The 72,089-nt window shown below is 37.8% G+C and overlaps 2 protein-coding genes and 1 long non-coding RNA gene across 3 annotated transcripts; 1 reads left to right on the top strand and 2 right to left on the bottom strand.

The window, feature by feature from the left end:
• Positions 1 to 32,092: 32,092 nt before the first annotated feature.
• Positions 32,093 to 36,409, top strand: LOC121996668 (flavanone 3-dioxygenase 2-like). Its single transcript, XM_042550709.1, has 4 exons — positions 32,093 to 33,073; positions 33,150 to 33,397; positions 34,793 to 35,117; positions 35,937 to 36,409. The coding sequence occupies exons 1-4, from the start codon at positions 32,885 to 32,887 to the stop codon at positions 36,177 to 36,179; spliced, it is 1,005 nt and encodes a 334-aa protein (XP_042406643.1). The 5' UTR covers positions 32,093 to 32,884; the 3' UTR covers positions 36,180 to 36,409.
• LOC121996669 lies at positions 34,790 to 59,380 on the bottom strand. The gene is made up of 2 exons (XR_006116133.1): positions 59,306 to 59,380; positions 34,790 to 35,156 (listed from the first exon to the last, which is right to left on the bottom strand). It is a non-coding gene; the product is annotated as an uncharacterized LOC121996669 (long non-coding RNA).
• A 256-nt stretch (positions 59,381 to 59,636) lies between these two features.
• On the bottom strand, positions 59,637 to 61,496 carry LOC121994098 (mitochondrial import inner membrane translocase subunit Tim13-like). The gene is made up of 2 exons (XM_042548260.1): positions 61,330 to 61,496; positions 59,637 to 60,033 (listed from the first exon to the last, which is right to left on the bottom strand). The coding sequence occupies exons 1-2, from the start codon at positions 61,453 to 61,455 to the stop codon at positions 59,884 to 59,886; spliced, it is 276 nt and encodes a 91-aa protein (XP_042404194.1). The 5' UTR covers positions 61,456 to 61,496; the 3' UTR covers positions 59,637 to 59,883.
• Between the last annotated feature and the right edge of the window lie 10,593 nt (positions 61,497 to 72,089).

The following is a 72,089-nucleotide window of genomic DNA, read 5'->3' as shown; positions in this document are numbered from 1 at the left end:
GCCGCAGTCACCTCCCCTACTCCCTTGTCACTCGCCGACAGCCTTCGAGTACCGCAGCAGCCTTCTAGCCACCATCGCGAGCCGCCTCGTAGTCCTCACTGCGGGTCGAGCCGCTATCGCACACGCCATCTCTTCTTTCCTTGGCACGTTGACGTCCACATCCGCTTCCAACGGCCGCCACCCTCCGGGCCATTGGAATCCAAATGCTACCTCCATCTCCATCTTTTCCAGCGTCAATAGTTGCCCACCAGCCGTCTCCTCCAAGATGTCATAGTACCAATTCTCTTACCGTCTCATCGTAGGCCACCTCCGGATCGTCCGCACTATCGCACGCCTCTAATGTTGATCGCACTACAAAAGAACACAAATTTAGGGACAAAATTTTGGAACAAAAATAATTCGTCCCCAAATTGGGATAAATTTAGCAACAAAAATAAATATCGACCCAAATTTCCAACGAAATTTGCAACAAAAATATTTCGTTTAAAGTTAGCAACAGAAAAATATTTCGTTGCTAAATTCGTCCCCAAATTTGGGACGAATAACAGATTCGTCCCAAATTTAGGGACAAATAACAGATTCGTCCCAAATTTAGGGACGAATCCAAGATTCGTCCCAAAATCTGGGACAAATCCAGGATTCGACCCAAAATCTGGGACGAATCCAGGATTCGTCCCAGAATTGAAAATATTTAAAAAAAGAAAAAAAATACGGAAGGCTTATATATTGACCTAGAGACATCAGAATTCCATGAAATAAATTTCTACGGATTTGTATTATTATCCTGATCATAAATATATCATCATCCATAATTTTTAATTAATATTTTGAGAGATTCAATTTTTTAAATCAAATTAGGTCAAATTAGGATAAAAAATTCAAACAATCAATATATTTGGTCAAAAATATTTATAAATATATATTTACGCTCGGAATAATGATACGAACGCATAGAAACTTGTTTCATAAAATTTTGATATCTCTAGGTAGATGTTTTTTAAAACATATATAGTTTATGACTAAATTAAAAGTTGTTATGCAAGGCTTGTTAGTAGATAAGTGATGGAAACATTAAATTTGGACCTAGAGATATCGGAATTGTATGAAATAAATTTCTATGGATTTGTATTCTTGTCCCGAACGTAAATATATCATCATCCATAATTTTTAATTAATATTTTGAGATATTCAATTTTTTAAATCAAATTAGGTCAATTATGATAAAAAATACAAACAATCAATATATTTGGTCAAAAATATTTATAAATATATATTTATGATCAGGACAATGATACGAACGCATAGAAACTTGTTTCATAAAATTTTGATGTCTTTAGGTCGAAATATAAGTCTTACGATTTGATATATATTTTTTTAAAGTTTGGGACGAATCCAGGATTCGTCCCAAAATCTGGGACGAATCCAGGATTCGTCCCAGAATTGAAAATATTAAAAAAAAAAGAAAAAAAAAATGGAGGGCTTATATATTGACCTTGAGACATTGGAAATTCATGAAATAAATTTCTATGGATTTGTATTATTGTCCTGAACGTAAATATATCGTCATCCATAATTTTTAATTAATATTTTGAGATATTCAATTTTTTAAATCAAATTAGGTCAAATTAGGATAAAAAATTCAAACAATCAATATATTTGGTCAAAAATATTTATAAATATATATTTATGATCAGGACAACGATACGAACGCATAGAAACTTGTTTCATAAAATTCTGATGTCTCTAGGTCGATATATAAGCCTTACGATTTGATATACATTTTTTTAAAGTTTGGGACGAATCCTGGATTCGTCCCAAAATTTGGGACGAATCCGGGATTCGTCCCCAAATCTGGGACGAATCCAGGATTCGTCCCAGAATTGAAAATATTAAAAAAAAAAAATGGAGGGCTTATATATTGACCTAGAGACATCGGAATTTCATGAAATAAATTTCTATGGATTTGTATTATTGTCCTGAACGTAAATATATCATCATCCATAATTTTTAATTAATATTTTGAGATATTCAATTTTTTAAATCAAATTAGGTCAAATTAGGATAAAAAATTCAAACAATCAATATATTTGGTCAAAAATATTTATAAATATATATTTATGATCAGGACAATGATACGAACGCATAGAAACTTGTTTCATAAAATTCTGATGTCTCTAGGTCGATATATAAGCCTTACGATTTGATATATATTTTTTTAAAGTTTGGGACGAATCCAGGATTCGTCCCCAAATCTGGGACGAATCCAGGATTCGTCCCAGAATTGAAAATATTTAAAAAAAAAAACGGAGTGCTTATATATTGACCTAGAGACATCGGAATTTCATGAAATAAATTTCTATGGATTCGTATTATTGTCCTGAATTTAAATATATCGTCATCCATAATTTTTAATTAATATTTTGAGATATTCAATTTTTTAAATCAAATTAGGTCAAATTAGGATAAAAAATTCAAACAATCAATATATTTGGTCAAAAATATTTATAAATATATATTTACGCTCGGAATAATGATACGAACGCATAGAAACTTGTTTCATAAAATTTTGATATCTCTAGGTAGATGTTTTTTAAAACATATATACTTTACGACTAAATTAAAAGTTGTTATGCAACGCTTGTTAGTAGATAAGTGATGGAAACATTAAATTTGGACATAGAGATATCGGAATTGTATGAAATAAATTTCTATGGATTTGTATTCTTGTCCTGAACGTAAATATATCATCATCCATAATTTTTAATTAATATTTTGAGATATTCAATTTTTTAAATCAAATTAGGTCAAATTAGGATAAAAAATTCAAACAATCAATATATTTGGTCAAAAATATTTATAAATATATATTTATGATCAGGACAATGATACGAACGCATAGAAACTTGTTTCATAAAATTCTGATGTCTCTAGGTCGATATATAAGCCTTACGATTTGATATATATTTTTTTAAAATCTGGGACGAATCCAGGATTCGTCCCAAAATCTGGGACGAATCCAGGATTCGTCCCCAAATCTGGGACGAATCCAGGATTCGTCCCAGAATCGAAAATATTAAAAAAAAAAAAAAAAAAAACGGAGGGCTTATATATTGACCTAGAGACATCGGAATTTCATGAAATAAATTTCTATGGATTCGTATTATTGTCCTGAATGTAAATATATCGTCATCCATAATTTTTAATTAATATTTTGAGATATTCAATTTTTTAAATCAAATTAGGTTAAATTAGGATAAAAAATTCAAACAATCAATATATTTGGTCAAAAATATTTATAAATATATATTTACGCTCGGAATAATGATACGAACGCATAGAAACTTGTTTCATAAAATTTTGATATCTCTAGGTAGATGTTTTTTAAAACATATATACTTTACGACTAAATTAAAAGTTGTTATGCAACGCTTGTTAGTAGATAAGTGATGGAAACATTAAATTTGGACCTAGAGATATCGGAATTGTATGAAATAAATTTCTATGGATTTGTATTATTGTTCTGAACGTAAATATATCATCATCCATAATTTTTAATTAATATTTTGAGATATTCAATTTTTTAAATCAAATTCGGTCAAATTAGGATAAAAAATTCAAACAATCAATATATTTGGTCAAAAATATTTATAAATATATATTTATGATCAGGACAATGATACGAACGCATAAAAACTTGTTTCATAAAATTCTGATATCTCTAGGTCGATATATAAGCCTTACGATTTGATATATATTTTTTTAAAGTTTGGGACGAATCCAGGAGTCGTCCCAAAATATGGGACGAATCCAGGATTCGTCCGAAAATATTGGACGAATCCAGGATTCGTCCCCAAATCAGGGACGAATCCAGGATTCGTCCCAAAATCGAAAATATTAAAAAAAAAAGAAAAGAAAAACGGAGGGCTTATATATTGGCCTAGAGACATCGGAATTTCATGAAATAAATTTCTATGGATTCGTATTATTGTCCTGAATGTAAATATATCGTCATCCATAATTTTTAATTAATATTTTGAGATATTCAATTTTTTAAATCAAATTAGGTTAAATTAGGATAAAAAATTCAAACAATCAATATATTTGGTCAAAAATATTTATAAATATATATTTACGCTCGGAATAATGATACGAACGCATAGAAACTTGTTTCATAAAATTTTGATATCTCTATGTAGATGTTTTTTAAAACATATATACTTTACGACTAAATTAAAAGTTGTTATGCAACGCTTGTTAGTAGATAAGTGATGGAAACATTAAATTTGGACCTAGAGATATCGGAATTGTATGAAATAAATTTCTATGGATTTGTATTCTTGTCCCGAACGTAAATATATCATCATCCATAATTTTTAATTAATATTTTGAGATATTCAATTTTTTAAATCAAATTAGGTCAATTATGATAAAAAATACAAACAATCAATATATTTGGTCAAAAATATTTATAAATATATATTTATGATCAGGACAATGATACGAACGCATAGAAACTTGTTTCATAAAATTTTGATGTCTTTAGGTCGAAATATAAGTCTTACGATTTGATATATATTTTTTTAAAGTTTGGGACGAATCCAGGATTCGTCCCCAAATCTGGGACGAATCCAGGATTCGTCCCAGAATTGAAAATACTAAAAAAAAAAAAAAAAACGGAGGGCTTATATATTGACCTTGAGACATTGGAATTTCATGAAATAAATTTCTATGGATTTGTATTATTGTCCTGAACGTAAATATATCGTCATCCATAATTTTTAATTAATATTTTGAGATATTCAATTTTTTAAATCAAATTAGGTCAAATTAGGATAAAAAATTCAAACAATCAATATATTTGGTCAAAAATATTTATAAATATATATTTATGATCAGGACAACGATACGAACGCATAGAAACTTGTTTCATAAAATTCTGATGTCTCTAGGTCGATATATAAGCCTTATGATTTGATATATATTTTTTTAAAGTTTGGGATGAATCCTGGATTCATCCCAAAATTTGGGACGAATCCGGGATTCGTCCCCAAATCTGGGACGAATCCAGGATTCGTCCCAGAATTGAAAATATTAAAAAAAAAAAATGGAGGGCTTATATATTGACCTAGAGACATCGGAATTTCATGAAATAAATTTCTATGGATTTGTATTATTGTCCTGAACGTAAATATATCATCATCCATAATTTTTAATTAATATTTTGAGATATTCAATTTTTTAAATCAAATTAGGTCAAATTAGGATAAAAAATTCAAACAATCAATATATTTGGTCAAAAATATTTATAAATATATATTTATGATCAGGACAATGATACGAACGCATAGAAACTTGTTTCATAAAATTCTGATGTCTCTAGGTCGATATATAACATATATATTTTTTTAAAGTTTGGGACGAATCCAGGATTCGTCCCCAAATCTGGGACGAATCCAGGATTCGTCCCAGAATCGAAAATATTAAAAAAAAAAGAAAAAAAAACGGAGGGCGTATATATTGACCTAGAGACATCGGAATTTCATGAAATAAATTTCTATGGATTCGTATTATTGTCCTGAATTTAAATATATCGTCATCCATAATTTTTAATTAATATTTTGAGATATTCAATTTTTTAAATCAAATTAGGTCAAATTAGGATAAAAAATTCAAACAATCAATATATTTGGTCAAAAATATTTATAAATATATATTTACGCTCGGAATAATGATACGAACGCATAGAAACTTGTTTCATAAAATTTTGATATCTCTAGGTAGATGTTTTTTAAAACATATATACTTTACGACTAAATTAAAAGTTGTTATGCAACGCTTGTATGTAGATAAGTGATGGAAACATTAAATTTGGACATAGAAATATCGGAATTGTATGAAATAAATTTCTATGGATTTGTATTCTTGTCCTGAACGTAAATATATCATCATCCATAATTTTTAATTAATATTTTGGGATATTCAATTTTTCAAATCAAATTAGGTCAAATTAGGATAAAAAATTCAAAAAATCAATATATTTGGTCAAAAATATTTATAAATATATATTTATGATCAGGACAATGATACGAACGCATAGAAACTTATTTCATAAAATTCTGATGTCTCTAGGTCGATATATAAGCCTTACGATTTGATATATATTTTTTTAAAGTTTGGGACGAATCCAGGATTCGTCCCAGAATCGAAAATATTAAAAAAAAAGAAAAAAAAATGGAGGGCTTATATATTGACCTAGAGACATCGGAATTTCATGAAATAAATTTGTATGGATTCGTATTATTGTCCTGAATGTAAATATATCATCATCCATAATTTTTAATTAATATTTTGAGATATTCAATTTTTTAAATCAAATTAGGTTAAATTAGGATAAAAAATTCAAACAATCAATATATTTGGTCAAAAATATTTATAAATATATATTTACGCTCGGAATAATGATACGAACGCATAGAAACTTGTTTCATAAAATTTTAATATCTCTAGGTAGATGTTTTTTAAAACATATATACTTTACGACTAAATTAAAAGTTGTTATGCAACGCTTGTTAGTAGATAAGTGATGGAAACATTAAATTTGGACCTAGAGATATCAGAATTGTATGAAATAAATTTCTATGGATTTGTATTCTTGTCCTGAACGTAAACATATCATCATCCATAATTTTTAATTAATATTTTGAGATATTCAATTTTTTAAATCAAATTAGGTCAAATTAGGATAAAAAATTCAAACAATCAATATATTTGGTCAAAAATATTTATAAATATATATTTATGATTAGGACAATGATACGAACGCATAGAAACTTGTTTCATAAAATTCTGATGTCTCTAGGTCGATATATAAGCCTTACGATTTGATATATATTTTTTTAAAGTTTGGGACGAATCCAGGATTCGTCCCAAAATATGGGACGAATCCAGGATTCGTCGGAAAATATTGGACGAATCCAGGATTCGTCCGCAAATCTGGGACGAATCCAGGATTCATCCCAGAATCGAAAATATTAAAAAAAAAAGAAAAAAAAAACGGAGGGCTTATATATTGGCCTAGAGACATCGGAATTTCATGAAATAAATTTCTATGGATTCGTATTATTGTCCTGAATGTAAATATATCGTCATCCATAATTTTTAATTAATATTTTGAGATATTCAATTTTTTAAATCAAATTAGGTTAAATTAGGATAAAAAATTCAAACAAACAATATATTTGGTCAAAAATATTTATAAATATATATTTACGCTCGGAATAATGATACGAACGCATAGAAACTTGTTTCATAAAATTTTGATATCTCTAGGTAGATGTTTTTTAAAACATATATACTTTACGACTAAATTAAAAGTTGTTATGCAACGCTTGTTAGTAGATAAGTGATGGAAACATTAAATTTGGACCTAGAGATATCGGAATTGTATGAAATAAATTTCTATGGATTTGTATTCTTGTCCTGAACGTAAATATATCATCATCCATAATTTTTAATTAATATTTTGAGATATTCAATTTTTTAAATCAAATTAGGTCAAATTAGGATAAAAAATTCAAACAATCAATATATTTGGTCAAAAATATTTATAAATATATATTTATGATCAGGATAATGATACGAATGCATAGAAACTTGTTTCATAAAATTCTGATGTCTCTAGGTCGATATATAAGCCTTACGATTTGATATATATTTTTTTAAATTTTGGGACGAATCCAAGATTCGTCCCAAAATCTGGGACGAATCCAGGATTCGTCCCCAAATCTGGGACGAATCCAGGATTCGTCCCAGACTTGAAAATATTAAAAAAAAAAAACGGAGGGCTTATATATTGACCTAGAGACATCGGAATTTCATGAAATAAATTTCTATGGATTCGTATTATTGTCCTGAATGTAAATATATCGTCATCCATAATTTTTAATTAATATTTTGAGATATTCAATTTTTTAAATCAAATTAGGTCAAATTAGGATAAAAAATTCAAACAATCAATATATTTGGTCAAAAATATTTATAAATATATATTTACGCTCGGAATAATGATACGAACGCATAGAAACTTGTTTCATAAAATTTTGATAACTCTAGGTAGATGTTTTTTAAAACATATATACTTTTCGACTAAATTAAAAGTTGTTATGCAACGCTTGTTAGTAGATAAGTGATGGAAACATTAAATTTGGACCTAGAGATATCGGAATTGTATGAAATAAATTTCTATGGATTTGTATTCTTGTCTTGAACGTAAATATATCATCATCCATAATTTTTAATTAATATTTTGAGATATTCAATTTTTTAAATCAAATTAGGTCAAATTAGGATAAAAAATTCAAACAATCAATATATTTGGTCAAAAATATTTATAAATATATATTTATGATCAGGACAATGATACGAACGCATAGAAACTTATTTCATAAAATTCTGATGTCTCTAGGTCGATATATAAGCCTTACGATTTGATATATATTTTTTTATAGTTTGGGACGAATCCAGGATTCGTCCCAGAATCGAAAATATTAAAAAAAAAAGAAAAAAAAACGGAGGGATTATATATTGACCTAGAGACATCGGAATTTCATGAAATAAATTTCTATGGATTCATATTCTTGTCCTGAATGTAAATATATCGTCATCCATAATTTTTAATTAATATTTTGAGATATTCAATTTTTTAAATCAAATTAGGTCAAATTAGGATAAAAAATTCAAACAATCAATATATTTGGTCAAAAATATTTATAAATATATATTTACGCTCGGAATAATGATACGAACGCATAGAAGCTTGTTTCATAAAATTTTGATATCTCTAGGTAGATGTTTTCTAAAACATATATACTTTACGACTAAATTAAAAGTTGTTATGCAACGCTTGTTAGTAGATAAGTGATGGAAACATTAAATTTGGACCTAGAGATATCGGAATTGTATGAAATAAATTTCTATGGATTTGTATTCTTGTCCTGAACGTAAATATATCATCATCCATAATTTTTAATTAATATTTTGAGATATTCAATTTTTTAAATCAAATTAGGTCAAATTAGGATAAAAAATTCAAACAATCAATATATTTGGTCAAAAATATTTATAAATATATATTTATGATCAGGACAATGATACGAACGCATAGAAACTTGTTTCATAAAATTCTGATGTCTCTAGGTCGATATATAAGCCTTACGATTTGATATATATTTTTTAAAATTTTGGGACGAATCCAGGATTCGTCCCAGAATCGAAAATATTAAAAAAAAAGAAAAAAAAAACGGAGGGCTTATATGTTGACCTAGAGACATCGGAATTTCATGAAATAAATTTCTATGGATTCGTATTATTATCCTGAATGTAAATATATCGTCATCCATAATTTTTAATTAATATTTTGAGATATTCAATTTTTTAAATCAAATTAGGTCAAATTAGGATAAAAAATTCAAACAATCAATATATTTGGTCAAAAATATTTATAAATATATATTTACGCTCGGAATAATGATACGAACGCATAGAAACTTGTTTCATAAAATTTTGATATCTCTAGGTAGATGTTTTTTAAAACATATATACTTTACGACTAGATTAAAAGTTGTTATGCAACGCTTGTTAGTAGATAAGTGATGGAAACATTAAATTTGGACCTAGAGATATCGGAATTGTATGAAATAAATTTCTATGGATTTGTATTCTTGTCCTGAACGTAAATATATCATCATCCATAATTTTTAATTAATATTTTGAGATATTCAATTTTTTAAATCAAATTAGGTCAAATTAGGATAAAAAATTCAAACAATCAATATATTTGGTCAAAAATATTTATAAATATATATTTATGATCAGGACAATGATACGAACGCATAGAAACTTGTTTCATAAAATTCTGATGTCTCTAGGTCGATATATAAGCCTTACGATTTGATATATATTTTTTTAAATTTTGGGACGAATCCAGGATTCGTCCCAGAATCGAAAATAATAAAAAAAAAAAGAAAAAAAAACGGAGGGCTTATATATTGACCTAGAGACATCGAAATTTCATGAAATAAATTTCTATGGATTCGTATTATTGTCCTGAATGTAAATATATCGTCATCCATAATTTTTAATTAATATTTTGAGATATTCAATTTTTTAAATCAAATTAGGTCAAATTAGGATAAAAAATTCAAACAATCAATATATTTGGTCAAAAATATTTATAAATATATATTTACGCTCGGAATAATGATACGAACGCATAGAAACTTGTTTCATAAAATTTTGATATATCTAGGTAGATGTTTTTTAAAACATATATACTTTACGACTAAATTAAAAGTTGTTATGCAACGCTTGTTAGTAGATAAGTGATGGAAACATTAAATTTGGACCTAGAGATATCGGAATTGTATAAAATAAATTTCTTTGGTTTTGTATTCTTGTCCCAAACGTAAATATATCATCATCCATAATTTTTAATTAATATTTTGAGATATTCAATTTTTTAAATCAAATTAGGTCAAATTAGGATAAAAATTTCAAACAATCAATATATTTGGTCAAAAATATTTATAAATATATATTTACGCTCGGAATAATGATACGAACGCATAAAAACTTGTTTCATAAAATTTTGATATCTCTGGGTAGATGTTTTTTAAAAAATATATAGTTTATGACTAAATTAAAAGTTGTTATGCAACGCTTGTTAGTAGATAAGTGATGGAAACATTAAATTTGGACCTAAATATATCGGAATTGTATGAAATAAATTTCTATGGATTTGTATTCTTGTCCCGAACATAAATATATCATCATCCATAATTTTTAATTAATATTTTGAGATATTCAATTTTTTAAATGAAATTAGGATAAAAAATTCAAACAATCAATATATTTGGTCAAAAATATTTATAAATATGTATTTATGATCAGGACAATAATACGAACGCATAGAAACTTGTTTCATAAAATTCTGATGTCTTTAGGTCGATATATAAGCCTTACAATTTGATATATATTTTTTTAAAGATTGGGACGAATCCTGGATTCGTCCCCAAATCTGGGACGAATCCAGGATTCGTCCCAAAATCGGGGACGAAATTGGCAACAAAACCTTTTTGATGCTAAAAACCCTAGATCTAATATGTTTGCCTCTAGTTTACTTTGTTTCTTATCGTCTCTGTCCCGTCCCCTTCGTGTCTCTGCCACTGTGACCTTCCCAGATCTGCGCTCATTTCGGCGACAGCTTTGTACTCCGGCGGCGGCGTTGATCTCCGACGGTGGAATCCTGTGTAGGTATGCATCTTCTATCTCAGCCTTTCCCATGCATCTCCCCTTTCCCCTCTATGGCCGCGCGGACGGTGTCACCCGCGGGTGGCTGCCGGCAAGCGCGAGTGGGCGCCAGCAGGCACGAGTGGACACAGGTGGCTGCGGAGAGGCCCGAGTTGTCGCGCCTGAGCGTGGCCTGGCCTAGTCGCCTCTCCTGGCCGAGTCGGCGCGCCTCACTGCGCCTCTCCGTGAGATGTCCGTGGATGCCGGCAGCCGCGAGTCGCCGCACCTGGCCGTTGACTGGCCGTGGCTGCTGGCAAGCGGGAGGCGACGAATCCTGGCGTGGGCTGCTGTGGGTGGGCGAGTCGCAGCATTTGGTCACAGGTGGCTGCTTGACCGGCCTTGGCAGTGACTGGCCAAATCTGGCCGTGAAGGGGCGTGGCCGCTGCTGCACATGTAGGGTGGCAGCGGCTGCCCATGCTGGCCGTGGATGCCCCCGGATGGCCGTGGCTGCCACCGCTAAGCGCGGCAGCATGGAAATTAATATTGTATACATTTTTATTTAAAATTTGAAAGTTGCTCTTATAATTCATTGTGTTAATTTTTGCAGGTCTCGATCAATTTGCCGTGATATCTGTGTACGATCAGGACAATCATTTTTGTTCACCTCTTTTCGGTATTCCTAAGTACATTAATATACATTTTCTTATCTGTATATTAAGTTAACTTTAAATAATTAGGTTATAGTTCGGTGTTTAATTGTGTTCCTTCAATTTGATCTGATGTTCTTTGTTACTTAGTCTTCAATGATAAGATTTAATTTGTAGTAACTTTTATTAATGATTGACTAAATAATTACATACAGGTAAAATGCAGAATCAAAGAAGTTGGATGTATAATAAGAATTTACCTAATCGTCAAGGGTTAACTAATGAGTTTATCACTGGTCTGAGACAATTTTTGCATTTTGCATCTAGTCAAGTTAAGTATATGGATGGCAAGAAGATAAGGTGTCCATGTAGAAAGTGTCACAATGGCAAATTTTTACCCACAGATAAAGTTGAAGAACATCTATGTAGATTTGGTTTTACCCCCAATTATTATAATTGGACATGTCATGGTGAACCGTTCATATCTAATGAGGATAATGAACGGAATTTCCAAGCCTCTGTTAGTGGGGATCAGAGTTATGATGAACAAGTAAATCCATATCAGAGGATGGTAATTGATGCAAGATGTCAGAATTTTATTCCCAATACGCTTGGTGCAAGTTCTAGTTTTCCCCCAACAGGTGAACAAATGTTTGTTTCTAATACATCACCGTTGGAGGAGCCCGATGTACCAGGTCTTGATGAAATATATCACAAATTTAATGAAGTGTTGAGTGCCGTAAATGAACCATTATGGGCTGATTGTGATACTCAAACTAAATTATCTCTCACCACCAGACTATTAAATATAAAGGCAGATCATAATCTCTCCGAAGATTGTTTTAATGATATTGTTCAAGCTTTTGATGATACATTGCCACGTGATCACATTTTGCCTCCTGATTTTTACAGTATGAAAAAAATGGTGAAAGATTTAGGTCTTCCGGTTGAAAGAATTGATGTTTGCAGAGATGGTTGTATGTTATATTGGGGAGATGATGCATATGCAGATGTTTGTAAATTCTGTAATCAAGATAGGTATAAGACAACCAGAAGGAGTCAACAACGACGTAAATCATACAGCCAGTTGTTTTATTTACCTTTAACTCCTAGATTACAAAGACTGTATGCATCAAAGGCAACAGCAGAACACATGACTTGGCATGCAACTCATAAAACAGAAGAGGGGCTCATGTGTCATCCATCAGATGCAGATGCGTGGAAAAATTTTGATAGAACATATCCAAATTTTGCAAAGGAGACTCGAAACATTAGATTATGTCTATGTGCTGATGGATTTGCTCCATTTGGTAAATCAGGAAGAAATTATTCTTGTTGGCCAGTTATCTTAACGCCATATAATCTTCCACCTGGGATGTGCATGAAAACACCTTATATGTTTTTAACATTGGTTGTACCTGGGCCGCAAAATCCAAAGAAGTTGATAGATATTTATATGCAACCCCTGATAGCTGAACTTAAACAACTATGGGATGAAGGTGTTCCTACATACGATGTTAATTCTAACCAGATGTTTATAATGAAGGCTGCTCTTCTTTGGACCATAAATGACTTTCCAGCCTACGGTATGCTATCGGGTTGGAGTACTGCTGGGATCTTGGGATGCCCCATATGTATGGAGAGATCAAAGTCAATCAGATTGAAACATGGGAAGAAACCGAGTTATTTTGATTGTCATAGGCAATTTTTACCAACAAATCATAATTTCAGAAGGAATAAAGATGAATTCACTAAAAATAGGATTGAACGAACACTTCCGCCTTTGAGATTGACAGGTCTAGATATTTGGTACAGAGTGCTTCACTTTCCATCTGTTATTGAAAACCCTCATGGTACAACATATGATTATGGGCATACACATAAATGGACTAAACGGAGTATATTTTGGGATTTGCCATATTGGTTTAGTCATTTGATACATCATAATCTCGATGTAATGCATATTGAGAAGAATGTTTTTGATAATCTGATAAATACAGTGATGGATATCAATGGAAAAACAAAAGACAATCTCAATGCAAGAAAAGATATGCGACTCATTTGTAAAAGACCCACTCTTGATGTTGATGAAAATAGTAGGGGACCAAAGCCAAAGGCAGTTTATACATTAAATAAGGATCAACGACGTGTCCTATGTGAATGGTTAAAGTCTTTAAAATTTCCAGATGGGTATGTCTCTAATCTTGGAAGATGTGTTGATATCAAAGAATGCAAATTATTTGGCTTGAAAAGTCATGATTGTCATATAATAATGCAAAGATTGATTCCTATTGCTTTTAAGGAATTCTTACCACAATTTGTATGGGGAGCAATTACGGAGTTAAGTATTTTCCTACATGATATTTGCTCAACAGTTTTGCGACGTTCACACATGGAGAAGTTAGAGAGAGACATTCCAATCATTTTGTGCAATTTGGAAAGGATATTTCCACCCTCTTTTTTTGATTCTATGGAACATCTTTTGGTTCACTTGCCATATGAGGCTAAAGTTGGAGGACCCGTCCATTTTCGGTGGATGTATCCATTTGAAAGGTAAAATTTCTTTTTTCCTATACTTTAACTTTTTGAATGGAAAAAAATTACTAATTATGCTGGATTATGTATTAATAGTTACCATAATTTATTAAATTTTCAACAGATTCTTATATCATTTGAAGAAAAAAGTGAAAAATAAAGCACGTGTTGAAGCCTCTATTGTTAATGCATACATTGTGGAGGAAGTAACAACTTTTGCATCATATTATTTTGAATCTCATGTCCCTAGCAAAAGGCGAAAAGCGGGCAGAAATGATGAGGGTCCTATTGATCCAAATGTCAACTCATTTTCAATCTTTAACTACCTTGGTCGACCAAGTGGACCATGTAAACAAAGATATTTAACTGGCAAAGAATGGCGGGCAGCCCAAACCTATATTTTACTAAATTGTCCAGAAGTATCGTCGTATTACGAGTAAGTATATATTTATATTTTAATTCTTTTTATGCCGTAAATTGGTTGTGTAATAATATGTTTTTTTTAAGTAGGATATTTCAAAACTTATATTCTGAATTGTCGCCACAAGAGTTCGATAGATTTTGCGAAGAAGAATTTGCTGCATGGTTCAAATCATATGTAAGTAAATAATATCTATTTGGTTGAATCATATGCATATGTTTAACATTTGGTGTTTTGACCTTAGGTTCAAGGTAATCAAGCTCACCTTGAGCAAGAATGGCTATTCCATCTGTCATGGGGTCCAAAATCATTCGTACGCACTTGGCCAGCATATTTCATAAATGGATATAATTTTCATACTCAAGAATATGGAATGGGAAAGAATACCATGAATAGTGGGGTGTGTGTATCGTCATCTAATGAAGGAGGTCCAAGCAATGATTTTTATGGTTTGTTGGATGAAATTATAGAAGTAGAATACCCAGGGCCACAAATGCAAGTAATATTATTTATGTGTCGCTGGTTTGACCCTGTTAGAGGGATGAAGGTGCATCCACATTATAATTTGGTTGAAATAAATCATAAGAGATTTTATAAGAGATATGAACCATTTGTATTGGCACAACAAGCAATCCAAGTATTTTATTCTGCATACCCGAGTTTAAAACGTGATAAGATTGATTGGTGGGCTGTTTGTAAAACCAAAGCACGAAAAAAAATTGAGGCACGTTGGGAAAACATTGCATATCAACAAGAGGAAGTTGCAAACACCTTTCAGACTGAGGAATTTATTATTCCAACTTTATGAGATCCCAGCGGTGTAGTGATAAACGTGGATAGAAGTGAAATTGATGATGTTGACGATGATGATGAGGAGGAGGAGGAGGAGGAGGAGGAGGAAGAGGAAGAGGAAGAGGAAGAAGAAGAGGAAGAGGAGTCGGAGGAGGAGGAGGAGGAGGGGGAGGATGATGATAACTATAATGATGACTTTGATTTTTGATGATGGGTAAGTTTTGTTAGATTATTTAAAGAAATTTACCATATTTTTTTTTATACTGTCTCATTTATAATTTTATTTAGTTTATTTGTTAATACATTGTATTTGTTCCTACAGGTCATTAGAGGTGACTATCTCATATTTTTTCCTCCTTATTCTATAAGCTTTACGTAAAAATGGTAAGGTTTTTAAATGTCCTTTTTTTATGTATCATATCTATAATTTATTTTATCCTATATTGTTGGAATTTTCAGCATATATTTCGACGTGGTGGGCGTAGACGGAGCTCACAGGACCAAACAAATTCATCACCTGCCAGTGTACCTATGCCACCCCGTGATCAGGCAGGACCATCACATGTGCCATCTCCACCGGTTTCAAATTCGCCGCCGCCATTACCATCCCCAGCGCATTTACCAGCCCCCACAAATCTTCCTGACTCTGCAAGAAGCTCATTTGCTGAGTTTAGAAATGATAGACAATTTTTAGTCCCCATCGGAGATTCGTAAGTATTATAAAATATTTTATTTTTTTTTATTTATCTTAATAATTTAACATAATTTATTTGTAATTTAATGCAGATTTGAAAATCCTGTACAAGTTGTTCGCGAGATTAATAGAATTGTGAATAACCATTGGGGAGGAGAGTCGATGACATATTCAAGCACCCCACCAGCCACAAAACAACTATGGTGGAGCGAGTTCCAGGTATATTTTCTTGAATTAAGATCAAATTTAAAATTAATATATAATTAAAAAAATTTCCATTTCAGCGGCTAAATAATTGGGACCCTAATGACGAAATGGAGATCCGCAGAATATTTAAAAAAAAAATGTGGCGATCACATCAGACATGTATTAAGTCACGCCAAGCAGCGGGGGAAAAAACCAAACTTCATCACCGAAGAAAATTGGGAGAGGATCACCCAGTTTTGGGCAACAGAGGAGAGTAAGCAAAGGAGTGACCTGAATAGAATGAATCAATCTCACAATTCTGGTTACTCATCTGCTATATATGCAGGAGGCTCCATTAATATAGATGAGCATAGACGGAGATTGGTAATTTTTTAACTCTTCCACAAATTAATTATTTATATCAAATTATTTCATTATTTGTAATTATATTTTTTTAGACCAAGGAGCTAGGGAAGGAGCCCACTTTCATTGATACTTTCACCCGCACTTTTAAAAAAAAAAATAACACTTGGAGTGGGGCGAGAGCAAAAGCAGTCAAGGTTTGAATAAATTTTTATTTACTTAATTGTACTCTAGGTAGATGTCTTAATATTATATGTGTTTCTATTATATCTAATCAATATCTTTATGTTTTTTAAAAAATAGGACAAATATGATGAACTTGAGCTAGCCCAATCATGCTCACAAGCTGGTGTCGATAGTCAGGGGTCTGAGGAGTCTGTTGGCAATAATTTGAGTTTATGGTTGGAGGATAGTGGAGGACCAAAAGGGGGAAGGATTTTGGGAATGGGTTCCTTGAGCAGAACCCAAAGAATAGTTGGATCATCTTCTCCTCAACAACACTTAGGACCCAAGTAAATACCTTGACTGATGAAGTTAGCAATCTGAAGGAAATAATATCACAAAGAGACCAAGAAAGGGTGCAAAGAGACCAAGAAAGGGCAAAAATGGAGCAAGATATGAGAGCATTGCGCCGACAGCAAGAATTTATCATGCGACACCTTCAGTTGAACTCCGCTCTAAGTCAGGTTCCTTCCAATGACGACGATGATGATGGCTATGATGATAACGATGATGGTGGTGATGGTTGTTTCTGATTTTAATTATGTACGCTGATTAAATGTCTCCTAATTAGTGTTTTCAACATTAATTAATAGTTTCTTAACTTCTCTAATTTTTATTTTAATTAATATGATTGATTTGTTTTTAACAGGGCTGGTGAGACGAAATGTATGCTGGAGAAAAAAGTAAGTATTATGTAATCTAATTTTATTGATTTATTTATATTTTTCAGTTGCATTTGAAAAGTTAAATAAGGGTATCATTCTTTTTAATAATTTATTAAAATTTGCTACTACTGCATTATTAGTTCACATAGGAGGGAATCAATTAAAATTAGGTCAGCACGAAGAAAGAATGAAATCATTTAAAATTTTATCAAATTAGATTGATATAGACAGATTTGCTACTACTGCATTATATATTGACGGATTTGTCAACCATATCTTCTGGAGGTCATTTGATTGATTATATTTGAAACAAACTAATTCAGTGATGTCTTTAACCAATGAGGAAGGTGTTTGGAACCAATTTGATATTAACTAGTTTGTGTTTTATTCATTTGAGATATTTTCATATGTTAGGATTTTTAAGAATACATCTCATGCTATTCATGCCAAATGGAAATAGGATATGTGTAGCTTTTATTTGCTATGGTGAAATATGATGTATTATATATTTAAGAAACTGTTAGCTAGCTTCAAGATACTTCTTATATTTTAATTTACCGTTGCTATGAAATTGATAGTTGATACCGTTGATAAATATGACCTTTTTTTGAATGTTCAAGGAATTTCTGATTGCTTGTATAAAGGTGCTACTCAATATAATTCGGATTAATACTTTCTCCCTCTACATCTTTTATGTGTGTTTGACATCTTCAAATACTAGGGTTACTGGTTGGATCTGTTTTATGCCAACAATACAAGTTATATAACATCCTCAAGCACCAAGCCTCAAACCAAGTTTGTGATGTCACACTCCCATGCAAGCAAACTAATTATGATACTGTTACATTTTAAGTAATTAATTAGTTTTTTGGTTACATATGATCTAGTTTATTTGTTTGTTTTTATGTAGAAAAGAAGACTTGATGGGGATGAAAGCTTTTGTGGAATAAGAAGATAACTTGATGTATCTTGTTGGATTGATGGACTTGTATGGAAACTTGACTTGTATGTTGAATTTGTGAAATATTTTTGACTAGCTTAAAGAACAAATTATGATATTGTATGCCTTGTTGAGTTTGAATGAATAGATGTATGTGAATTAATTAAGATGTGTTATTATTAATTAGGATGTGTTGATGTTAATTATGATGTGTTGAATGTGTTATTTGAATTTATTGTATATGTATGTATAGATTGAATTGTAGAAAACAGGTATATCTGGAATGCAGTTTTGATATTAGGAACGAAAATGGCAACAAATAATTTTTGTTGCCAATCTATCGTAATTTCCCAGAATCCCATATAAAAAGCAACGGATTTGGCAACGAAAATTTAATTCGTTGCCAAATTTTGTTGCCAAAATCGTTGCCAAATTTGAAACAAACATCTTATTCGTTGCAAAATTAGGGACTAACTTAGCAACAATAATTAATTCGTCACTGAATTTGTCCCCAAATTCGTTGCAAAGTTTGCAACAAAAAAAATTTTTCGTCCCAAAATTATATGAAATATTGTAACAAATCAGGGTTTTGTTGCAAATTTGGCGACGACTTTCGCAACGAAAATAAAATTCGTTGCTAAATTTTGTTGCCAAATTCGTTCCTGATTTTGCAACAAAATTACTATTCGTTGGAATCATACGCAAAATTTGGGACAAAATTTGCAACAAAAAAAAAAATTCGACAAAATTTTTTGACCCCAAATTCGTTGCTAAATTTGCAACAAAAAAATTTTTCGTCCCAAAATTATATGAATATTGCAACAAATAAGGGTGTTTGTTGCAAATTTGGCGACGGCTTTCGCAACGAAAATAAAATTCGTTGCTGAATTTTGTTGCCAAATTCGTTGCCGATTTTGCAACAAAATTACTATTCATTGGAAAATCATATACAAAATTTGCAACAAAAAAAATTTCAACAAATTTTTTTGACCCCAAATTCGTTGCTAAGTTTGCAACAAAATAATTTTTCGTCCCAAAATTCTATAAACTTTGCGACGAATTTGGGGACGAAAATTATTTTCGTCCCTATTTTCGTCCCCAATTTCGTTGCCAATTTTGCAACAAACATAAATTTGTTCCAAAAGTTGGCATCAACCTGTTTGGAACGAAAATTTTTTCGTCCCCAAATCTTTTGCAACGAATTTTTTTTATAAATTTGTCCCAAAATTCGTCCCAAAATACAGTATTTATTGTAGTGTCGGACCACAGAAGTCAGAACCCTCACTATCATTGTGCTCCGATCTGACTTGTTGTGTTCCGATTTTGCGCTAATGTGGTGTTCCGGCTTTCGCGCCGTTGTTACTATCTGGTTTGCTTGTCGCTATTATATCTCAGTCTGTATGTTGATGTCATATCCCGACCTGTGTGCCACTATCATATCCTATTCTACATGTCGCTATCATATCTCGGCTGCATGTTATTGTCATGCTTCGATCTGCGCACCGTCTTCCGGATCCAGGTCATGTTCCACTTCGGGCAATCAGATCTAGCTCCTCATCCTGCTCGCATTCATCTATTCTTCTGGCTCACGACGACTCGATTAGCGTCACAACTAACTTATCGATCCACCAGAGGGCGCGGCTCTAGCCAGGGTACGTTATCGTACTCAATATTCATTTATTTCATTATTCTACTATTTCATTATTCTACTATTTAGCATATTTCTTATATATTCGTAGGATCTGCCATGAGCTTCAAGATACTAGGGACTGGGAAAACTCAATCACTGTCTACAGGTAGCGTTAACCAATGATTTTCTGATGACTTGATCAACATAGAAGACAGCTCATCATACCCTCTTCCTTCGGGGCATGACGACTTGATCAACATTCCAGCCACATCATTCCTACTATTCCGTCTTCTCATCTTCTAGAGAGGATCAATCATCATTATTATTATTATCATTTTTACAAGTACTTATACAGTTAATTAAGGTGTCACATACTCTCTTAGTTGTTTATTTGTGTAAGTTTAAAACTTATCTTCTAAATTCTAGGGGCTATCATTTTTGGTTAGGTGTCATTAGTTTTTTGGAATATGATATATCAATAGTATTATTAGTTTTTAAGAAAATTAATTATCACTATATTTAGCTTTATATTTACAAAATTTCCTTCTTAGTTATTCACCTAAACTCTGTAAAAAACAAACTTCTCATAATACAATTGCCTTTCCAAGAAGACATTTACTGGGGGGAGACCTTGGCCCATTGAGTGTGAACGAACTGTAACAATGAGAAAGACATCTTGAGTCTGCACTCTCACAGGCTAGGCGAAGAAAGCTCCTGTATCTTTTTAATTTCCTTCTATTGTCTTTTGATTTAGTGTTAACTGCTATTTCCATTTGAATCAGGATTATTTGGATGAAAATTTATAGAATATGAAGAATTGCAATACTTTCATCAAATTGCATATGATAATCTAGTTCTGATATTAAATTAAACTCGAATGTGTGAATTGTCCTATGATTCTCTTGGCCACGTATTTCCTTATGAATTTGAAGGTTTTGGATTAGTGTTATTTGTTCCTGCATGAAACAAATAACCTAATAGGTTTTGGATTAGAAGGCAGGACTATGGTGAATTGTCATTTGACCATTATTTTCAGATATAAAATTAGAAGGCGGCATGAAACAACAGGTGACGGTTGTATTAGGTTGTTGGCCAATGTTGAATTCACACAAATGTTTAATGAAGGCATGAAAACGTATTCAAGCCTTTGATAGAACAAGAATTTGACTGGTATTGTTCTGCTTTTTAATTTTGAGCACAGACAATTCAAAAGATACAGCCGCATTTCAAATGTAATGGCATAAATAATGCAGCAAAATTCTCAAAGTAAGCCTTTCCTGCCATTTTATTCAAAGGGATTGAAAAATCCATATATTCTGGAAGAATGGACTAATCAAGCTTAGAAATAAACATTTCTCAGTTTGATACATAAAATAGAATGATTATTATTTTATTTGGTGCTATAAAAAAAATAATTTTTATTCAACTCCTCTAATCTGCAAAAATTGTTGACTTCTAGCAAAAACTAATGTTTGCTACATCTAACGTGTTGGAACTCATTTGGTTCAGTCTATACATTCTACATATTCAACTTTATTTATCTATTTGACAGTCAAACTAAACCCACAACTTACGGCAGCATTCTGAGATCCTTTTTCAATGGGTTGCTTAGCTAGCCTAAACGGATCTTCCTTGGCCCCTAACGGGCTCAAGCGGTGCATGTTAACTGGCCGACAACGGAGGATGAAATGACGACACACTCCAGAAATACTAGAAAACAAAGGATGACGACACACTCCAGAAACCAACTATAACTCGGGTGAGATGCATCCAAGATTACCGCAGCATGGATGAGCACAGCGATTATGTCAGGCTGGTGACACCACAAACAAATTAGTCAGAAAAATAAATAATTAGTATAACCATCTTAACCTAATGTTTTCCTACCATTTTTGGCGAATTTGCAGGTCTATATCCTAACCTTCTTGTACTAAAAAATTAAGGGGAGGCTGCCATGGCCCTCCACTCCTCCCCTGGCAAGCCCTATATATGTTTCAGTTCGCTATGCATTCACTGTGTCGCCAACCGGGGTTGAATAAGGAGAGGGGCTCCAGCTAAATTTCTATGACGGCTGAGCTACGTCCGGCCGGTGTCCCAAAGGCCGCGCCAAGAGGAAGCCATCGCCGACGCTGAGATCCCCACAATTGACCTCACCTCTCCCGACGTAGTTGCCCAGGTCGCCTCTTTCTATCTAAAAGAAACAATTATCAGCAGAGGCTTCTCTATTCGATGAATAGGTGGTGAATCATGGAGTAGAGGTGGAGCTGATATGGGAGATGATGGCGTGGCTTTGGAGTTCTTCCGGTTGCCGACGGAGGAGAAGATGAAGCATTACTCCGAGGACCCTATGAAGAATTAGATGTGGCTGTAGACGAGCTTCAACATAAAGAAGGAGACAGTGCGGAATTGGTTCTTCGCAGGGTCGTCGAAGTAATGCTTGGCCTTCTCCTCTGCCAGCAGCCGGAAGAACTCCAAAACCAACTCCATCATCTCCCGTATCAGCTCCACCTCTACTCCATGATTCACCACCTATTAATCAGCGAATAGAGAAGCCTCTGATGATAAGTGTTTCTTTTATATAGATAGATAGAGGAAGAGGGAGAACCTGGAAGAAGCCGTGGGAAGAGCAGGCGTGGGCAACTTGGGCTACAACGTCGAAGGAGGTGAGGTCAATTGTAGGGATGTTAGCATTGGTGATTACTTCTTCTAGGCACGGCCTTTGGGATTCCGGCCGGACGTAGCTGCTGGGGAGGGAGCCGTGGTCTGTGACGTTGGAGTAGACGTTGGAGGGTGACACTTGCTGATGTGTGTTGACATGCAGGCTGAGTCGTCCGGATGCGATGAAAAAGGAGCTCTACTCAATTTGAACCTGTGGGAGGGTGCGATCGAGCCATGTTAATCGACATTTTTGACATCATCTGTTTGAAGCTAGAGTAAAGACGAAGATGGTGGGCACAAGACAGACCCACATAATGAGAAGTCGGAAGAGCAGAGGAAGCCTCCTCTTTCAACGGTTCTAGAGGCAACAAGATGCCCATTCCATGGGACAACTCACACACCTCATCAGTCATCACCACTATGGTAGATGAGGCACTCGAGCGTAGTCGGGCCATGCTCGTCAAGGATAAGGCAGAGGCACAAGTAAAGGCGGCACTAGCTATTTAGCACTCAGTGCAGAGTTTGAAAGGAGCGGCTTCCGCTTCTCAAGTTAAGAGAGGGCCAACAAGCCCCTCCTAATACTGGAAGAAAGGATGTCGATCTACTTTCGGCTACCTCAGATCAACAAATACAATGATACTATAGATCATAAAGAGTACTTGTGTCATTTTGAAAATGTGACCCTTCTCCATGCGTACTCAGAGGAGTCAAGTGTGATGTCTTTCTCACTACTCTATTTTAGACACACTCAGCAATGGTTCAATACCTTGCAACCCAACTCCATTAAGTCGTTTAATGACTTCGCAATGGTATTTATGCACTACTTCTCTTGCTCAAAGAGGTACCCGGCCGTCTACTCCTTTGAGTTTTTTCAATCTAAAACAAGAAATCATAGGAACCTTTGTTCGAGTACATCCAACGGTTCACTTAGGCCGTGTTAGAAATTCCCTCAACCGTCCCAGAGATCAAGGGCGGAGCCAGGCTTTAGGCTACTTAGGCTATAGCCTAGGGGCCCAGCCAAAGTTGTGTCAATTTTAAACCTCGATTGCATTGATTTTTCTCATTCTCAAATAAAGCAAAGTGTCTTTAGCCTAGGGAACCTTTTGAGGACATTTGTAGTCCAAGTGGACTACAAATCTTGGCGGCTCCGCCAGTGCCAAAGATACTCATAGAAAATTTGCTCAGCTGGCCAACTACTGAAGGGCAAGAACATCAATAGCAAGGAGGTCCCCTAAACGCGAGAAGGAGGGGAGAGGTTAGGCTAGCAACAACCAACCTACTCAGGGGTTCATCAATATGATCTCAAGTGGGGCTACATTGCAACTCCAACCAAGCCAAAAAGAGATATAGCTACATGGAGTTTATCGCAGTCGAAGAAACATCAGTAATTGTGGGGCTAGTCCTTGATTTTGATCAACAAAATTGAGAGGGGGTGGCGATCCACCACAATGATGCTTGGGTCATCCATGCCACTATAATCAATTTGATGTAGCCTGAGTTTTCATTGATACTGGAAGTTCTGTTAATGTCCTGTTCTTGACAGCCTTGGAGCAGATGGAGATCAAGGTGAAGGACTCCCCGCCTGTGATGACCCTGCTCTTTGAGTTTTCAAACTTTGTTTAATTACATTAATGCTATTTTATCATGATCCATACTTAATCTTTATTCAACCAAAATTGATTCTATTTGATCCTGTCCAAAAGTCAATGAGACGGAAAGCTAGGGATGTGACGCTACCACTGACCGCATGTGGACTACGATCCGCCCTGCAAAACAGATGACGTCAATGCTGAGCCAGGGAAAGGGTCCCTAACGTTGGGCCTCCAACGTTCAAGTCAGTCACCGGCGATGATGCAGAAGACGGAGCAACAAGAATAAGCACTGTAGAGCAAACAGTGAATATTGCGTACCTCCGTCGATACTTGAACCCCCCTTTATATAGAGTTTCTGTAGCGGATGTGCATGCTTCCCAAGCGAATACGCTTCTCGAAGTTTTCCCTGAAAAGACTTGTCAGTAAAGTGTCCCTGACACAATACCTTAACAAGCCAAGCATATCTCTGATGCGACAGTGGAAGCTTCCTTCGTACGATCTTTCTATCAACCTTGCTAGGTGTCAACGACACTCACTCCCAAAAGGATATCGAGAGAACAGTGGGTCCGCTGCTAGGACGAGCGGGTTAGCCGCTCGGCCAAAACATTGTTGTTCCTGCGTCCCATCCGCTCGGCTGGAACTCCGCCGTGACTGTCGTGCATACGATCGGTCGACACTCTGTCGTGCCTGCTAAGTCTTGTTACCAGGCCGAGCAGGGTAACCGTTCGGCCAAGATTCCACCTATAATCTTCTCCTCCGTTCGGCGTCAATCAATAAACTCGAGCTATTTGACATACCTCCCCGAGTCAAAGGTGGGATCGGACTGGGGCCTTCTCCTCTCGATCGGGGGATGATCACCCAATCGACCAATGCGCATAACCTCTGTTTGGCCTTATGATACCTAAGTGTTGACCGTCTTGACTTTGACCTCCATCGTGGCAACTGACCCATGCAGGGTGGGCCCCTCCTTATTACCGCATCACATGCCTCCCCCTCAAGTCTAGTCGAAGGAGGCTGCAAGTTCGACTAACTGGACAAATTGTCAATGACGTTTTTCACCCGATCGACTTACGACACTCCTTGGCTTATGATCGAACTAACATGGACCAACGGTCAACTAGGTGATCGTTCTTTGCCGATCGACCTGTTGAATATTGTTGTTTGGTCATATATCTGCTCCCTTAAGTCGACCGACACAACAAACATTCATACTTGGAAATCTTTTCTTGGGCTTCTTTGGGTGAGCACGATCTGAGCTTATGTCACCCATATTTCTAGGAAATCATGCAAATCTCTGCGCATTACGGCTGAGCGCGCTCCCATGCTTTTTAATTGCCTTCATTAAATGTCAGCCCATGGCGAGGTGGCACATGTCCCCTCTACTGCCTCCGCACGTTGGACGTGATAGGGGAATATTCTCTAGCGATGTGATGTTGACGATTTGAATTCGACGACTAGATCTATGTCTAGGTCTTCGTGACCCTCGATCGGACGACCCCAATCGACCGGTCCTGGAGTTTATAAACCCATCACATCTGCTTTTTCCTCTTCACTTCTCCGCCTTTGAGCTTTTCGGCGCCATCCCGTCTTTGTGTTCCAACGATATTCTTCCTTTCCTGCTCCTCCGGTGACCTTCCAGTAAGCTTCCTTCCAGTCACATATCGCCTTCTTCCTTTGCACTCCGTCTTCGAGTTTTTCAGTGATATTCTTCCAACAGGCTTCCTTCCAATCACATATTTTCGCTACCTTTGTTTTTTGCAATGGCGAGTTCCTCACAGCCTCCCGTCAGTGTCCCTAGGCCTTGGTACACCTCTACTGAGTCCAGGTTTGACGTCGGCGATGCTAAGAGCTTGACTGCCGCCTATGAATTTCCTTCTGATTATCAAGTTTTTCTTCCTTCTCCTTCTGATCGTCCAAACGCTCTGTCGCCCAGCTGTCCTTGTTTCTTTAGGGATCAATTTACCGTCGGTCTGCAGTTTCCCATTCACCCCTTCTTTCCTACCATTTGTAAATATTTTCGCATCTTCCTTCATCAAGTAGTATCGAACTCCATTCGACTGTTGTGTAGGGTAGTAGTTCTGTTCCGCCTGCACAACATTCCTCTTACTCCCCAACTTTTTCATTACTTTTATTATTCTAAGTTATCCGAGTCGGAGACTTTTCTTTTCCAAGTCCGAGTGGGCTTAGTTTTATTCGATAAAATGTCGACCTCCAATAAACATTGGAGGGAGCACTTCTTTTTTGTACACCTTCCCGAGCGACCAGACTTCCCGACCGACTGGCAGCTCGAAGTGACAAGTCAACCTCCATTGAAAAAATACAAGACTCGATCGGACTACCTCAATGCAACTTCAATGTTGGCCGGTCAGAAATATGACATCTACAAGTTGCTGCTGGAGGGTGTCCTTTACATTTTCAGCTTGAGTCTGATTCGCACTCGGTTTCCGTCCAGCCTAGGTATACAACTTCTTCACTCCTTCCTTTGATTCTAACTGATTTCTCTCCCTCTTTTGCAACTGAAGTTATGTTACATGCGCGTCTAGCCGGAAAGGCTAAGCTTACGGATGTTGTGATCAATGCGGCAGCCATGGATGAGTTGGAGAGCCGCGGTCTGCAGCTGATCGGCTATCAAGAAGACCTGTAAGGTGAGAGCGAAACGACTCCAGCCTTGGTGAGCAGAGGGGCAGACAGTTTGACACCTAGCGGTGGAGAGGCTGATAAATCACAATCTCCCTCCGAACGGCTTCCGGTTATTCGGGTTGAGAGGGAGTCAGGCTCGATCTCCTCTAGAGAGCCACTAATAAGGCGTAAGAGGCGCCGGGCGGAGACTTCTTCACACTCCGCTTCCTCGGTGGTGCGGAGTCCTATCAGAACTAGCCCGCGCCCTTCCATCGAACGGGTTAAAACTTCGACCCCAGTTCCAGTTCAAGAGACTGCGGCCCCTACATCGTCTAATGAAACGCCATCGTTATTCGGTCTGCCGCAGGGAACTCTTTGCACGCCGCTAGTTGCCTTCATGACACTGCCATCGAAGGCTCAAAAGTCTGGCATCCATTCGGCGTCATCTTCTCGGTCGTCCGGCAAAGCAACCTCGGCCCAGTCATCCCCAAGCGGCCAACGTCACATAACTGCGGTGCACCATCTTCCGAATGAGGAATGGAGTGAGTCGACTGCGCTGAGTCCCGAGCCCTGGAGCACCAGATAACCATTCAAGGGATGCTCGCACATATATGAGCTGACTGTGGGTCAAATACTCTCATGGCGTGAGACATCAGTGAAAGTCTTGATACTCTCATTGTAGGTCAGATTCTGTTTATCGTTTTCCAAGAATCAAGAAAGAAACAAATAACTGCCTGAACTTGTTATTCATCGATCAATACATGACCAGCTGTCTTAAGATCTCAAATCATGTTACCCATCTCCCTGAGATGTTGGGCCATGGTAACATTCGAGCATTTTTTATAGCCATTAAACTTGATTGTTAACTGACAGAGCTTACTCAGACTTACTCCACTGTACTTCTCTGTAAGGGCTGCCCAGATAGCATGAGCCGTGATAATGACTCATACTCAAATACTAGATCATCCACCATTGAACTAATCAATATTCTCCTAGCTAGCAATAGAGTCCTTCCTTTTCCATACCTTATAGGCATCAAAGTCACGTCTGTGCTGCACTATAGAACAATCAGCCGGTTCTTCCATGAATTGATTTATAGCCTCTAGAACTTCTTGTTCCTCAAGAACGTACTGTATCTTGAGATGCCAGATTTTGTAGTTATTCCCATAATTTTTCTCCTTTATTAAGTTCAGCTATGATGTTTTTAGTTGTCATAATCTACAATAAATAAATACATTATTTATTATTTCATTGTAATTCATATGCATGCAATTGATTATTTACTCACTGTAAATTAGAATTGGTTTATAAAATCAAGTGATTACTATGTTTCCACTCATTATTTGTATAATCTAATCTAATCAACATTGATCAATTAAATTACACACATCCCATCAAATGAATTAATCATTTTTCATATGAACTAATCGTATGGTTATATGAACTAATCATAATTAAAATGAACTAATCATTTTCACATGAACTAATCATGGGCAAGTTAGTTAACACATAACATAACTATTTTTATAACATAACTCTGTTTGTACATAACGACAAAAATTATTACATGACTCAAAAACTAAATGGGCTAATACTGTTCGTGCATAACGACGGTAAATAGAAAACTAGTAACATATATAAGCTAGCACCACTCCCACTAGTTGGAGTGCTATCTGTCTAAGATGTTCCGACAGTGAATAAACCAAAGCCCATCTTCTGTGGGTTTCTTGGATGGAAAACTCTTCTTGCTTGAGTTTCTAGAACAACTAATCGAGTCGACCAATAAGTCAACTGACTCCGTGATCCGGATCATATTCCAACTTCTTGATCTCCTCCCAAAGCTCATGTTGTTGTTCATAGAGACCAGTTATCATGTATATTGTTCGTGGTATTTGGAATTTAAAGTAATGATATCAGTACAAAACCGAGAAACCAGTAATAAAACCGGTCTTATTCAATTCCCATATATACATAGAACAAATATATACATAATACATAAGCAAATAAGAAAAATAAATTTTCTTTATTTGGGGAGTCTCATGTGACTGACGCATTTGATCTGATGATCAACTCCTATATTTGGTTTATTTTCTAATCAGAACTAATCTAATTGGACAAGAATATTTTTATCTATGTTTGTTCTAGTTTATATCTAACCCATTTTAAGTCAATTTTAGACTTATTGATCAAACTTAGGTCCGTTTGATCAATTCAATGACTATTGGATTAAGTCTGATCCATTAGAATAAATCTAATCTTTTTTTATCAAATTTAACATTATAGAACTAATTTAGTCATATTTGATCAGTTCAACTTATATAATCAAAACCACCTCAACTAATTCAATAATAAAATAATCTGATTAAACCAACAAATGATTTGAACCAGATCTAGGTATTATTGAATCAACTAATCTATTTAAATCAAATATTAATTTAAACCAGACCTGAATTTAATTGGACAAGTTGATCTAGTTCAATTTTCAATTTAATTGAATCATAAATAAATTCAACATGCATTTATTAATTAATAATACTATAAATGCATTTAATTAAACACTAATCAAACCGTTTTCAGTAAAAATAAACGGTTAAAAAAAATCATTTTTTTATTGATAACATGAAAACGTTTCGATTTTTTTAATTTGATTTTATAAAATCAAACATTTTCTCAATTTCTGTTTGACAGATGAACAATAACAATTGCGTTCATCTTCTTTCTCGCGATGCTTCCTGTGGTCGATTTTTACTAGTATTTAAATACGGTCATCGGTGCTCCTATGTCGTGACTTTATGTCACCGAGGACTACATGATTTCCATATAGCCGGGTGGAAATCACGACTTCGGAATGCCGATTCTTGCAGAGATCGCGGAAATCACAACGTCGTGATTTCTTAGTTTCACGTAGTGAAATTCATGCTTTCAAAAAATATTCACTCTGATACCAATGTCGTATTTGATAGCATGAAACAAACACAAAATCTAAACTTATAATTGACTCACAGTGATCTTCCGAGGAGAAATCAAAGAAGCCACAGGCGAAGATGCCACTATTATCGGAAGGGCGATCACGGATGAAACCGGAAAGTCCTTCGAGTTTCACGAGTCAAATCTCTCTCGACAGATGTTCCCTTCGCCCACCGTCGCTCCACTGTACACACACTGATCACCATCGCACACTTGTCTTTTGATTGTTCTTGGACACTAATTTATATAGGAAGCAAGCATCGGTTATAAATTGATACTTTGATGGCACTCAATGGGGGAAGATGAAAGTGAAAAGATACTCCCCTTCATCTTTCTAACGTTGCAACTGATGCAACGACCAACACAGCCGGCACGTTGCCGCCCGTTCGGCCATCTTTTGTGATCATGCGACTTCCTACCTTTGACCGTCTTGACTTAAACCTCCACGTCGACTGTTGTACCGTCTTTGACTCATACTTAGTAAGCTCCCTTTTCTGCCGCATCAGCAATATTATTCATTAGGAAAATTAAGCTGCTAATGAATAATGGTTTATGAAATCTGCAGGCAATAATTTATGATTATTAGTGCATATAATTGTGTTTATCCAAGCATGCATTATGCAATACTGTGACATGAACATTGTATACTCTTTAACTCAGAATGCTGCCTTAAGTTGTAGGTTTAATTTAACTGTGTGTGGATTTGTTCTGCAATTGTTAAATTAGCTGTTTGGGTTGGTTCAAAAAGACTCGATCGATATGCTTAGTCGGTCCAAAAAGAGGTTTGTGACTCAGCCTCCTCGGCCAATTGGATCTGGTTCTACCCGAAGAACACTTCCCAAGAGCAATGAAAAATAGCCTTTCTAGCAACCTTCGTTCAAATTCGCCGTTACAAGAGCTCTCTTCATCCCTTCTTTCTTTCCCACGTTTTAAAAACCTTATTCCTTTCCAAAGTGGATGGAAAGGAAAAGTATGGTGAAAAAACTTATTTCACTATACAAAATAAGAACAAATTTTGTTTTCCATTTTCTCTGCGGTCTCCTTTTGTATCTTCCTTGCTAAACTAAGATTTAAAAAAAAAAAAAAAAAAATCTATGTTCCTTTTTTTTTCCTTGTCACACTCGTGGAAATTACTGAATTTGAAAAATAGTTATGCTGGAATGTGATAGCACTAACTTGAACCATTATTTTTAAATATAAAATTAGAAGGCGACATGAAACAACCGGTGACGGTTGTATTAAGTTGTCGGCCAATGTTGAATTCAGACACACGTTTAATGAATTAAGGCATGAAAACGTATGCAAGCCTTTGATAGAACAAGAATTTGACTGGTATTGTTCTGCTTTTTAATTTTCAGCAGACAATTCAAAAGGTACAGCCGCATTTTCAACAGTAATGGCGTAAATAATGCAGTAAATTTCTCAAAGTCAGTCTTTCCTGCCATTTTATTCAAAGGGATTGAAAAATCCATATATTCTGGAAGAATGGACTAATCAAGCTTAAAAATAAACATTTCTCATTTTGATATATAAAATAGAATGATTATTACTTTATTTGGTGCTGGGAAAAAAAAAATTATTCAACTCCTCTAATCTGCACAAATTGTTGAATTCTAGCAATACCTAATGTTTGCTACATCTAACGTGTTGGAACTCATTTGGTTCAGTCTACATTCTACATATTCAACTTTATTTATCTATTTAACAGTCAAATTAAACCCACAAGTTACGGCAGCATTCTGAGATCCTTTTTCAATGGGTTGCTTAGCTAGCCTCAATGGATCTTCCTTGGCCCCTCACGACCTCAAGCGGTGCATATTAACTGGCCCGACAACGGAGGGTGAAATGACTATCTTTCCCCGAAAGCAGTCACGGAAATGAGCACCAAACCTGCTATTTAACCATCAACCCTGTTCTCTAGATTCTGTTGATTAGTCCCCAGGAGCTGGATCAGTTGGTAAGTTGGTGGTATGTTTGCAACATGGAGCGACGGTTCGAGTGTCGCCAGTTGCAATGTGGGATATTATCCCCGTTTACTGGCTTAAAGCCTCGAACAACCATCAACTTGCCAACCCAGCATTCACCCTAATTTACCTTCCTCCTACAATACCATGGGACAGGCGTAGGGGGCCGCTGGACAGCGGAACCCGCCTTTTTACAGCTTGCAGCATAGATTCTGTTGATTAGCTTATTTGTCGACTTAGTGAATAATGAGCAGTCTCTTTATTCACTAAGTCGGCAAATAAGCTAATCAACTGAATCGTGAGCAATATCTGGAAATATAGAAAACAAAGGATGACGATACACTCCAGAAAACAACTATAAATAACTCCATGGAACTTGTGAAATAGTCGACTCGGGTGAGATGCATCCAAGATTACGGCAGCATGGATGAGCACAGCGATTATGTCAGGCTGGTGACACCGCAAACAAATTAGTCAGAAATATAAATAATTAGTATAACCATGTTAACCAAATGTTTTCCTACCATTTTTGGGTGAATTTGCAGGTCTAGATCCTAACCTTCTTGTACTAAAAAATTGAAGGGGAGGCTGACATGCCCCTCCACTCCTCCCCTGGCAAGCCCTATATATGTTTCAGTTCGCTATGCATTCACTGTGCCGCCAACCGGGGTTGAATAAGGAGAGGGGCTCCAGCTAAATTACTATGGCAGCTGCGCTCCTCTCCAACGTCACAGACCACGCCTCCCTCCCCAGCAGCTACGTCCGGCCAGAGTCCCAAAGGCCGTGCCTAGAAGAAGTAATCACCAATGCTAACATACCTACAATTGACCTCACCTCCTTCGACGTTGTAGCCCAAGTTGCCCAAGCCTGCTCTTCCTACGGCTTCTTCCAGGTTCTCCCTCTTCCTCTATCTATCTATATAAAAGAAACACTTATCATCAGAGGCTTCTCTATTCCCTGATTAATAGGTGGTGAATCATGGAGTAGAGGTGGAGTTGATACAGGAGATGATGGAGGTGGCTTTGGAGTTCTTCCGGCTGCCGGCGGAGGAGAAGGCGAAGCATTACTCCGATGACCCTGCAAAGAAGATGCGGCTGTCGACGAGCTTCAACATAAAGAAGGAGACAGTGCGAAATTGGCGAGATTACCTCCGCCTCCATTGTTATCCACTTGATGAGTTTGTGCCCACTTGGCCTTCCAATCCGCCTACGTTCAAGTAAGCTTCATTGACTACTATTTAGCTGCAATCATGGTTTGCAAAATCGCGATCCAGATTGTAGGATCGTACGATCCTACGATCCGGAAACCCAAAATCGATCCAGGATCGTGCAAAATCGCTCTTTGCAGTAAGATCGCAACAGGATCGGTAGGATCAGAACAGAATCAGTAGGATCGAAACAGGATCGGAGCAGAATCGGAACAGAATCGGTGGAAGCTTTGAGAGGTCATAACTTTTGACTTGGATTGAACAACGAGGCCTATAATATATCAAATCAAAACTCATTCAGAGATTTTTAATAAATTTCAAAATTTATCCTTAACCATCCTATTTCAAACCCAAAAAATATCATTTAAATCCTTTTCGGATGTTTAGAAGATTTTATCTTTTTTTATTATCTTTTTTCATCTTATTAGGGTTTTAAATTATTTAAACATATGTTTAATTATTTTTGAATTAGTTTTTTATCAATAATATTCTATCATTTTTTTTCCCCAAAATAATGAGTTTTTGGATGTCTATTATCTAGTATTGTGTGGCATCAACCAGTGTTTAAAAGATTATTTCCAACGTTCATATTTGAATCAAAGGATTCAATAGCTTCTGTTATATACGTTAGGTGCTTTGTTAGCTTTGTTAGCTTTTAAATTAAATTATTTTATAAACCAAGGAAATATTTTTAACATTTAATGTGTTATTATTATTGTGTTAATAGAAATTTTATATTCTTTCATTTTATGATATGAAAATATAAATATTATTACTATGTGAGAATGATAGTTGAATTACAATTTAATTTAAATTTGTACATGTAATGTAATTTGAGGTGTTGAGTGTAAATGGTTGCATATATATACAAAATTAGTTATTTATTTATATGTAAATGAGTTTTTTATGTATTTTTTCTAATTATTAATCATGTATGATAAGATTTTAAGGATTTTTGGTGGGATCGTACGATTCTACAATCCGATCCTGACCGATCCGATCATGACCCTAAATCGATTCTGCGTAGGATCACGATTCTACAAACTATGGCTGCAATTGATTATTTCCACCTTAATTAGCCCAGAGTTTGAGAGGCGCTCGACAAACAGCAAAAACTAGCTGAAAATAAAATAAAATAAAATAATTATCTGATCATATTCTTATTTGTCACAGAATCTTATGAGATTGATAACCATTTGCTGCTTCCTTCATGTTCCTTATTGCACTGCCAATTAACAGTGACCATCGTGCACTTCGGTGCTCTGTTGATTGGCGTTATCTTTTGACAGCAATGATATAGCAAAATATTAGCTATCTTTCATGAGCATTGACTCTTGTTTGTAGTCATCTAAAGCCTTGCTGGTGAACTTGCATCATATATATATATTTGAATTGACGTTGCAGGGAAGTGGTGAGCACTTACTGTAGTGAAGTCCGCCAACTGGGGATGAGGCTCCTCCGAGCAATATCTTTGAGCCTGGAGCTGGAGGAGGATTACTTGGTGAAGGTGCTGGGGGAACAAGAGCAGCACATGGCGATCAACCACTACCCCAAGTGCCCAGAACCGGAGCTGACTTATGGCTTGCAAGCCCACACAGATCCTAATGCCCTTACCATCCTTCTCCCGGACCCAACTGTGGCTGGCTTGCAAGTTCTCAAGGATGGCCAATGGATCGCTGTCAATCCCCAGCCTAATGCATTGGTCATCAACATTGGAGACCAACTGCAGGTAATCTCTCCTATATATATTTAACAAATCCATTCTCACCTGTCCATCAACAGGATAAATTATACAATATATACAGCAAGGAATCAAACAAGGTACTAATTAACTCATTAAACAAGTAAAAGATGTCATTTTGTGCACTTATTTTGTGGCCAAATTGCAACTAGCCTGATGACATATTGTTTTTTCCTAGAGTATCGTTATAATCTAGTCAGCAAACATGACTTTTCTTCTCTGAACTCAGCTTGGTCATCACTTGAGCATTATTTTCTATTGGATCTGTGTTTAGTTTTAAATAAATTACATGGCTAGAAATGACTTGCCTCCTGCTATTGTAAACTTAGCTAAAAATTAAGAGGCTCCTTATTTTTATTATCATCAAAAGAATAATTATTTTTAAAACATATTAAAAGGACATTCCATTCTATTTTTCATCTCAAAAATATTATTATTTCAGAATCATCATAGCACTTATGATCAAAGCTACTACAACTTATAGTAGAATTACTCTAACTTAATCAAAATTATTATACACAGACTAATATTATATCAAAACACTCTTTTACTTATAGTAGAATCAACTTATAGTCGACATCAATTGTTCTCTTCCTGTAATAAAGTCTTAAAGGGATTAAGAATATAGTTTCCCTTTCCCTTTCATATTAGCCGTCAACATAGACAAAACATAGAAATCTGAGTGACCGATAGACTAGGGAACTCGTCGGCAAGAGAGATGTCAACAATCCTTTGGAGAGAATTTTCTTCTAAAGATTTTTTTTCACTCTTTGTGACCTCATATTTATCCAAATTGGACTAGTGCAGGCATTGAGCAATGGGAGATACAAGAGCGTACAGCATCGAGCTGTAGTTAACAAGGATAAGGGTAGGACATCAGTGGCGTCTTTCCTGTGCCCTTGCAACAACGCAATAATCAGCCCACCGGAGAAGCTGATCACGGATGGATCTCCAGCCATGTACCGGAGCTACACCTACGATGAGTATTACAAGAAATTCTGGAGCAAGAACTTGGATGATGTGCATTGTTTGGAGCTCTTTAAAAGCTAATTATCTAACAATGTAAAAGTATCAATGCCCCTACTGATTTTCCTTGAAATGGTGGGATAGTGCCCCGCCAACTAAGTCGTAACTACGTATTTTTGTTCTAGAATAAAAATGCAAGCCCCACAGTTGGACGCACGCGCTTGATTATGATAAAAATGTAATGAAGTTCTCAACCATAGTCTATGTGAAAGGATGTGCCGTTGTACCATTTGATCTACACTAACGATACTAGATAGTTGCAAGAAACACATTGGATGAGCCCCCAAGGCGTAGAGTAGACGATGAGCGTATGATATTTCTACAGCAAGGGTCGAATCTTGCAGAAACTCACGACCTAGAATTCACCCAACTATGCACCTCCTACCTGAATTTACCTCCCTCCATACCCGTGGAAACGGCTCTAGGGGAGCTGAGAAGGCGGATCCAGCTTTTTTTAAGAAACACATTAGATAATGGTGTTGGTGCAAGGTACACCAGAATCAAACATGAGTTTTGATATTGTCAAAGGTTCAAAGTTAAATCTTATTTTGATATGATGAATTGACTAAGTGTGCAGGATGTTTACTCAACTAGGAAAGTCCTAGTCGCGACTAGGCAAGGAAGTCTTAACAGATTGTGAAAGTCCGGCAAGAAAGTCCAGGTGGATCGAGGACCTGATACCTGGCAGTTGGATTTGATAGGTTTAGAGGACCTGATATCAAGAGAAAGCCTTGGTGAGCCGATCTAATGCTAAAATGAAGTCCAAATAAACCTGGAGGACCCGATATTTGGTAGGTTGAGGTAAGCAACTAGTGTGGACCGACGGGGAGGTTGAGGTAACGTATTTTGGTATACACAATGGTAGATTCAGATCACAATGAAGAAGTTTCAGGGATCAATCAATCGATCAAAGTGAGCAGTCGATCGAACAATAAATACAATTAATGACGTGAAGATCAAATCTCGACAAAGAAGAAAGGGCGAGCGTTCAATCAACTAATAGGGAGATCGGCTGACCGAACTGATCAGTCGACCGAACAAGACTTATAAAAGGACAGCTCGAGGTATGAGCAGAATAACTTTACTGATCCACCCTCTGCGCGTGCTATTGCTGCTCAGCTACGCTTCAACTTTGTGTGCAAACTACAACACCGAAAAGTCTTCGACGATCTACCTCTTCTATTCTTTTGTTGGTATATTTATATTTAGTTTGCATCATTGTTATTATAAGAAGATAGTAACGTGTTACTATTGTTGTTCCTATTTGTGCGAATTACCTCTTTTCCGAAGGTTTTAGAAACAAAAATTTTAGTGGATTATCCAACGGTGCGATAAAGGTCGCGGGTCTTAAAGTAGGAGTCGAGATAAACTTTGAACCAAGTAAATAATTGTCTCATGTGTATTGCTTTTATTATTCCACTACTTACTCTGATTCAATTTTACAATAAAAAAAAAAGAATTTTAACTAACGATATTCAACCCCTCCCCCCTCCCTTTATCATACTTCCGATCCTTAAATTGGTATTAGATCAAGACTGCTTTGAAAAGGCTTAACCATCTTTCTAGCATTTTCTTTAATCTTTTCTTTAAAATAATTTACAAGCAAAATTTTTTCTTATGCCTTTTTTTCAATTTTTCGTTTATTTTTTTCTCGATTAAATTATTTTCCCACACTACTAATCCAAACAAAGTCTTGATACAGTTTTTTTTTTTTTTTTGCAAGAATTAAAAATGACTCAACAAGAAGGTTTGAGTATCTCTCACCCACCTCTCTTCAACGGCACAAATTTTCTACCTTTGGAAGAGACGGATGGAGCAATTTCTAAAGATGGAGATCAACTTATGGATCATCATAAAACGAAGTTTTACACTACCAGTCAACAATTTTGGAGAACCTCTAGAAATGAAAAAGTGGACCTCCGACATTAAAAGCAAGGCTCAAGACGATGCTACGACCACATACACTCTCTGGTCTGGATTGGCGGATGAAGAACTCTATCGGGTCGGAACCATCGAAAGCTCCAAGGACTTATGGATAGACCCGACCCCGGGCTGGGTCTGGCCCGGACCCGGCCCAGATCTGGCCCGGACCCGGGTCTGGCCAGTAACCGAGTCAACGGGTTGGTTGTCCATTGACCCGGTTCACCGAGTCGAACCGGAACTGGCAAGTTGTCGGGCCGGTTCCGATTCCGTTGGTGCAAAACCGGCGGACCATCGGTTCGGCCCGCCGGTTCAACATTTGTTTTTTTTTTTTGTTTTTTACCGGCTTGAACCGCTGATTAACCGACGGTTCATAGCCGTTGGAATCGCCAGTTAATCGGCAGTTCATAGCCATTGAAACCAACAGTTCGTAGCCGTTGGGAATTGAGTATTTTTTTTCAACGGTTAGGAGCATTTGACCATTTTTTTATCAATGGCTATGATTTATTGTCCGTTACTATCAAAACTCTATAAATAGAGAGCTTATTTCATCATTTTCACACACATCTTCTCTACTCTTAATCTCAATTTCGTATACTCTACACGATTTCGTTTCCAATTTTCAATTACAATGGAAGGAAGCCACGAAGGTACGTCATCTCAAGCTCAGAAGGGAAAGGAAATAATGAATCCGCAGGAGGAGGACCCCAACATTCAATTCACCGATGATGAGATCGAGCATATTCTAAATCCGACACCCGAAACACAAGGAAGTACCGATGCAATTACTTCTAAGGTTCGAGAACTTCCTCCTCTAAAGTCTTCTATTTTCGCTAAACATTTTGAGAATGTCACTCTTCTGTCGGGAGAAATGCGTGCAAAATGTAAGCACTGCAATGCTTCCTACAAATTCCAAGTCGACGACGGCTATGGGTCGTTGAAACGACATATAGAAACGAAACACCCGACGGAATTTGAACTTGACCGTTCTCAAACACAATTATCAAGATTTTCTTCAACTAGCGGTAGTACCAATTCCAATTTATTTTTATATCCGGATAATAAATTAAGAGAATCGTTAGCTAAATTTGTTTCCGTAGAACATCTTTCTTTTAGGTTTGGATCTAAATGCACATTTGAAGATTTTTGTAAAGAATATCTTAATTCATGTGTTAAACGTGTTCCTAGAACTACACTTATTCGTACAATTAAAAAATTAGTAAAACAAGGGAAAAAAATTTAATTGATGAATTTAGTAAATTAAATAATAAAGTTTCTTTATGTTCCGATATTTAGAGTGATCATTGGCAAACACATTCGTATATGGGTGTGACCTGCCATTGGATCAATAACTCTTGGAACCTCCAAAAAAGATTGTTAGCTTATAGAGTTTTTTGATGATCACATAATACTCATAACATCGCACAATTATTATGTTTAATTTTAGAAAAATATAATTTAACTCATAAAATATTTTCAATATCATTAGATAATACTAGTTCCAATACCACTTGTATAGATGATCTAAAATTTATTTGTCAACCTATTATTGGCGATTTATTTTTTCATATTCGTTGTGTATACCATGTTTTAAATTTATGTGTTCAAGATGGTTTAAAAATTTTAGAAAGTTATATTAAACCAATTAGAATTGCAATTTCTAATTTATGGTCCCATCCATCTATAAAGAAAGAATGGGGTTGGTTTTGTAAAACTAATAGAATGAAATATAAAAAATTTCCACGTGATGTACCAACACATTGGAATTCAACATACCAATTATTACACGATTCATTTGAATATAAAGAATTATTAAGTTCATTTTTTGCACAAAATACTAATATATATTTATTTTTACAACAATAGAATATTTGTAGTAGTATTTGTGAAATTTTAAAAGTATTTAATGATGCAACTGAACAACTTTTCGGTGTTTATTAAAATTTTTCTAATATAGTATTAGTTTTAAATGAACATATTAATAATGAATCTTTATCTCCTTGCATCTTAGCTATGAAAACTAAATGGAAAAAATATTTTTATTTTATTTCTGAAATTTATTTAATTGCATTTGCTTTAAATCTTAGATTTAAATTAAAAGTTTTACAAGAAATGTTAACTTTATATTACGACGTTTTAATTCCAATTAAAGATTCTTCTTCTCCTGATCCAGTTAATATTATATATAATGTTAAAATTTATTTATATGATATTTATAATCAATATTATGCAAAATATGGAACACAAATTAATATTTCTGAAATACAACAAACTACTAGTAATAATTTAAAATTTACAAAAGCACAACTTTTATTAAAAGAACGGACAAAACGTCCACGAGGATCCTCAAGTTTCACACAGAAACTTGAGAATTATTTTACGACTTCTTTTGATTTTAATGAAGCAGATAGCGAAAATTTTGATATCTTAAAGTGGTGGTCACAGAAGGCTCAAAGCTTTCCCGTCCTCTCCGTGATCGGCAAAAAAATTTTAGCTTGTCCAGTGTCAACTATTGCTTTGGAGCAAACGTTCAGTCGGCGGCAATATATTAGATGAACGACGATAAACTTTGTCTCCCAACTCATTGGAAGCCTAAGCATTACTGGACGATTGGACCAGAGTGGAGAAAAGAATCCAAGGAATGCAACTTTCAGATGACGAAGTTGAAAATTTTGATACTGAAGGAACGAATACGACAGGAACGGGAAATGGAACTGAGTGAAAATGTAAAAGAATAAAAATGTAAAAGAACTACGTGGGCTTTGATTCCCCTAAGGGGATATGTAGGCAACTTAAATAAGTGCAAGTCCTTTTTCCAATAAATTTTAATTTGTAATTTGTAATATTTAATTTTTTATTTTTTATTTTTAATTTATAATTTTTTTAATATAATAATCTTGAACCGTGACGAACTGTGAACCAGCGGTTCCGAACTGTGAACCAACAGTTCCGAATCGTTAACCGTAACTGTCTTGGGCGGTTAAGGTTAAGGGTCGACCTGTCTGGAACCGTCGAACCGACGGTTCGGAACCGTCGAAGCGGCGGTTCGGAACCGTCGAAGCGGCGGTTCGGAACCGTCGAAGCGGCGGTTCGGAACCGTCGAAGCGGCGGTTCTGAACCGTCGAAGCGGCGGTTCTGAATCGTCGAAGCGGCGGTTCTGAACCGTCGAATCATCGATTCCGAACCGTGGTCAGGTCTACTTATGGAATAAGTTGGTAGAAATTCACAAGGAAACCCACGCTTCAACGGTAACAAAAAGCAATGAAAGTTCAAATAAATTATCTAACAAAGTACAAGACAACAAATCGTATTCGGAGGAGACTGACACGGAGGAACCAAAGCAAAGAAGCTTCATAGCACTAACGATAAAAGAACAAATAGATGAACCCGAGTCCAAGCATGAGTCAAAGTCCGGGCACGAGTTTGAAACTGAGCATGAGTCCGAGTCCAAGTAATCTGAGAGAAGTCACATATCCGTATTAGAAAAACCACAAGAGGTAACTTTACTTTCTGAAAATCAAATGCGTAAAATCATAAAATATTTCTTTAAGAAATTGACTACATCTGAGGATCAAATTAACTTGCTACTTAAGGAAGTTGAACACTTTAAGGAGCAAGTTAACTTGAATCCATCAACCAACTGTGTTCAAGAGGGAACTTCAACTCAAGTTGCAAAACTCGAGGAAAAAAATTCCACCTTGAAAGGTCAGATTGAGGGACTCAAGAAAATGTTAGAAAAGTTCAACTTGGGTTCCAAGAATCTAAATATGATCCTTGCGTCCCAACGATGTACAACAGACCTGGACTTAGATACAAAGCAGACACGACGAATAAGTCATATTTATCTTTGATTAGTCAAAATAATCCAACTTCAAGCATGGGTTCCCAAAGCAATGTTTACTTAACTTGACTGGACCAAACCGCTATTGGATTCCCAAAGTCAGATTCATCTCTTAGATATATCATATCTAAGCTATGATTCAAGGGGAACATATATAAAAATTGTTCATCCTACTTGATTGATTAATATGCATGCTTAGATTTAGATTTATTTTTGTTTAACTTAAAACAGTTAGCTAAAAAGATTTAACAAACTCTAATAACATAGTATCGGAATGAATTAAGATAATAGTACGTCAAAGAAATTTTGTTGAAGGCATGTCTAGGCTGAATCATGTGTTCTACCTAGTGTACTAGACCTAATCGATCTGGCAAAAATTATCCCAGTTAAACATAAATTAGTTAAATCAAAATCTAATATTAAGTTCTTTGGATTGGTAGTTTTTGAAAACTTATCTCAGATATGGTTATTCTAATGATGTTCGTGTGACTCACCACAATCTAGAAGCTTACCTTATAAACTCCTTGATGAATCTAAAAATAAGTTTGAATCTAACCTAGATAAAACAGCCTTTTTCAAAAATTCTTAAAGAATTCAAATAATAATCAACTTTAATTAAAATATGTAAATGTAAACTAAATTATAACTTTAACAAATTAAAATTTCAGACTTGAATAATAACTATTAATTTTTAAAATTAATCAAATTAATCGAAATTTAACCTTAAAATAAATAATCCTTAATTCTTTAACCTAATCAAAACTAATTATTCAAATGAGTTGACTTAATCAAGAACTTTAAATAATTAAATAAAGTTGAACCCTTCTAAATTAATTAAATTAATTTTAACTAACCCTAAATTTTTAACTAATTAATTTTAAAATTTAACTTAATACGCATGATTAATTCTTAATGAATTTCAATTTGAAATCTTAACTTAAATTAACTAATAAAGTACTTTAACCCTAATTAATCTGAAAATAATTATAATGAATAAAAAACAACTAAACTAACATAATTAATCCTTAATTAATCAAATTATTTAAATCTAAAATCAACCATAAAAATTAATACTAATTATCTAACCAATTAATCTTAACTAATTAAACAAAATAATTAATGCAGATAATAACCCTCAAATAATTAAACATATGTGCCCAGTGATTTCCATTAATCCCTCAAATATCCTCCATAATAGGAGATATTTGAGAGGGGGGAATATTTGGAGAAATATTCCCTCTAAATATCCCCCATTGGAGATGGCCTTAGAATTTCCAATTTTTCACCTCTTAAAAATTGCTCAAAATTGTTTTGAAATAGGTTTCAAAATTGTTTTGAAATAGGTTTCAAAATTAATTTTAAATATTTTCATTCAAAATTTTAAAACTTTCAAACTTACTTCCAAAATTATTTTACATAGTCAAAATAACTTTCAACTTTCAAGATTGTTTTGAAATTATAATTTTCAAAATCATTTTTCAAAATTGTTTTAAACTTACATACTTTTGAAACGTATTCATAAAATTTTTAAATCAAACTCATACAAAATGGCTTTAAACACAAGTTTTCAAGCTTAATATATTTTCAAACTAATAAGTTTTCAAGCTACTTATAATATTCAAGCTTATAATTTTTTTTTAAGAATTATTTTCAAAACTTTACTATTGGAGTTTTTAAAATTTGCAATGACCACTGTTTTTATTTATGTCAATGGTGCAGAGAAAGTAAATTAAAGAGAGTTATTGAACTCAAGAGGAGAGTTAAAAAAAATATTTGTTTACTTAACTCTGTATATTTTAAACTTAACTGTGAACCATCATTGTCAAACATCAAAAAAAGAGATTGTTGATGAAGGGTTCACCAAAATCAAACCTGAGTTTTGATGTTGTCAAACGTTTAAGTCTTGTTGTAATCTGATGAATTGACTAAGTATACAGAATGTTTACTCAACCGGGAAAATCATAATCGCAACTAGACGGGGAAGTCTTAGCAGATCGTGGAAGCCAAGCAGGAAAGTCTAGTTAGATCGAGGACCTGACACCTAACAGTTGGACTCGATAGTCTGGAGGACCTGATATTGAGGGGAAGCCTTGGTGAGCCGATCCGATGCTAGGACAAAGTCCAAACAGGTCTAGAAGATCTAATGTTTGACAAATAGATTGAAATAAGCAACTAAAGTGGAACGACGGGGAGGTTGTATCTCAGGAAGGAACAAACCCTAGGTCATTGATCCAACTGAAGAAACCAGGAGGTTTCCAAGTTGAGATCAAGGCAGGTTTACTATCTACTCTTACTCATGCATCATATGGTAACTTTGTGTTGCAGGAATATTTTTTACTGTGGAACTAACCTGTTTTGCATATTCCGAAGGATCGATTGATCGAACAGGAAGGTTCAATCGACCGAACCTAGCTGATGAGGTAGGGTTCAAATTGCGCAGAGCAAAGATGGAATTCAGGTGGATCGATCGACGGAACCTAGGGATCAGTCGATCAAACCTATTTTAGTATACAGTAACAAATTTGGATCGCAATGAAGAAGGAAGTTTCAAGGATCGCTGGACCGATCGAACAATAAATGCAATCAATGACACGAAGATCAGATCTCGACAAAAAAGGAAAGGCACACGCTCAATTGACCAATAGGGAGATTGGTCGATCGAACTGATCAGTCGACCGAATTCTTTTTTGGTCGACCGAACATGGCTTATAAAAGAACAGCTTGAGGTCCGAGCCAGAATAACTTTACTGATCCACCCTTAGCTCGTCATTTGTGCTACTGCTGCTCAACTATGCTTCAACTTTGCGTGCAAGCTATGACACCGAAAACTCTTACTATCTACATCTTTTATTCTTTTGTTGGTATATTTATATTTTAGCTTACATCATTATTATTATAAGAACATAATAGTGTTACTATAGTTCTTCCTCATTGTGTGAATTACCTCCTTTCCAAAGGTTTCGGAAAGTGAAATTTTAATGGATTACCCAACGGTACGATCAAGGATCACGGGTTTTAGATTAGGACTCGACATAAGCTCTAAACCAAATAAATAATTATATCTCGTGTATTATTTTTATTATGTCGCTACTTACTCTGATTCAGTTTGACAATAAAGAAAAGATTTTTAACGAGTGATATTCACCCTCTTCCTATCGCTATTCTGATCCTTCAAATGGTGATGAGAGAAACTATTCATTCGGATTAGAAATAGGTTAGAATCCAATCTCACTTGTCTGAATGTAAGGATCAAAGTTTGAATGTTTGATCTTTAAGTAGAAAAAAAAACTTTTCCTATCACAAACGAAATTTAATTAACATTACCAAACTGAAATTTTTTGGATTTTAGAGTCAACATTCAAATTGATTAGTGATACGGCGTATAAGGGGTGATCCCAAGGATAGTTTAGGGCCAAAAGTCAAAATGACTAGCAATCAAGAGGAGGCGACAATCAGGGCCAAAAACCCGGGCGGCTCTAGTACGGGCGAGGATTCCAGGGCTTAGCCCCTCCTATCCCATGGACACGGCTCCCGCTTTATTCCTGGTCAGGTCCTGTGCCGAACAATATTCCAGGGCTTCACCCCTAGCTGTCCCATGGGCACGACTCCTACTTTATTCCTGGTCAGGTCCGGTGTCGACCAGTATTTCAGGGCTTCTCCCCTAGCATCTGACGGGCATAGCTCTCATTCTATTCCTGGTCAGGTCCTACGCCAGCCAGGATTCCAAGACTTAGCCCCTCACATCTTCGGGGAATGACTCCCTGTCTATTCCTGGCCAGCACCTAACCGGTCGAGTCCACATGGCTTAGGCCCTCTTGGATATGGTTCCCCTTCCACTACTGGTCGATTAAATCTAGTCAAGTCCTAAACTCTCATCTTAGTGCAAGTTGTAAGAGAGCAAGGCTCTCACGTCCAACGACCAGTCAATCGAGTCTCAAACTCTCGTCCTAGTGCGAGTTATAAGTGAGCAGGGCTCTTGCGTCCAACAACCAGTCGATCGAGTTCCAGACTTTCATCCCAGTGCGCGTTATAAGTGAGCAGAGCTCTCGCATCCAACAACCATCCGATCGAATCCTAGATTCTCGCCTCAGCGCGAGTTATAAGTGTGCATGGATCATACGCCCAACGACCAGCCGGTCGCATCCCTCTCGTCTTGGTACGAGTTATAAGTATGCAAGACTCACGCACCGCCCAAATTCTCACCCCCAACCTGCGCTAGGTCGGTCCTAGTACCAGATCCTTGGCCCCGAGCTCTTTTGCACCAGGTCCGAGGTGGCTTTATCCTTCATTGTGATCTCTGCTCGACATTTAGACTCAATAGCTTATAAAACTTCAAGCTTCTTTGTTTGCCCGATGGAGATCTGAAGCCTGTATAGCTTCCCCCAAGGTTTTCTCCTTTTCAGCACTTAGTTTCATTAAAGTATCTGCCTCTAGCTGTAGCCGGCGTATCTTCAGAATTGCATTGGAGGGATGAAATTCCATCTCAACTATATAACCCTTCAGAATTTTGTTTTGACAATACATATCCATCGCTAGCTGGCTTAGGCTCAGCCCGGAAGCAAAGAACTAATAAAAGGAAGGGTTAGAATTACACTAACTCAATTGGCTGAAATAGAAGAATTAGGGGCTTCAGCAGAGGCATCCTACGAGAATACAACCACCTGATTGGGAATTGAGCTGGTGTTTATTTATTCCATCGAGTCTATCTAGGCATCCACCATTAACTGCTTTAATTCAACTATTCCCGACTGAGGTAGGGGGTCGACAGGTATCCCTTGCTGAGAAGGCATGTCAACACAAGAGAAGAAGCAACGAGGCACAGTAGGCCTAGAAGTCAACACGCCGGGGGTAGGCCTGGCTAGAGGAGGACACACGGAGGACAAGGGGGTAGCAGGGCCAGTTGGTTGAGGTGGCCCCTCTGGAATAGGTCGTGTTGTCTCTATCGGGGCTTTCCCTCGAACGACAGTTGAAGGTGTAGATGCTCGCTTGGTCCTAGTTTGCCCAACAACCGGGTGACCGATCTCAACCTGAGTTGTTTCAAGGACTGAAGGGGCGGGCGGGCGCCTCTCCTCGGGCCAATCCGAAACTGGGGCAGCCGCAATAAGTGATCGAGGTCTTTTACGACTCAAAGTCAGCAGAACATTCAAATCAGACGACTCCGAAGTAGTTGAAGTATGAGGGCGGACGGGCGGTGGAGCCTGTGAAGCTCTCGGAGCAACATGGCAGAATAGCAGACGGGCAAAGGAGTCTGCAGAGCTCTCAGAGAAGAATGGACGGGCGGTGGAGCCTGTGGAGCTCTTGGAGCAAAATGATGGACGGGCGGTGGAGACTGTAGAGCTCTCGGAGCGGAATAACGGTTGTGCGGACCTTTAGGAACTGCCTGGGTGGGAGGATGGACGGACAACGAGCCTCGCTGCTCAACCAGAATAGTCCACCCCCTCTGATTTATTCCTATATTACTCATCTGAAGAGGCCCAAACACCGAGGCCTTGGAGAGAGCATCCGCTACAAAAGAAAAGGTGTGGGTAGGAAAAAAACAAGAAGGGCACACTAAAAACAAAGTTTCTTATCGAGGGAAGGTGGTATTTCTACTGAGAGGGAGCTTAGACCAAACATGCACAAAATTCCCTCCCAGAGCAGCTCATAAATATAAAATCAGACCTGCTAAATGCTCTGAAGATTTGGTGAATGACCACTCAATGCGGAAGTTGCCTAACTCTGCCGCAAGCGGATAGAGTGATTGGCGTTTTGCTGGCCAAGCCATAGGAGAGGGAAAGTGAAGGAAAAAATACTTAGTTTTCCAATCTCTCCCCTGAAGAAGCATCCTGTCAAAAAGGTTTGTCCTAGGGTGAAGTTGAAAATGGAAAATGTCATGAGTGTAACATTGTGAAACGAAAAAGCAATGAAACAAGAGTAGGGTCAAAGGAATTTCATAGAGGCGGAATAAGATAATGACCCCGCACAGGATGCGGATAGAATTAGGGACGAATTGACAAAGGGGAATGTGAAAATACTAATTAACGTCGGAGAAGAAAGTAGGGAGGGGAAAACGAAGACCCGCTAGGATTTAATCCTTAAAGAAAGTCATATAACCAACAGAAGGTCTGAGAGGACGATCATGTTCAGTGGGCATGATCACATGATGGATTTAGGGTACTTCATAGGTAAAACGGAGATCATCTAAGTCTACCTCGAAAAATACGAAACAAGCTGACTGTACCACAATGCGGAGACATCCATTGCAGATTCTAAGAGAAAGTCGATTCAAAAGGAAGAACCTCGAGAAAAGGGGAAGGATGAAAAGAGAATAAGGGTGAACAAAAATGAGGAGGTAGTCGCAGGGGCTAAAGGAAGAATATGAAGAGTCGTGATGAAAATGAAGAATAGGCATGTGGGATAAGTCGTTAGGTCAACGCCTCGAAAGGGGAGTCAGTCACCAGGGTCGTTGGATGAATCGCACGAGCGTATCAAAAGATGGGTTGATCACCAAGATCGTCAGATCGGGGCTAGGTGGATCGTCATCCGTACGGAATGTCGCACGTCAGTTGTCTTGTCTAAAAAAAACAAGTCAGACATACATGTGGCGGCATTGGAAAGGATACATTTATGGCATCGACAAGAGAGAGAATAATAAGGCACATCGTCCTAGCGTCTTTTCTTGCATTTATGGCACCTGCAATCTGACAAGTTCGACCATTTCTAGCTTATCAACATTCAACAAATAGCAACCTTTCGTCAGTCCCCTCAACTATGGGCAAGTGGGTCCTTGTGAGGGCAAGATGCTTCGGCTAAATTGCCCGGCTATAGCCATCCATCTTCCTAGCCGAGCGAGGTTTTCCAACAGGCAATCTCGATCGGGATTATAGCAAGAGCACCCTGCACACAAAATCTCATTAGCCGGTCGATCAGCCGTCGATCGGCTATTCACGGGATCTAAAGCAAGTACTCACTAACCGACCGACTATACATCAACCAGTTATGGTTCGAGCTGACTAACATGGGGATAGGCAGTGCAACTTATTTCCCGATAAGTAATAACAATTCAAGGTCCTATGCTCGAATTGCCCATTGTCGCGCTTTGAGAAGGCATTTGAGTCAACATCACTAGCAAGGAAAGGCCATGTATCCCTACCTAACCAGTATATAGGTGGGCGGGGTCTTGGCACCCTCCCACGCGTATAGGTCGAAGTTAGCGAGTGCGAAACAGATGGCCTCTAGATACAAAGGGCGAGTGGAAGCAATAGTCAAATGGAAAGCAGTTAACTATAGGCCTAGGAAAGTCTACACCAATCAGGATTCTCAATACAGGACTCCAACTACTTGAAGACAAGGAAAGCTTCATTCAAGAGCTCATTCAGAAGCTTCGTGCTGTCCAGAAAATCATCAAGAAGTTCAAACGCCAACAGTCCAGCCTCCTGCAATTGTGTAATGGCACCTTCGGCGTCATAACAAAGCATCTAGTTGATAATATTGCCGACTAGTGAGCCAAAGTCAGAAGGAGTAAGGTAGGCTGCCTTCCATGTTTCAAAGCGGTTATCCTCCCCTGCCCTGTAGTTGACCAACTCATCCTGAGACTTGACTAACTCGGATCTCACCCTTGCCAACTCCAACTTAGAAGTTGCCGCCTCTGATTTGACAGTTGTCACCTCTAACTTGGCAGCCTCTAACTCAGAGCATAGTGATTCTAGGACAGTCCTCTGAGTTTCCATCTACTGCTACTGATCAAATACCAGCAGAGTGCTAGCCGCCAACTCAGTATCTTTAGTGGCCAAAGTCGTTAGGGAAGAAGCATGGGAGGTCTCCAGCTCCTTCAAATTGCCAGAAAGGTCCCAGGCTTCAAGGATTTTTGCGTCAAGGTCGGCTACCACTTGGACCCGTCTCGCACTTTCTGACCAAAGCCTATTATCACTAATCTTCAGAGCAGCATCCAGTTTCCACGTCTTCCCTGCTTAGCACAGGCCAACTCCCGAGCTTCCTGCACCCTCTTCTCCATTTCACTTAACAGGTCGGGCTTGCGTTTGAGTCTCCTGAGACGACGTCAAGTCAAAAACTTAACCTGTAACCCTGGAAGACTTCGGCTCCATGAATTGTTCTCGTAGGGCTTCGTTTTCTCGTTATAGCCCTGCAACAGCTTGGAATACGCTTATCCCAGTCACTCATGCCTGTAGAAGGGCGTGATTAGCAACATTCTATATACAAGGGTAGAGTGACCAAAACTTATCGCAATTAGCAGTTGGGAAAACCTATCTGCTAAATCCAGCCAATGGGCAGTCTGAAACTGGTTGGGAGGCATCACCTGGATGGACGACACATGGAAGGCAGATGTAAACAAGAAAACGGCTTTTTGGTGGACAAGACGAGGAGGAAAGAACATCCACAGGCGGGAAGATCAGTAAAATAGAAGGCCCTGGAGGCTTAGAGGAGTCGGGCAAGCCGCTCGCCCTTGAAGCCATTTCCCCTTGCAGCTGGCTAGGGGAAGGAGGACGTGAAGCGACGTGCCCGAGAGAGGTCGGGGTATGCACCTATGCTGGAGTAGATCCCCGAGCAAGCAGACGGGTCGAAGATGGACACTCAGGGGATCACTGGACTGAGAGAGTAATATGACGCCTTTTGAGTTGGAGTCGCAAGGGCCACTCAGGACCCACGACAGGAGTCTCTTCAGGAATAGCAAGGGGCAAAATCATATAAATAAGTCCAAACATTCAATCAAGCATGATAATTAGGTCCAAACACAACAATCCACACAAGATCAAATAGATACAAAACAGGACAAAATCATAAAAATAAGAAATTGACAAATCCACAAGAGTTTTACATCAAATCATCCTTACAATTACTCCCTTCATCCTAGAACAAGAAATCTACTCCATAAAATAAGGAAAGAAATCCCAAGAAAAAAAGATTACAAGCATTCTTAATCCCCTCAAATCCAAGAAAAGAGAGAAAGAAAACTTATATACAAAGAAGAACGTCTTCGGATCCAATCCTTGCTTTCCCAGAGTCGATTCAGTGAAGCTCCGCCCTTAGATCGTCGGAAATCCCTCCAAGAATGGCTAGGAACGTCCCAAATCTTGTTTCCCCCCAAAAGGGAAAAATCCCTTTGAAATGGTGAAAGAAACCCTTATATAGAGGGGGCAAATTGGGCGCCACACAACCCCATGACCTGGCCATGTGTGGGACACGGCCTAGACAACTCCCCTTGCTGCCCAGGTGACACGGCCGTGTGATGCTCACACGACCATGACATGCTTTGCCACTGCTCCCTTGTACGGTCGTGTAGATCTACACGGCCTGGACTACTTCTGCCTCTGAAAACCTGGCACGGTCGTGTGGTGTACACGGCCAGAGCCCTCTTGCTTACTAGAAACCCTGCACAGCCGTGTGGTGTAAACCCTAAAACCTGGCACGGTCGTGTGGTGTACACGGCCAGAGCCCTCTTGCTTACTAGAAACCCTGCACAGCCGTGTGGTGTACACGGCCAGGGCTTCCCTGGTCTCTGGAAATCTTACATGGTTGTGTGGTGTACACAGCCTGGCTCTATTTAGCTTCAAATCTTGGCACGACCGTGTGAGGTTCACACGGCCAAGCCATCTTCCTTTCCTGCTACAGCTACACGGCCAAGATCTCCACACGGCCTGGGCAACTTCCCATAGCTGGGTCATGTGAGGTTCAGGAATGATACATTCCTCTTTTGTTTCGCTTGCAGATTTGGCCTTTGAACATAAAACCTTCACCAAATTCGACTCTGTGTATAGAAAATGTACAAAAACACATCTCCGAACAAAAAGAGTAAATATGCTAAAAGGAAAGCTGGAAGTACGAAAATACGTAGACGAAGCATGTGCAAAATATGTGAATGTGCATCAAAACATGTTAAACAAAGGTATATAATCTACGCACATCAGGGATGTGGCGATTACTCATAAAATGGCATTTATGAGGGAAGGGGCAATCACATCATTGCACTAATACGCTATCGCCGACATCCTACCTTGCATTTAAAGGAGCTTACCACCATTTGAAAAGTGCTCATTTAAAAAAAAAAAATGAGTTATCATCAACATCAAGAAGGCATTAGAATGATTGCCCGATTGAGTGGCAGGACCGTCGTAGAACTCGAGTCTAGTCAGTCTTGTAGGATCGTTGAGCTAGAGGTGATGAATAACGCTCGTGGCTTTCATATTCATATAAAACGTTCGAGTTAAGACACAACGGAATAAGAAAGAAAGAAAAGAAAGAAGGTAACAAAGCAATCACGAACACCAAGAGTTACTTGATTCAGAGCCTATGGCGACTCCTACTCCAAGACCTGCACGTGAGAATGCTTTCGTTAGATAATTCCAAGGTTCTAAAATTCGCTAGGCGGTAGTCGGGCGGCAGACCAGTGCCTAGCGCCTAGGCGGGGACTAGGCGCCACTAGGCGGATTCCTCGGTATCCCTTATTTCATGTGGACTGTGGACAATGTCATATGCAACTCTAAATGTTGTCTTAAACAATTTCATAGCAATGAAGATCTAACTATGTATGCTGAAATAAATACATACTTTCCAATACCAAAAAATGAAAAATTATAAAAGAAAACTAATAGTTTTGTGCAAAGAAAATATACTAGGCTTAGTAAATATGAGTAAAAGAAACAGTTAAACAATAGAACATGCAGTAAGTTATCATACTCATATAGTAAACAATAGAACATTGGAAAATAGTATCAATAGTTCAATTCAAGATTACAATGCATTGTGAACTAGTAACCACTAAGCAAAAAATAATTGTTAAATAACATAAATCATGTCTTAACAAAATGAGTTCAAAATTACACAACTAATAATATCTCATAGACTCATATTTATTCTGCTTCTTCTTCTTCATAATTTTCAATAACTTGTTCTTCATCGGACATAAACTCAATATCATTATTGTGATCCTCGTCTTCTTCTTCTGATTCAAAATCATCTTCATGAAGTTCTCTCACTCTAGAGCTTCTTCGGGGTTGTAGATTTTCATCTGCTCCACTTGCTTCATTAACCATTTGCCAAGTGAGCCCGGAACTTAGTTCAACTTCATCATCTTCACCACCATCCACAATCCAACCTTGTGCATTTGAAGCATCTTTTGCAAGAAGGACATCAACATTTCTTTCTTTTTCTCTTTCTTGTTTGTTCAACAATCTAACATTAAATTGGACAAATACTAGATTGTTCAACCTGTTGGCATCCAACCTATTTCTTTTCTTTGTGTGAATCTAAAAAAAAACAGAGAAAGTAAATATTATAGTTAGTACCTGAATATAGAGTATAGACGTTAAAAATTATAACTAATTTAATTAAAGAGTAGGTTGAAAGTTTAAAGCTTACTCCTTCAAATGTACTCCAATTTCTTTCGCACTCAGATGAACTTATAGTTAATGAAAGTATCCTCAATACCACCCTTAGCAAGTTAGGTGTGTGAGCACCGTATGTACTCCTCCATGCACATGGATCAAATGTATCATCATTTTTTTCACATATTTTTACTGCCAATGTTTTTCCAAATAACCCAGTCTTATTTCTATATTTTGGAAATTCCTTGTTAATAATTATATCTTGTAGATCTAACTCATTGGCATGCAAAATTTCCATGCATTCAAAAATCCCCATCGCGACCTTCTCATAAAAAGCAATAGAACTATCTTTGTAGTAAAAATAAGGATTCAACAAAAATGCAGTGGTATGCAATAATGTATCAAGTCTATCCTTCATTTTTGACTCAATAATGACTATGATAGGCTGATAATTTGATTCCACGTTATTCAGAGCTACCTTGATATCTTCTTTAGCTTGAAGAAGCTCCCCATATAGAAACTCCATCGATGGTTTTCTATCTCCATCTACCAATCGAAGAACTCTTACCAAAGGAGCAAATATTTTCAAACAAAGTGTCACACCATTCAAAAAAATCATGCTCATCACTGTAGAGTAAGTCAATTTTCCTTTATTTGTTTTTGACCATTTACATTTCTCCCACATATCACTTGTAAACATGGCCCTTAAACTAGCTTTTTTTTCAATCAAACTTTGCAATGTGAGAAAATTTGATGCAAACCTGGTAACTCCTGGTCGGACTATGTTTCTCTTCTTCATGAAATTTCTCATCAATGATAAAGTCTTATGATGAGCATAGATGAAAATGGTAAAAGCCTTGGATTGCTCAATCACCTTTTTATATCATGGAAGTTTGCCAATACTTTCAAGCATGAGATTAATAGTGTGAATTGCACATGAACTCCAAAAGATCCCGAGTCGTTTTTCTCTCATCAATTTAGCTGCAGCCATATTGTTGGTGGCATTGTCTGTAACAATCTGAACAATATTATGAGATCCTACTTGTTCAACACACTTGTCAACATACTCAAAAATAAGTTCAGCTGTATGCGCCTCCTCTAAAGACTCCTTAGACTCTAAAAATGTAATACCTTACTTGCAATTAACACACAAATTTAAGATGCTTCTTCTTTTTCTATCACTCCATGCATCTGTCATGATCGAGCATCCATTCTTTGCTCATTCTTCTTCATGTTTCTTCAGCAATTGTTTTGTTCTTTCAACTTCGGCTTTCAATAGTGGCTCCCTAAGTTGATATTGAGTTGGAGGCTTGAATCCTAGTCCAAATTGACCCACTGCCTCCATTTGTTGCTTGAAGCTATCATTATCGACAGCATTGAATGAGATTCCGTTTTCATAAACCCATCTCCCAACATATTGTTGAACTTGTTGAGTTCTCTTTTTGAAAAGAGCCTCATTTATATTTTTTTGGCGAAGCACTTTACTTCCAATGGAGCCTGCATTTTCTGGAACAATTGCCGATGCATATCTATCCATGGGGTCAAGTGGAAGAGGTTTTTTAACTCCATCCATCCCTTCAATTTCAAGACCTTCTTCTTCATCTAGGGAAATAGTCACCTCTGCTCTACAACTTTGTTCTTCCATTATTTTGTTCTTTCTGTTCCTCCCTTCTAAAATAACCTGTTTGCACTTATTTTTGTCTTCTTGAGATGCTTTTCGACAACCCGATACATTTCCAGGTATATTTTCAATGTGCTCATTTATCCTATACACTCCTCCTGACATTGCTTTTCCACATAACTTACATTTAATTTTGTCGAGGTTCTTAGGATCAATCAATATCCCAAACTCTCATCCGATGTCATTTGATTTTCTTCTAAGAATTCCGGATTCGGGTTGAGTGACAGATGTTGTCGAAGATGTATTGCTTGCCATTGATAACAGATAATCTGAAGGAAAAACAATTATATATAACAAGACATAATATGATAATAAAATTTAAGTATACCATACAAATATACAATACAAAATAATGAAAATATGAAATATAACATTAAGTCATTAACAAGTCTGAGAATATTCTTTTATATATCTTAATCTAATTAATAAAATTTATTAGATATTTGTTTAAATAAATTTAATTTTAAATATACTTTTTATATTATTAAATCTGCTATATACTTATATATAAATTAATCATATTTATTAGAATTTTTAAAATTTTAATTTAATTTTCATATTTTTAAAACTAATTTATATAAATTAAGCATATTTATTAGAATTTTTAAAATTTTAATTTAATTTTCATATTTTTAAAACTAATTTATATAAATTAAGAATATTTATTAGAATTTTTAAAATTTTAATATAATTTTAATAATTAATATTTATAAATCCGATTAATATACATTTATAATATATAAAATTTATAAACATAATTTATATAAATTAATAATACTTATTAAAAATTTTAAAATTTTAATATAATTTTAATATGTATAAATCCGATTAATATAAATTTATAATATATAAAATTTATAATTTATAAATAATTAAATATGATTTATTAATTTTTTAATATGTATTATATGTTTTTTAATTTTAAATATTTTTATATTTTTAAATCTGATAAAGTGATAAATGATAATATTTATTATAAATTTTTAAATATGTTAATATATAAATTAATATTTAACATTATTTATTTAAAAAAATAAATAAATTATTTATATATTTAAATATGATTATATAAATTAGTAATGGTTATTAGAATTTTATATATTTAAATTTATTTTATAAAAATTAATAATATTTATTATAAAAAGGATAAATTTTAAATATATTTAATTGGGATCTTAATTTTATTAGGGTTTATGAACTCAATCTTATTATGAAAAATTGAAAATTATCCCCGTTAGGAGTAAGGATTTGTTTTAATTTATTAAATCTAAAAAAAATTAAAAAAATTAAAAAAAACGCTAAAAACGTGTCTATGTCGCGAGTCTCGCGACTCGCGGGACGGCGTCGACGCCACGGGCCGCCACCGGCGGCTCGCGGGAGGGCTCCGGCGATGCCGGAAGCTTCACCGGACGAGTCCGATGCGTCCGGCGAAGTCCGGCGTTGCTTCCAGCAGCGTCGGTAGCATCGCGTGGAAAGCTTTTGGCACAGCCAGAAGCATTGTGACTCTACCGACGTTGCTCGAAGCAACGTCGGACTTCGCCGGACGCGTACGGCGCGTCCGGCGAAACTTCCGGCAGCGTCTGACACCTGTGATGCGTCCGGTGTTGTCGCGACGAAGATTTGAGAAACAAAAAAAGTGCGATGAAACAAAAATGAACAGAAACAAAAACTTACCGAAAGCAACGCGATCAGGGAGCGATCAGGGAAGACGAACAGTCGACGAAGAGTCGGGGCGATGAAACAAACGAACGCTTGACAAATACCTAAAAATCGGGTTTAACATGCCTTAAAAAGCTTAGCCCGCCGAGCCCGCCGAACCCGCCGAAGCCCGCGGAGGACCGCCTAGGCGGCCCAGCCGACAAGGGCTTCCACCTCGCTGGTTTTCGGCGCGGCATCCTGCCGCACAGCGCCTAGGCGGCCGCCTAGGGCGCAATTTCGAACACTGGATAATTCACTATCAATTCCGAATAAGTATGGAATTATAATATTAAGACAACTGTAAAATGAAAATACCGACAACTACAAATCTGAAGATTCTTGTTCTTGGTCGTCGAAGCAGCGTTTGAGCATCGAGGAGGTGTTTTCTGAGTAGTGCGCAAGAGCAGAAGTCGTTCTGAATGTTGTTTTCGCCCAGACCGCTTGCCGCCCGCCCTGGGCGAGGCTGGTCCGAACGCCCGAACCAGCTTCGGGCATCCGGACTGTTTATTTCAGCCTCGCTTTTTTTGCAATTAGTCGAGCAATAAACAATATATATCATATAAATTTGACAATCTCTAACTGTCCGATTCTAACTTTGAGTTTCGTTGAAACTCTAGGTCGAACCGACACTTACTGTTCCCTCTTCGGGAGAATACGTCTTCATCTACTCCTCTCAGGAGAGTTTACCTTTTGTCAGATCGGTCTTCCACGACCGTCTGGAATTTTGCTCAGCGCCTGACACTTTAGGTCTTCATGCTGAACGTCCACTACACGACCTGTGCATATTTCCACCTGGTCCGCGACCACCAAGATTTTCACATAGAGTCTCCGACTCTAGGATTTCGCCCCAAGTGCTCGACCCGCCAAGACTTCGTCTTGCCTAATCGCAGCTAGGACTTTCCACCAACTAGGGTTACCTTCACCTAGGACCTAGAGTTACCTCCCCCTAGGACCTAAGGTTACCTCCCCCTAGGATTTTCCACCTGCCTAGAATCCACTAGAACTTTGCCAAAGAATACTTAGGACTTTCCTGCAAGCTCATTCAACCTTGTTAGACAACAAATAACCTTAACTTTGGACTTTTTGTCATAATCAAAACTTAGGTTCAATCGTCCGGTGCTCCCTGCATCAACAAGTCTGTCATAAGTCTCCTTCAACTAGACTTGAAGAGGAGGCTTGTGATACGACGTATAAGGGGTGGCCCCAAGTAAAGTTTAGGGACAGGAGTCAAGATGACCTGACGGTCAAGAGTCAAGAGGAGGTGGAGAGATTCTAAGGCTTAGCCCCTCCTGTCTCATGGACACAGCTCCCACTTTATTCGTGGTCAGGTCCTGTGTCAGCCAATATTCCAAGGCTTCGCCCCTAGTTGTCCCATGGGCATGGCCCCCACTTTATTCCTGGTCAGGTCCTGTGCCAACCAGTATTCAAGGGTTTCACCTCTAGCATCTCACGAGCATGGCTCCCACTCTATTCTTGGTCGGGTCTTGCACCGACCAAGATTCCCGGGCTTAGTCCCTCACGTCTCCGAGACGACTCTCAATCTATTCCTGGCCAGCACCTAGCCGGTCGAGTCCACATAGCTTAGGCCTCCTTGGATATGGTTCCCCTTCCACTACTGGTCGGTTAAATCAGGTTAGGTCCAGACTCTCATCCCAGTGCAATTTATAAGTGAACAGGACTGTCGCATTCAACGACAAACCGATCGGGTCCCAAACTCTCGCTCCAATGCGAATTATAAACGAGCAGGGCTCTCACGTCCAACGACCATCCGATCGGGTCCCAGATTCTTGCCACAACGCGAGTTATAAATGTGTATGGCTCACACACCCAACGACCAGCCAGTACGATCTCAAACTCTCACCCCGATGTGAGTTATAAGTGTACAGAACTCACGCGCCCCCAAAATTCTCGCCCCCCCCTAGCAGGACTCTCGCATCCAACGACCCACCAGTCGGCTCCCAGACTCTCGCCCCAATACGAGTTATAAACAAGTAGGGCTATCACGTCCAATGACCATTCGGTCGGATCTCAGATTCTCGCCACAACACGAGTTATAAGTGTGTATGGCTCACACGCCCAACAACCAACCGGTTAGGTCCCAAACTCTCATCCCAGTGTGAATTATAAGTGTGCAGGGCTGACGCGCCCCTCAAATACTGTAGAGATGGAAATATTCATGGGTTTTAGAAAACATTGATCGATTGGAGCATTGCATCTGCTTGCTCATGGGAGATTGGGGGAAAAAGTCAAATCAAATTCAAGGAGCAAAATGCTGATCCTCCTTACTGGATAAAAAGGATAAAGAGAAAAGATTATAGACAAGTTTCCTCGCAAGGCTAGTCCTGATGATTTCAGGACTAGTATAATCCATCATACTAAACCCTAAACTCATCACAGAATAAGACAAAAGCCATCGATCCCACCCAGGTCAGAATAAGCGATGGGAGCCACTGCCCAAAGATCTTGCAGAAATTGGATACAACACTATTTCTTACAGTTTCTAGTGATTGGTTTATTGTGTTCATATCCAGTATCAAGAGTGAAATCAGAATCGGTGGATTCAATCTCACTACTCCATGGATTCCATTGAAAGAGCATGAATAGAGCAAAACATCAGGGTAAAACAAATCTCCAAAATGATAAATAAGAAATAAAGTACGAAAGAGATCAACTGGGGTAGAACACATACCAAGTTGCGCCGCCGACTCTTTCATCGTCTCGTGAAGGGTTGGTTTTGGAGTAGCGAAGAAGCCGAGGCTTGCAGAGCAAGAAAAGTGCCCCAGCGATGTATTTATATAGTCGCGGTTCCTTTAGGTAAGATGATGAGGTGGCAGTAATACTAAACAAAGTGTGGCAAATTAATTTTAATAACTTACGTTGTATAACATTTTGGATGCTTAATTAAATAAATTTCCTATTATCTTATAGAATTTCATATTAGCATAAATAACATTATATATTTATATTTATCTCTCTGTGGCACTGCAAGTTTGAGAAGACAAGCAAAAAATGCAGAGAAATTAATCTCACATCGAACAGAATCGGCGCATTATTTAATAAACGCATTCATAAATTATGTTCAAATTTTTTATAACATTTAATGGTCGAGTGATGGTACTGCCATTGAATCATTGGATCCAGAAGAAAAATAAATTGCAATTTTTCAGACAACTCACGGTCGGTGACAGTGAGGTCCCAAAGAAACTTGAAGGCATCAGCGTAAGTCGAAGGGAGCTCAACTTTTGACGCCAGTTGCCTCGATCGAAACTAACGGTGGGCGCTGAAGAGAGCTCGGCTGATGATTCCAGTTGCCTCTATGTAGCGTTCCACACAGCGTGTAATGCAGCTGCTCTCGCTTCCGCTCAAGCTTGTTCCAGGTTTCGTGATGCACTTTGTGAAACACTTGCTCCGCACAGTCTGCAACACACAAATAGGTGGGGAAAATTTACAAACGAGTTTAACAAGATAAAAATAAATAAATTTGAATAATTAGTTTTAATATGGGGTTTCATGTGGACAAAATTAATAACTACGACAAACACTGGATAACATGTCTGGTGTATGGATCAATCAGTTTGAACAGCGCATAACTCAGAGAGAATTGAGCTAGCTCAATCTGAGTTCTACGAGTGTCCAAGGAACAACAGGCGATAGTAAGCCAATACGGTGAAAGCACAGTGCAAAGCATCATTGAAGGGGATAGTTTGGCGGGGCTTATAAAAGGAAGAGGTTTTCAACCATGAGAGACTAAGTTTTCTCCAGCTTGGCTGATCGGTACCAGCTTCAACCCACCAGCATTTAGAACTTTCGCATCCAAAGCTCCGCACCTGACCCAACCCAACGTCAGTTGAACAACTTGTGGTTCGAACAAGTTGAACCCATACCACTTGCAGTTCGAAGAAGCTAAATACATAACGCTCCCACCTTGACTCCTCTACTGAACTGAGCAGGCTAGGATGAACTCAACACAACTTAAACGCACCTTGATCAAAATTAGATCAAAACTCATTTAGCCACATGGAAACCAAGATCAAAATTAGATTGCCGTAGCTAGTAGACATACTCTGTTATAGCTTTACCGTGACAAAGTTATAAAATCGACATGGAGCTGGTTAGTTGAAAACCACATGCAATTAAATATCACGCTAGATCCTACAGCAACATTCTTTTGCTCATAAATAAACAACAATCAATTATTTATTTGATTATCTCACCCTTTAACAAAAGTGATTATCTATCATAATGCTTCACTGGTTTTCAATACTTAGACTAACTAAAGTTACACTTTGATACTTCATCTTCGTTTAGTATATTTTCTGAAGAAATACAGTTGTGTCAGACTAATAGATCAGCTTAATATGCGTCAACAATCAACAGAGTTGAGATGTAAGATGCTCTACGTTTATATAAGGGTATAGATGATGCATGGAAGCACTGGATATGCAAGACACCACTCAATGGATCATATTCTGAACAATTTGAATGAATCGACTTGAGCAAGTTTTTATCGCGCAGCGGATGCATTTGGCAAGGTAACAACCAAAATCCTCACAAAAGGCGCTCAAAACGACTTGAAAAATAGGCACGGAGGGTAAGGGAGTTGTCCTTCACGGAGACATCAAATGATGGAGAGAAGAAAGGAATAGGAAAAAAAAAAAACCTTGGAAAGCAACCTATTCAAATCTGAATTCGTCACGGAACACAGGGGAATACCTCGAAGAACTCTTCGGCGTAGGCCTGTGCGAGCTGCGTCTTGACCTGGTCCATGAGTACATCGGCGGAGGGGATCGTTTGTCCCGACGACCCGCCGGACGGCGATGGCGAAGAGAAGGGATCCATCCCGAAAAAGCTACGGCTTTGAATTCACGGCGAGCCTAAACCCTAGCTCCAAGCAGCATAGATCAGAATATTTATAAAGCCCGCTACGAGAACATGTGGTACCACCGCCACGAAATGGGTAGCGGCCCGATATATCACAGTAGACTGGCCCACGTATAGTTTCGCCATATCATGTTTATTTGGAGGGAGGGGAAGAATAACTAGAAAGGAAAGATAGAAGGAGAAGGGTAGAAGGCAAAAAGAGAAGTAGGGCAGTAAATAAGTGAAGGCAAATTTTATCGTGTTCAATGTTATATATTTGATAAAATAATTGGGTCAAGTCTAAAAGAAATTATATATTTGATAAAATAACTAAGCGAAGTTAAAAGAAATTATGTCGGTGAAATAATTATTAAATTTAGTTTAATTAATATTTTATGATTTTTAATTTTGTTCGAAAGTAGGATGGTGGAAAATTAAGAATACGATGGATTCACTGATCAACTAAAGATCCTGCTCCGCTCTATAAAATAAGTAACATCAGTGTCGGGTCAGGAAAGGGATCGTCGACGTTGGCCCTCCGACGCTCAAGCCAATCACCGAAATGTGGAGAAAAGTGGAGCAATTGTAGAACTATGCACAAACAGTAGATAACGCGTACCTCTGCCGGTGATGGACCCCCCTTTATATAGAGCTATGGTGGGTGATGTGCGCTCTTCTCAAGGTATGAACACGTTCTTCAATATATCCCATGAAAGGGTTAATCCAGAAAATACCTCTGACATCATATCTTAACAGGGCATGCATATCCCTGATAAGACAGTAGAAGGTTCCGTCATACGATCCGTCTGCCGATCATGCCTCGTGTCAGCGGCATTACTTCTCAAAAGGATGTCGAGAGATACTACAATGGTCCCGTTGTTGGGTCGAGCAGGGTAGTCGCTCGGCCGGGATTCTGTTCCGTCCATGGCCAAGTCTTGTTGCTTGGCCGAGTGGGGTAGGCGTTCGGCCAGGATCGCTTCGCTATGTCGATCTCAGTGGCCCTTCTATGCGATGGCCTTGTAGCACCTGTCTTCCCCCATTTGGACAAGCTACCCGGTCTCCCTCGACGTCCTGATACTCCGTATTGAGCGTCGGCTGCCTTATGCATCATCCCGAGCTAAACTGAAAGTCTACTCGAACCTGTCACCCGTCAGTCGGGGCCTGACTGTCCGACCAACCACTGTCATTATCCTCCATTCGACCCTTTGACACCCGGGGCGTTGACCACCTTGACTTTAACCTTCACTCTGGCAATTGACCTCGTGCCAGGTAGGCCTCCCTCCATCGCTGAATCACAAGTCTCTCCATTAAGTCTAGTCGAATCACAAACTTGTAAATCTGACTAACTGGACCAGTAGAGTCTGATAGCTCCCACGCCTTTGTTGTTCGGCTTCGCATTGCCAAATTGGGTATGTAACTGTCGCTCGGCCCAAGCCTTTCAAAGAAAATTGTACCTCGGTCGTTCAACTATGTGATAATTGTTAGGACCCTTGGCGGCCGGTTAGAGGGGGGTGGATAGCCCCTGTACAAATCAAACAAAACAATCTTTCTCAGACAAATAACTTGATTAAAAGAACACTTGCATATAAAAATAATTAAGAAACTAAAAGACAGAGACTCAGCGGATTTACTTAGCTACAACCGAGGAGATTGTTAATCTAAGACGAAAAAGTGCACTAACAATTCTCCTTCAGATAGAGAAGCCTCTCTATAGCAGTGACCGCTCAGAAACAGAGAGCAAAATAGAAAATGACGTGCGTACAAATATTGTATTGATCTTTCTTGTTGTTGTAAAGTTTTGGGAGCAAGGCTGCTTATATATCCTTACTCGGGGCACATGGAAGGGTTCCAGGTGCCTGGAGGGGGATAAAATTTTATCCTCTTCACAATGAATCGCAGTCAAACGCGGTCCGATAAACTTCAGTTCCGAGCGCCCGGACTGAGTCAGGGGTGCCCGAACTTGGAAAGCCAACTACGTTGACTTTTGCAGCCCGGGCCTTCTGCTCCGGTTTCGGTCGCCTCGATCCGGGTCTTCTGCTTCGGTTCCTTTTGCTTGGGTGATCTCAGCCATCCGGAATAAGTCTCACCTGAACCCAACTTTCGGCCTTCTCGAGCAAGCTTCCGCTCCTGGCTTCTCATCCCTCTGAAACGTCGTGCGTCTCCTTCTCGTCTGCCCATGTACTCTTCCGCAGTTCCTCGTCCCTCAGACGCACCGAGCCCGTCGGCTCTCTCCCGTGCCATCATTTTTGCTAGCTGCGTCTTTTGCTCGACGCCCTGTGCTCCTAAGTTCTTGTACACTTAGACACAAGGTTAAACACAACAGGACATAACCTAACTTGTTTGATCATATCAAAATAACCTTGGGATCCAACTGTTATGACCAAAAGTAGCTAGAGGGGGGGTGAATAGCTCGTCGCGTGCTCGTCTCTCGGCGTTGCTTGTTCCTTCAAAGATGTGCAGCGGAAATACAAAGAAACAACTACAACAACGCTAACACGGTTGGTTTACTTGGTATCCACCTCACAAGAGGTGACTAATCCAAGGATCCACACCAACACACACACCCTCCACTAAATAAAACTCTCCTTTATGGTAACTACCAAGGGCGGAGAAGCCCTACAAGACTCAATACAAGACGAGAGGGAAAGGATACAAGAAATACAAGCTTACAAGCTTACAATGAGTATAAACTCTAACCCTAGCTTCTCTTCTTGGCTTTGATCCGCCTCTTGACTTGGAAAACTTCCAAGATCCTTCAAGAACTGGCGATCTGAGCTTTGTGAGTGCTGTGGAGGAGCTGGCGAGAAATCTGGAGTGAATCGGAGAAGAGATACCGCAGCCATCGAATGCCTGCAGCTATAAACGATGCCAACGGTCGGATCCCGATCGATTCGAATGTTCCCAATCGATCGGGGAGGCTTTGGATCGATCCACGGATCGATCCAGAGCGCCTCTGTGCTCTGGGAAAACTCCTGAATCGATCCACGGATCGATCCAGCGTTTATCGCGCGAAGCAGCCGCGTCCCAATCGATCCACTGATCGATTGGGACATCTGGATCGATCCACGGATCGATCCAGAGGCTCTCTGTTCGCTGGGACAGGTCTGGATCGATCCACTGATCGATCCAGAGCCTGGATCGATCCACTGATCGATCCAGAACTTGATTTTTGTCCAAACCAAGTCCCAAACCTCCCAAACCAACATCCGGTCAACCTTGACCTGTTGGTATGTCATGCTTAGCATCTAGTCACTCCCTTGACCTGCTAGGACTCCCTTACCAAGTGTCCGGTCAATCCCTTTGACCCACTTGGACTTTTCTCTGTGCCAAGTATCCTTTGACCTACTTGGACTTTTCTTTCATGCCAAGTATCCAGTCAATCCTTTGACCTACTTGGACTTCCCAGCACCAGATGTCCGATCATCCTTGATCCATCTGGATTTTCCCTTGCCTGGCTTCACTCACCAGGACTTTCACCTAGCTTCACTCACTAGGGTTTTCCATCTGCCTAGCTTCACTCACTAGGACTTTCACCTGGCTTCACTCACCAGGATTTCCATCTGCCTAGCTTCACTCACTAGGACTTTCACCTGGCTTCACTCACCAGGATTTTCATCTGCCTAGCTTCACTCACTAGGACTTCCTTCTGCCTAGCTTCACTCACCAGGACTTTCACCTAGCTTCACTCACTAGGGTTTTCCATCTGCCTAGCTTCACTCACTAGGACTTTCATTTTGCCTAACATCCCAGTTAGGACTTCCCGGTCAAGTATCCGATCAACCTTGACCTACTTGACTCTTCTTCAATTAACATCTTATTGTCAAACATCTAAACTCAAACCAAGACTCAGCTTGGTCAAACAGGTCAACCTTGACCTGAGGGATGTTGCACCAACAATCTCCCCCTTTTTGATGTTTGACAATACCAACACTATCACTTACAATACTACATGTAAGTTAGGCTAATCCCATAGCCTCCTTCTTCATGCCACTAGGTAATGAAAGCATAAATTAAGCTCTTCATTCTCCCCCTAAGAGGGCAAACTCCCTCTAGGTAATGAAAGTCTAACTTACTCCCTTTCATTAGTCCTTTCATTCTCCCCCTATGACCTTCCCATAGGTAATGAAGGACTAAGCTTAACCATACATTCTCCCCCTATTGGCACACATCAACCCATCGTTGGACACACATCAACCTATGCTCCAATTCTGGGCACACTTCAACAAATCCATTTGTTGAAGACTCTCCCCCTGAAGAGTTGCTCATCGTTGTTCACAACATCACTCGTTGTGATCAACACGATAATGAAGGTCTCATACCCTTCATTTATCCTTAACCTCTCCCTCAATGTAGACAAATACCCAACCTTGAGCATTTTCAACCACTTGAGTTTCCACTTGAAATAATGAGGATATCCACTCCCCATTTCTCCCCATTTCAAGTTTAAATGCTCAACCTTGAGCAAGTTCACAACAGAAGGTTAACCACCTTCCAAGGTTCATGAAAAATAATTTTCATGTCTTTAAAGAGTCCCTCCCCCTAAAGACATGGTGGTAACTTCTGTCATTGCACCAACAATGACTTGGAATCCCTAAAACATTAGGAAACCCAAATTTAGAAGTTTTGAGGTTCAAATATTCAAAATTTGAAACAACCTCAACTTAAACTTCTACTTAGTCCTCGTTAACCAATCCATCCTTGTTTTCACATGAAAACACCCTTTTTATGGATACAAATGTATTTTTAGGGGTTTGAAATGGTTACCTAGACTCAAAGAGGTTCAAAGATGCTGAAATCAAACCTTCCCAGCCAAAATCAGCAACTTGGATCGATTGGAGTTAGGTTCCAATCGATCGAACCTTTCTGAATCGATCCACTGATCGATTCAGACTCCCTGGATCGATCGGCTGATCGATCCAGCGAGCTTCTGCTCGCGGGAATTGCCGTTTGAATCGATCCATGGATCGATTCAGGAACTCCAATCGATCCATGGATCGATCGGAGCTCTGATAGTTGCTGAAATTCCATTTCAGTCAACTTCAGAAACCCCTAGAAAATTCTACAAAAATCCAAAAATTATGAAATTTCGTGTAGACATTATTTAGGGTGTTTACTATCAAGGAAAAATAGTTTTCTATGAAAATACTTCATATTTTCAAAGATTGACACAAACTTGAAAACTTGCAAAACCTTTAGTGTTTCTCTTCAAGTTTGTGTCTAACTATTCAATGGTGATTACTATCAAAAGATAGCCTTCACCAAGGTTTTCCAAAAATATTTTAAAAACATTTTCAAAACCAATATCCCATCACATTCCTTGGGCTTAATGCACATGACTTGTACATTAGCTTTCCCAATGATGGGGAAACACATAACTATGTGTTTTGATGAATTTAAAAACTCAAAGGAATGCACTAAATCAACATCTTGAGTTTTGTTCATCATCCTAACATCTCACTTGTATCTAATGTGCACTAAAACACATACAAGTCACCTTATAGTCTTTGTGAGATGTAGATTTTGGTTTTGCCCTAATCTAGGGATCATGCATATCTATCTAGGCATTTTAGAGATATTAGACATCCACCTAGGATGTCACTTGTTAATAAGTGTTGTTAAATGCCATTTGTCCTTAATTACAAGGAATTAAACTAATGCATGATAATGTTATGGCATACATCAAAATAAAATAACTTTCAAAAGAAAGATTCCTATAACTACATGATGTATGAATGTCATGACATGGTATTTTGAGTTTTTTTTTTCATAGTAAAACATGAATGCAAAAATAGACATGATGTCATGGCATGTGATAGGCAAACAATCATGGCAAGATTTAGCATAAATAAAATATACCTAGATTAACTATCTAAGTATCCTTAAAGTCTTAGCTAAACTTACAACTTAAACCTAGATTGCCCTAAAGTGTTACAAGAGAATGCCAAAGCCTAAATTTGGCATTTCTAATTTCCTTGATTTAATGTATGCCAATTGAAAATAAACATGTCCTCAAATGTTGGCATATTCCATTTTTCCTCAAGAGTAGCACTTTTAAGTTTAAGGCCCGGATTGCCTTAAATTTCCAAGAGAATACCAATATCCCAACTTGGTATTTCTCAAGGTTTTCCAAATTTGTGCCATTTAAGATAAAATCAACTTTTCACCATTAGGCACATTTTACTCTTTCAAGGAGTAAATAATAATTCCATTTCATTTTCAAAGGTTAACAAAAACCTTGAAAATGCTCCTTGAGTGTCAATTTCCTCAAAGTTGGGTTAACTACCCTTCAAATAGGAGTTGACACTCTCTAACCCATCTATGGGGTAGAGAAGATGCTCCTAGGAACCCAACACCTATTGGTGCTCCTTGGATGCTCTAGGTACTCACTAGGGATAACTTCCCTAGATACCTTCCTAGTGACCTTGTTTGGCTTCTTGGAAGCCTTGGTTACACTTTCTAGGTCAACTCTAGGGATAACCTCCCTTGTGACCTTGTTTGTGACTTTCTTAGACTTCTTAGAAGTCTTAGTCACATTTGTTGCAGAAATACTCTTAGGGATGACTTCCCTAGTATTTTTGGCTTGACCACTAGACCTAGGGTTTGTTCCATAACTATATGGAACTCTATGGTAAAAGGGCACATCCTTCTTAGCCTTTGGTTTGTATCCCAAACCTCTATGGCCATTGGATGGCTTTTGTACCTCTAAACCTAGGTTATACTCATTTTGCCCTAATAGGATATTTTCCATCCTTTTTAGGGTCTTTTCCATTTTATCAAGTCTTGACCTCAAGACTTGATTTTCTATCATTAAATCCTTAGTATTTGGTTCATGAGCATTTTTGTTTCTAGGCTTGTATCTAAAATCCTTAGAGTTATTGCCTAGATTTTTGCCTACATTCCTAACCTTAGGTGTAGTTTTGGCATGTAGGGCCACATGCTTTTCCTTAAAGCCCTCATGCTTTCTATTCTTATGGTAAATTGCATTAAAATGATAAAAATTTGACCTAGCATGCTTTTTACCATTTTGCAAGGGAATAGGCTCAATGAAATGTTACCTTCTTCTTTACCTTGGAGGCTCCCCCTTGACTAGTGCCTCCTTGAGCCTTGACCATCTTCTTCCCCTTGGGGCATTGACTTCGGTAATGCCCTTTTTGTTGACACAAGAAGCACACAATGTGCTCCTTACACTTCTTTGTCCCGGGGGTGGTCTCCTTGAGCTTCGTCTTGCCCTTTTGTGCCACTTGGCCCTTCTTCTTGGCCAATTTAGGGCACTTGCTCTTGTAGTGCCCATGTTCCCTACACTCAAAGCATATAATATGATTTTTATTATTAATTGAAACATTTATATCTTCTTGTGTAGGGATGACACTTGCTCCTCCATTTGATATTTCTTGAATTTCGGAGGTGGCACCATCTTCTTCTTCTTCACTTGACCCGGATGTAGAAGCTTCTCCTTCTTCTTGATCCGGCGTCACCAAGAATTGCTCCCCCTCAATCCTAGAGGTGGAGGCTTCATCATCTTGAACATGAAACAAGGAGTATGCTCCCTCCTTGTTCCCTTCGGTGCATTCCCTTGAGGATGAAGCTTCTTGGATTTCCTCTTCTTCGGAGGTTGAGCATCTCTCAACCTCGGAGTCCTCCTCTTGGTCTTGCTCCAAAGAGTCACCCTCTCTGGATTCTTCATGATCTTGTACAGTGGAGGGGATCTCTTCATGAAGCTTAGCCAATTTGCTCCAAAGTTCCTTTGCATCTTCAAATTCTCCAATTTTGCAAAGAATGGTGCTTGGCAATAAATTGACCAAAAGCTTGGTCACTTTGTCATTTGCCTCGCACCTTTGGACTTGCTCCGGGCTCCATTTGCTTTTCTTTAGAACTTTGCCCTTTGAATTTCTTGGAGCCTTGAAGCCTTCCATTAGAGCAAACCATTGCTCTATCTCCATCATAAGAAAATTTTCGATTCTTGATTTCCAAGAATCGAAACTCGTAGAAGTGTATGGTGGAGCCACCCTTGTGTCAAATCCAAGCCCATCTTGGAATTGCATCTTGAAGTTGAGCTTGATAAAGTCTTGAACTTGAAGAAATTGCTCCAACTTCTTCACCCTCTAGCTTTTCTTGTTATACTTGACCCTTCCGGCGATGATTCCGGTGAAGAGCGGTCTTGCTCTGATACCACTTGTTAGGACCAAAAGTAGCTAGAGGGGGGGGGGTGAATAGCTCGTCGCGTTCGCTCGTCTCTCGGCGTTGCTTGTTCCTTCAAAGATGTGCAGCGGAAATACAAAGAAACAAATACAACAACGCTAACACGGTTGGTTTACTTGGTATCCACCTCACAAGAGGTGACTAGTCCAAGGATCCACACCACGCACACACCCTCCACTATGAAAACACTCCTTTTTGGTAACTACCAAGGGCGGAGAAGCCCTACAAGACTCAATACAAGAAGAGAGGGAAAGGATACAAGAAATACAAGCTTACAAGCTTACAATGAGTATAAACCCTAACCCTAGCTTCTCTTCTTGGCTTTGATCCGCCTCTTGACTTGGAAAACTTCCAAGATCCTTCAAGAACTGGCGATCTGAGCTTTATGAGTGCTGTGGAGGAGCTGGCGAGAAATCTGGAGTGAATCGGAGAAGAGATACCGCAGCCATCGAACGCCTGCAGCTATAAACGATGCCAACGGTCGGATCCCGATCGATTCGAATGTTCCCAATCGATCGGGGAGGCTTTGGATCGATCCACGGATCGATCCAGAGCGCCTCTGTGCTCTGGGAAAATGCCTGGATCGATCCACGGATCGATCCAGCGTTTATCGCGCGAAGCAGCCGCGTCCCAATCGATCCACTGATCGATTGGGACATCTGGATCGATCCACGGATCGATCCAGAGGCTCTCTGTTCGCTGGGACAGGTCTGGATCGATCCACTGATCGATCCAGAGCCTGGATCGATCCACTGATCGATCCAGAGCCTGGATCGATCCACTGATCGATCCAGCACTTGATTTTTGTCCAAACCAAGTCCCAAACCTCCCAAACCAACATCCGGTCAACCTTGACCTGTTGGTATGTCATGCCTAGCATCTAGTCACTCCCTTGACCTGCTAGGACTCCCTTACCAAGTGTCCGGTCAATCCCTTTGACCCACTTGGACTTTTCTCTGTGCCAAGTATCCGGTCAATCCCTTTGACCTACTTGGACTTTTCTTTCATGCCAAGTATCCAGTCAATCCTTTGACCTACTTGGACTTCCCAGCACCAGATGTCCGATCATCCTTGATCCATCTGGATTTTCCCTTGCCTGGCTTCACTCACCAGGACTTTCACCTAGCTTCATTCACTAGGGTTTTCCATCTGCCTAGCTTCACTCACTAGGACTTTCACCTGGCTTCACTCACCAGGATTTCCATCTGCCTAGCTTCACTCACTAGGACTTTCACCTGGCTTCACTCACCAGGATTTCCATCTGCCTAGCTTCACTCACTAGGACTTTCACCTGGCTTCACTCACCAGGATTTCCATCTGCCTAGCTTCACTCACTAGGACTTCCTTCTGCCTAGCTTCACTCACCAGGACTTTCACCTAGCTTTACTCACTAGGGTTTTCCATCTGCCTAGCTTCACTCACTAGGACTTTCATTTTGCCTAACATCCCAGTTAGGACTTCCCGGTCAAGTATCCGGTCAACCTTGACCTACTTGACTCTTCTTCAATTAACATCTTATTGTCAAACATCTAAACCCAAACCAAGACTCAGCTTGGTCAAACAGGTCAACCTTGACCTAACTTGTTTGATCATATCAAAATAACCTTGGGATCCAACAATCTCCCCATTTTTGATGTGAGCAACCCAAGTTAAGTTAGGGTAAACTAACATAAAGTAAAAAATAAATAAATTTACAATTAAAGTGTAAAAATTTTAAAAAGGTTAAACTACCTCCCCCTAGACTTAATCTTCCCTTCTCCCCCTTTAATTATATAAAAAATGAGGTACAAAAAAAAATCTAAGGGTAACTTTTTAAAAAAATAGTAAAGTTTTTAGTTAAAAAAATGATTTTCAACATTTTGAAAAACTTATCAAGTTTTTGAAAATTTTGAAAAATAATTTTGATAGCATTAAAATAAATTTCGATAATTTTAGAAAAAAAATTCTAAGTAAAAAATATTTTTGATATCACAAAAAAAAAACATCAATAATTTTCTAAGTTTACCAAAATTAATTTTGTAGAAATAATTTTTCTAAAGTAAAAAAACTTTAAGTCCCCCTTTTTTTAAAAAAAAATTCTAAGTTAAAAAAAAAATTGAATAACTATTTAAAGTATTATTTAATTATAATTAAATGCTTTATCAGTTAGTCAATTAAATATTTTATTTCATTAATTGACTTCCAGTCTATGGTGAGGCACTAGACCTTCTTGGTTATTGGAGCAACAACCACTTTCTAGACAAAACCTCTTAAGAAAATTTAAATATTTAATTTTCTCGCTGAAAGCGCTGAGTCTAATTAAAGTTCTAGTTAGACAAGACTTTAGAACTCAATATAAGTTCCAGCTAGCTGGATTAATTAAAAAAATTTTAGAAACAAATTTCTTTGAAATTTTTCTAATTTGTCCTTTATGA

This window comes from Zingiber officinale, chromosome 6A (genome assembly GCF_018446385.1).
Source record: "Zingiber officinale cultivar Zhangliang chromosome 6A, Zo_v1.1, whole genome shotgun sequence".
NCBI lineage: Eukaryota > Viridiplantae > Streptophyta > Magnoliopsida > Zingiberales > Zingiberaceae > Zingiber > Zingiber officinale.
This window is presented reverse-complemented; position numbering and strand designations above follow the sequence as displayed.

What these genes read in the sequence shown, in the direction of transcription:
- LOC121994098 (XM_042548260.1), bottom strand. Translation starts at nt 61,455, where the DNA reads ATGGATCCCTTCTCTTCGCCATCGCCGTCCGGCGGGTCGTCGGGACAA. An exon ending in ACGCCGAAGAGTTCTTCGAG is followed by an intron (nt 60,034 to 61,329) that starts GTATTCCCCTGT and finishes TGTGTGTTGCAG; the next exon opens with ACTGTGCGGAGCAAGTGTTT.
- LOC121996668 (XM_042550709.1), top strand. Translation starts at nt 32,885, where the DNA reads ATGGCAGCTGCGCTCCTCTCCAACGTCACAGACCACGCCTCCCTCCCC. An exon ending in CTTCCTACGGCTTCTTCCAG is followed by an intron (nt 33,074 to 33,149) that starts GTTCTCCCTCTT and finishes CCTGATTAATAG; the next exon opens with GTGGTGAATCATGGAGTAGA. An exon ending in ACATTGGAGACCAACTGCAG is followed by an intron (nt 35,118 to 35,936) that starts GTAATCTCTCCT and finishes GGACTAGTGCAG; the next exon opens with GCATTGAGCAATGGGAGATA.